The sequence below is a fragment of the Pomacea canaliculata genome, linkage group LG2 (assembly GCF_003073045.1).
Source record: "Pomacea canaliculata isolate SZHN2017 linkage group LG2, ASM307304v1, whole genome shotgun sequence".
NCBI lineage: Eukaryota > Metazoa > Mollusca > Gastropoda > Architaenioglossa > Ampullariidae > Pomacea > Pomacea canaliculata.
The window spans coordinates 31,198,929-31,270,848 of NC_037591.1; the positions used below are offsets into that span (position 1 = coordinate 31,198,929).

Below are 71,920 nucleotides of genomic sequence, written 5' to 3' on the forward strand. Positions count from 1 at the left end.
CCCAGTGGCAAGCCCTCGTCGCTGGTGTATTCAGTGCTCACCGCCTCCCCCGACATAAAATCAAGCCATGTGACTGAATCAGACTATTGTAGAAGGCCGATAGTTTCTGTCGCCTTCCGTCCCTACTTAGGAAAGTTTTGCAGCCGTTATGTTAGTGCCACACCTATTGCTTGAGCAACAGTCTTTGCAAAGTTGTACTCATTTCAACGCACAAAGAAGACCTTAGAGTGCCCAGTTAGTTATGTCTGCTTGTGCACAGCAGCTTTCACTCCCGTTTGCCTACTCTTCTGGCACGTGTGCCTTCAGTACACAAAGATGATGTTAGGGCAGTTATTAAAGAAATGTACCTGGGAAACTGACCTGAATGGGTAATGTCAGCTGAGGGTGTTGCTATTCTGACAAAAGGGTATTTGAACTAAAAGATGCGCGCGCGCAAACACAGACACACAAACAAGCACAGAAGGAGATTATACCCACACGAAGGGGTACGCACAAAAGCAGACTGGAATAATAATAGCATTAAAAATGATAAATGATTAAAAAAATGAGAATGGCAGATAAACAGATACCACAGCGCGACACGACAATGCAGGTAGTGCACTCTTAATGCAGGTAAGAAAAGGAAAAAAACAAGAGTACAGACAGGTGTGTCTTTGCAGAAGCACTGACGCATGACAAGGTAACATTAATCCTCTCTTGCAAATGAGGTTAATTGAAAGGTTGCACGATCAGGACATAATTTTTACAAGGTTTTTTTGTAAACAGCCTGTATAGTTGTACTTTAAAGCCACTAAAGTCAACGACCTAAAATAGCTTCAACCAATGGAAGAGCTGTCAACCTATAGAGGAGCGTCTATACAAACGTAACCTCACGATTTTGGTGCATAGGCATTTTTTAGGCAAAGTTCTCGAGAACCGAATGATTTTTTTTTTGCGATTTGAAGAACTAACGATTTGCATACTGATTTTACCAGTCATTAAAAAATATGCACCCGACTAGATCTTTAAGTCCTTGTGAAAGAAGTAAACAAAGCATTGAAATCTTGGTCGGCCGGTTGCTGAACCAACAACAAAATAATAATAACAGCAACAACAAGCAAAATCTGTACCTCCTACAAGAAACTCAAATCTTTCTCTGTCAGCTTTGTCATCCTCACTCAGTTCTCTCAGTCCTTTATTAAATGTCTCATCATTTTTTTCTTTCATCTCTTGGTTCGTTCCATAGTCTTGTCTACAACAGTTTTATGTTTTTCACCATAACAAGCATGACATCTATTTGTCATTGACAGGCATTCCTACAATTGTTAAAACGTTTGCTGACTTTGACAGAACTAAATGCTTACAAACGTAAAGATATGTCATTCGAATATTCACAAAAGAGAAAGGAATAATGGGAATTTTGTCCTCATCACTACAATAGTAACCCCACTCCATAATAGCGACTGAGAACTGAGAGCTTGATATTATCATCTAGGGACACTTCTGACTGTCTTCATGATGGGCGTTCTGTAAATCGAGGCGGCAGCTGCAGAAATAAATAATTGCATATGACCGTGTGTACAAATATCTCCCCAATTTCCTACTTCCTAAAGCATAAAAGAACTTTTATTTTTTTCTGAGGGTGAGATCTAACTGAAAATGTTAATTATACGATATAATTCTCAAAATAACTAAAATTTCTGCATGTAAAAAAAATTATTCATTTTCACAGACTTTATAATGTTCTCTGACACTTAACATAATAAGTGTCGTATCTACACAACAATACAAATATCTAAATATAGAAAACAAGGATTTGGGATAAAATGATATAAAACATTGTTTGATATGTGTTAAAAATCTGACATGTATATATATATTTTTCTTAATTTTTGTTGAATGAAAACGGAAAGTATAGTGGATAAGGAAAGGATGGCGGATAGTGAGTGTTTTGTGTGGGTGTGTGAGTGTGTGGGTGTGTGGGTGTGTGGGTGTGGGTTGGCGTGAGCTTGGGTGTGAGCGTCTCATGGCGACCACTGTTTTCTTTGATATAACAGTGTCACTGAGGGACTCCACTTCTATAAATGTCACAGAATACGACTGAGAGAAAGAGAGGACTTTTGCTGCCTGGTTGGTGTCCTTGGCTTGGGACGGGAGAATAACCTGACGCTTGTCTGCAGTCCTCTTTTAAGTCCTGACCAAACGAAGTTATGAAGTCCTGATTAGACTGATAATTTTGGTTCCCTATTCCTGTTAAATCTGTTGAAATGAGTCTGACTCCATTTTGATTTTCGAGTTTTGATTAAACTGTAAGTGTTCGGATTGTACTTTTTAAATTTTAAGAACAGATTACTGAAATGATTGCTAGATTTTTACTGTAGTGTACAGTTCCTTTTTTTCTTCTATTCTGTTATTTCCCCAGTGTTCGTCGTTGGCTGCTGTGCAGAATCAAACAGAAGCTCAAGAGAGGTGACAGCTGTAAAAAAACTGTGCGTATCGTGGTTTTTTGGTGGAGGTCCGGACCTGACGGTGGAATCTTCAAAAGTAGACGTGCCTTAAGAGGACTGCTCTGGATCTCTTACAAAGAGTTTCGACCTGCTCGCTATCTTTGCAAAGTTGTACTCATTTCAACGCACAAAGAAGACCTTAGAGTGCCGTTAGTTATGTGGGATGTATATCTGTTTGTGCACAGCAGCTTTCACTCCCGTTTGCCTACTCTTCTGGCACGTGTGCCTTCAATACACAAAGATGATGTTAGGGTAGGTATTAAAGAAATGTACCTGGGAAACTGACCTGAATGGGTAATGTCAGCTGAGGGTGTTGCTATTCTGACAAAAGTGTATTTGAACTAAAAGACGCGCGCGCAAACACAGACACACAGACACACACACAAGCACAGGAGATGTATACCCACACGAAGGGGTACGCACAAAAGGGGCTGGAAGATGGCAATAATTTAGCATTAAAAATGATAAATGATTAAAAAAATGAGAGTGGCGGATAAACAGATACCATAGCGAGACACGACAATGCAGGTAGTGCACTCTTAATGCAGGTAAGAAAAGGAAAAAAACAAGAGTACAGACAGGTGTGTCTTTGCAGAAGCACTGACGCATGACAAGGTAACATTAATCCTCTCTTGCAGATGAGGTTTATTGAAAGGTTGCACGATCAGGACATAATTTTTACAAGGTTTTTGGCAAACAGCCTGTATAGTTGTACTTTAAAGCCACTATCGTGAACGATAAAATAGCTTCACCCAATTGGAGAGCTGTCAACCTATAGAGGAGCGTCTATACAAACGTAACTTCACGATTTTGGTGCATAGGCATTTTTTTAGGCAAAGTTCCGAGAACCGAACGAATTTATTTTTTTTTTGATTTGAACTAACGTTTTACATACTAAATTTACCAGTCATTAAAAATATGCACCCGACTAGATCGTTAAGTCCTTGTGAAAGAAGAAAACTTTGTATTGAAATCTTGGTCGGCCGGTTGCTGAACCCGCTCAGTCACACCCGAGTAGATTTTCGCTGCACGGTATGTTAATAATGTTTTGATGGCTGGCTGTCTACCAAGATGTACTTTAGCTACTGACTGAAACAAAAAAGACAAAGACTAGCAATCCCCTCATATGAACAGTCAGTCCCTGTGAGCCTGTCATTGAGGTTAGACGTGTCCTCGCTTACCATGGCTGACAGTAGCACAGCGGGTAGTAATACTGTCCTGTCTCCAGAGAAAATTACGTGAGTTGACATTTTGTCTTTGTAACACTCATTAAGAAAATGAAAACCTATTTGCTTTCTATTTAGTCGGGATCTTAGAACAAACGTACACTAAGCTCACACTCCTTCAAACCATATTGGTTTATTCGCTATATTCACATCTCCTAATGTTTTTAAATGTTTTAGTTTAGTTTCTATGCAAACGTGAAGTACTGCCACAAGAATATCAAATCAAATATATATGAGCGTTTATCCAGACTGATTTGTGTACAGACTTGGTATCATTTTCACTCACTAACTACTGCAAGACGAGGGCTTTGAAAAATGTGGCTGAGTATTTGCGCATATAAAGTGTCAGCGAACTCCAATGTCGAGATTGCACTTGAAAGCTTGTATGCTTATGTAGAGGCTTTAATAAATGCGAGGGCAGAAACACACAAAACACACACACAAACACACATTTTATGGAAAATTAAAAGGTGTTTTGAAATAAGTACAAAATAAATATAGATAAAATAACAACTGGATAACCACTGACAGTTGTCTTTACGTATGTCGGCAGGTTTTCAACAAAAAGAATTCTGACAACAAGAGAGAAGTGGCTCATCTTTGCGGTCATTATACTTTTTGTGGCCTTTCTGGTCTTCCTCGGACTTTTCATCGCCTTTTGCGTTAAATACAATAAAGTTAAAGGCAAGTAGCAAATCTGGGAAAATATGAAAATAAAATTTGTTTCTGCATCTCAGTTGAAATTAATTTATTCAGGACATGGTAGGCCATATGATGTTCTAATTATCTATTTTCAATTTTTGACTGTTTTAGTCCTTTTCCAGTTTATCTGTAAGGTCTTTAAATGTGCTCGTTGGCTTCAGTTGAATTTAATGAAACACGGTCTGTGGGTAGACTTTCAAAACATTCTTCTTCAAAGATGGCTCGTTTTGCCGATAAACTTCTCAAGATGAGATCTTGCCTGAGTAAATATCGCGAAGATTGTGCTTCATCAAATCCACCACAAGAGAACAAGCAAATTATGAGATCTTTTAAATTAACTGAAAGCATTTCATAGAATATATTTTTTAATACTAATCTCGTTAATTAAAAAATGTAAGTAACTCACAGTCCTCGAAAAAGGATGGCAATGATTACGAGCTACAGACTGGGACAGCAGTGGAATGTAATGGGATGTTAAGATACATTGTGCTTCGCATTGGTTAATTTGAGCGAAGGGGACAACGAACCTAGTTGACGTTGTCCAACAACATTGACGAAGTGGTAGTAGTGGTGGTGGTGGTGGGGGGGGGTGCTGTGGTGATGTTTCGCTTTTGTCTTTGTTTCAGCAGGTCCGTACACAAAACAGATTATTAATTTCTTTAGTGACTACTAAGCCCGTTATATGTACCTTATTTATTGAAGAGTACACTAATTCACGTCTGTGTCAATTCCAGAGTCAGCTACAGCTGCTGAAAGTGTCTGCCAGACGTTTGAGTGTCTGGATTCAGGTGAGTCGGAGTGGATAGACTTTTTGTCTTAGGAACAATTATTGCCTAAAATGCACAATATTTTAATAAACTTACTAACTGTTGTAAAGGAAGCAGATACATTCTCTAACTCTCTCACTCTTTCTCTTTCTCGCAAGCACACACAAACGCATGCACGCACGCTAGCTCTCTCTCTCTCTCTCACACACACACCTATAAACACGCAAAGACTCTTTGAAGTGCACACACGTCCCACAAATGATCCTCGCACATCGCAGTGCCTAGCTAACCGGCACATTTGTGTATTTCATTATTACCTACTATTCAAGAAACATATCGACAGCATTACACACACCTGCACACGCACACGTACACATACATTCTGTCAGTCTTTTCCTCTCTCTGAAAGACACAAACTCATATATATATATAGAGAGAGAGCAGTTGTCTTATGCTGCTGCACTAATAAAACTGTTGGTTTATTCATGCATCAAACATGCACTTTGACGCAGTTGCCTAAACATGGAGACTAATTGTTCCACGGACTTTGCACTTCAAAACAAACAAACAACGCGGAAAGATCTGCATTGTCAGAATTGTTTCTTTGTTGGTTTACTCTACTCACTACAAACTACGTTATAAACATTGTGCAGCTGCCTACATCGCCAAAAGCATTAACATCAGTGTGGATCCTTGTGAGGACTTCTACCAGTTCGCGTGCGGACGCTGGTTGGAGGACCACCAAATACCCGCAGACGATACTAGCGTCAATTCCTTTTCGATAATATCTGACGACATCAAACAAACTCTGAAAGGTCAGTCAGAAGTGAAAGCATAAAACCTTCCGCTCGTCTACAAACATTACTATGTTCTGAAAGATGTCAACGCGACCGACGCCATTATTGTACACAGATACCATTTCAAATGTTAGGGTCTCAGGTAGAGTTTAAAGCACAGTAAGATCAATGCTAGCAAAAATGTGTTACAGAACTTCTTATCCTTGATGACCCCCAGGCTCCAGAAGCAGTCAAGCAGGCACGAACATACTTCCGGTCCTGCATGGATGTTGGTGAGAAACCTGTCTTCTGGTGTCATTGGCATCTATATTCCGCTACATGTCACCTTTGGCTACACAACTTTGACTGACTTTTTTCCCCAGGGATAAAAACTTTTACCAAACTTAATGTTTACTGTACTTATTATCCCTATTGTCAAAGAAAAAGATTCGTCATCATAATCAATTAATTAATCAATAACTTAATCAATAGTGATGATGATTTACAAATAGATACCATAGACAAATTGGGCAAGAAGCCACTACTCGACCTACTCGATTTGAATGGAAGCGGCATCTACCCGACACTTCAACCATCCTGGACAGACACGGGTATGACTTTCTCGGACATTGTTGAGTACCTCACAAATTGGGGTGCCTTTGAATCTAACGCCTTAATCAACATGAGAGTCGACGTTGACGAGATGCAGTCAGACAGCAACATAATTCTGGTAACATGTCAAGAACCTTTTCTTTCAGAATACATCCCTTTCTCTTGTCTGCGTCTTGCCGTCTTTTCCTGTTTCGTGAAATTTCTTTGTTTTCTTTTTTTCATTATCGTTCTTATATCCTTTTACATAGATAAAAATAAACAAAAAGACACCTCCTGGTTTCAGTTCTCTCAGACTGATCTGATACTGCCGTCCCGAGACATGTATCTGGGAGAGAGAAACAGCAAAGCGATGACGCTCTTAGAAATCCTATATGGCGAGGTCCTGAAGGCGCTGGATGCAGACGCTACCACAGCTGCTCAAGATGCCAAAGACGTGGTGGACTTTGAGATTCAACTGGCCAAAGTAAGTGTCGGATCACTCAAGTGTCAGTGGTGATGTGGGGCTCATTAAGTATCTGATGTAGTCCTGTGGTTGTTTTTACTCTTTTTCAAAATATCTAATGCCATTATTGCCACTAGCTAATGTTACAAAACCAGAAAGGAGGCAAAGTGATTTGCATATAAAATGATTTGTAACTTGGGTTTAGTTGGATGAATAATTATTTTCTTGTGCATGGGTAACGTTCCGCGCAAGATGCTTTTTCATAAATCTGGAAAAATACCTGTCAACACAGATGTCAAAGTTAAGAGGGATACGCTTTTATTGTATTGTCACAGTGAGAAAGTTGCTCGTTTGACATCCTTGTCTAAAAGTGACCTTACAACTGCAGTGCATAGGTGTGTTCCTCCAGGACGAAAAATTTGTATTCACATAGATTTTGGTGAAATACTATTGTGGACTGAAGGTTACAAAGCTATGAGTATAAAGTGTATCCTACTACTACTACTTTAGAGGCTTGAAATTTTGGCCGATCTCAGTCCTAAACTGTCGTTGATTGTTGGCCAGTGCGTGTAGCATGAAGTCATTATGTTACTTCACCCAGATGTAATAATGATTTGATGTCACAACAAAGAATCTTAAAAAGTTCTGTTCTTTGAAACAGGCTCTTGATCCACCAGAGAAACTTCTCGACAGGGCCAACCAGTTGCGTAAAATGTCTCTGGCTAACTTGACGAAGACCTTTCCAGAGGTAATATAAGAACTTCTGTGCTCAGTCTTCTTTTTCTTTTTCTTCTTTTTCGTCTTATTTATCCTCGTCAGAGGTGTCCTCATATTGTAGCGTTTCTTTTCGCAGCCAGTTTTTTTCAATAGCTTCTAAATAACGATATATACAAATTATAGTTACATGTCTGAGTTTAATCCGTATGTCTGTGATCATCAACTTGTAATAATATTAACCACACCTTCTACTGCAGTTCGACTGGCTTCACTATTTGCGTCGTCAGTTCAACAAGACTGGCGAGATTTATAACATCACAATGAATGAGATGGTAGCCATCGATGCGTTCGACTATTACACCAAGCTCTTTGCCTTGGTCAATAAAACGTCTAGCAGGTGTGTATCTTGTCTCGTCATCTTTTGTTATCAAGTTATCGAAATATGTGAAACAAGTAACATTTTAAAGAAGTGCTCACCTAACAAACCAATTTCTTAATAACGAACCAGCATCTTACATTTTTTTAAAGTGTGTATGTTTAACGCTTTATGTTAAGTGCATCGAAACGAAGAGAATTGAAGTGATAGTGATTCTCACATTAATTTTATCTAGTGCTATAGCAATACAGAGATAAAATCAGAAACATGTTATGGTCGGATATAAGTTTTCAATTAAAGCAAATGCAAAAATGACGAATATTTAACTCCTATCCTAGACTGACAGACACATTGGTACAGGAGGTGACGTTTCTTGTCACATCACATCCTAAGAACCATGGACAGTTGTGTTCTGTTTTAGAAATTGTCTTCTTCTTCTTGGTGTTGTTGTAACAGGACTCTACTGAACTATGGTGTATGGCGTTACGTGTGGTCGGCTCTGCCGTATCTGGACAAAGAGTTGCGATTCTATCGAAGCTTCATTAAGGTGACGACACGTTTCTGTACTTGTCTACCTGCTCTTGCTTGCATGGCTTTCGGGGTTACTAGACGACAGATCACACAGGTGTTTGTACCATGGAACAATCACTTCCTATTTTGTTCCTTAAAGAATATTGAGAACTACAATAGCATCTTTTATGCAAGATCTTTTGACATAAACAGTTTTGATTCCTATCTTCAGGACATGGATCGCACAAGACCTTTGCCAGAACGCTGGGAAACTTGCGTAGAACGAACTGATGAATCCTTTCCCTACGCTGTAGGCAGACTGTATGTGGACAAAAGATTCTCTCAGGAAGATAAACAAAGGGTTAATGTTTGACTCTGCTACTGTATTTACTTAGTAGTCTAATGTGTACGTTTCTAATGCATTCGTTATTTAGTTTTTAAAAAGCAAAAATAATCACATAAAGATCAGTTTAAACGTTTTAAATAAAAGTGATAACATCATTAAACTTCTTACAACTGATTGTGAAAAATTCATTGGAATTTATCAAACATATTTCGAATAAGACCTTTATAATTGCTTTTGGCATGTAAATGTGCCTTGTGTCTGTTTCATTAAGTAAATATTAGTGAGATACTGCTGAGAGAGAGACAGAGAGTCTGAGAAAATGTATATGGGCACTTGTGTGTGTACTTACGTGGTGAACTCACTGCACAGATGGAAAAGATGATTGACAGTCTCATGAGGACTTTCAGAGAACTACTACAAGAAAACAGTTGGCTGACACAGCCTACGAGGGAAGCCGCCCTGAAAAAAGTTTGACCCTGCCTTGGCAAATTATTTTCATTTTGTTTGATGAATGTATTCTTAACTGTGATCAATGTGATGAATGTGATCAACTGACAGACTCTCGGAGAATATCGAAGTATGCGCAATCAGACATCAGTAATTATGTTAGGAGGACCTCGGACTTTGTGACAAAACTCTTTTCAAGACAACGTTTTCTTACACTAAACACGAGTCACACAAAGCTTGGCTTTATTTTATTATTGTTGGTGTAAAGCCATCCTCATTATCAACATCATCAATTTGTTTCGAAATATACTTTTTTAAAACCTGAGGACTTAATAACTAAAACTAGTTTTCAGCCTTTAATGTTAGAATATTTTAAATATGGAGAAGTATCCTACGTGAATGTAACGGCAGGTAAGAACGTCACTGAATAAGCAATTCTGACTTTTGTTACAGCTGAGCTTCATTACTAGGAAGATTGGCTATCCGGATCTCATTCTAAATGATACAGCTCTCAATGCCAAAAGTGATATGGTAACACCTGTCATGTAATCTTTTCTTAACCCACCAGTTATATGCATGCGTACTCATATCACCACGGAAGCTAATACATTGTTGTCAAACCTTTGCTAAAATGTTGAACTCATTTTATACTGCGTAGCTGTGGAACACAGCTGGTATGTTATTTAGATAAAAAAAATATTTTGGAAAACGCTGATGTGTTTTTGATAAGTATTTTGGGATATGTTATTGATTAATTAACTTAGTTTTGCTTTTTAAGGATTGCTTCATTTTTCCTTTAGTATGAAGTAGACCCACAAAACCTCTTTGAAACTGTCAATGACATAAAGAAGAAAAAATACCTCTGGGAGCTGAAGAACCTACATAAGCCAGTGGACAGAACTGAGTAACTAAGTGTTTTATTACATGAGCATGGATAGGTGTGTGTGTGTATATATATATATACTGAGACTTTTATTCTTTCTTGAAGAAAGCCTTGTATTGTCTCTGATAAAGCCATTGCAATGATAAGCGAATGTATAAAGTTTCACGTTTACTGCCATTATGCAACGAAGTGCTTTGAAAAATATATTACAAAGTTCAAGACTTCATTTTCAGATGGTTTGCGTCTGCATCTACTGTGAATGCTTACTACTATCCGCCATATAACGAAATAGGTAAGGCCCTGACAACAGTTGCTAGACAAATTTTATCAAAACCTATGACAATAGGTAAAACTTTGCCAATTAACTCTTTCTCGCTTTCTCTCTAGCGCACCCCATCACATCCACCACCACCCCCTCCACACACACACACAACTCACAATGATAGTCGTCAATCGCACAGTAGACTTATTATTCTTCCTCTGAAACCTCGTTCAGCTTTGGATGTCGAGAATCACATGGTGCTCATGTTTTCTCCATCTCTCTAACCTCAGTACGTGTGGACCACACAGCAGATTTCTTGCTGGTTTTTCCTTTGATCTCTTTCAGCTTTAGTTACCGAGTACCAACGATAAAAAAGACTTTTGCGTCAGTTTTATAATCTACATTTGTAAATATTCATAAAATGACAGATGGACGATGTTTACAGTTGACCTTTTTTATGCCTTCTAATAAAGACATGAATGTTATCTGTAGAGTTCAGCTAAGGAGAACCGATAAAGTTTGTTTCACTTTATTTTAAACGAAACCAGAACTCCATTTGTCTTCTTCGTTTCAAATACAATTTGAAAATGTGGTATTGTAAAGCAGCAAAAAAAAAAGAACCATTCTGCGTGACATAAAGTACCTGTCAAGAGCTTTATATCTGTGACTTGTGACAAAAACGAAAAATTTTTTACTTTCTATATTATTTTATAAATATAAAATTTGACGAATTTCATATTTACTCTTTTTTTCAGTGTTTCCAGCGGGAATTCTCAACCCACCATTTTACAGCAAAACGTTTTCCGAGTACGAAACATGCTAAACATTTCTTCTTACGTATATTCCCTTTGCATTTTTCAAAACATCTATCTTTTTTACGTAAACTGTCATATTGTTTAAATGCACTTCGGGGAAAATGACTACTAAAAGTTTTAATTTCATATATATATATATCTACTACGTACTCTCTAGGTTGTCGTGAATCAGTGTGAATCAGTCTGTCCGTGTTTCAGCGCCCACATCTACGGTAGTGTCGGAGTAATCATCGGTCATGAACTCACCCATGGCTTTGATACTACAGGTAACACGGAAAAAGCTAATTAAACTAGAAAAAGAGTTTCTAAATGGTTATTTAACTGTAATGCTTAGTAGCTCAGATAGGCCTGAGCGTCCATGTCATAGTTACAACGTCCTCCACAATGGAGGTTAGGATTGGATCGTCCAGTGCAATAAACACTAATGTATTTTCGCTGCGTCTAAGGAAGATAACACCAGGGTCCGTAGTTATGCAGCGAGGGTACAATCTTACCCTGGAGCGATATAGGAAGCTCAAGGAATGCCTTGAATGATGCTCTCCGTTTCATCTTTTGATCAGAGTGATAGAGTTTTCGTTCGCAACCTATGGGTTTTTCTTCTTCCTTTGACGCCTTAGAACTTCCTGGGCTGTTGACAGTAGCATCTCTTTTAAGTTTCCACAGTGCATTAAGCTCAGTACTTTGAATTTACCTCCAGCTGCCGTGACTTTAAAGATCTTCGCAACGTTTGTTTCTTGCTACCTCGAAACAGCTACTCGAAAAAACATTTCTGCACGCGCCACGTAGGCACACAAAAAGCCATCTGTCCATGGTCCAGTAGAAACAATGTAGATCGTCCTTAATCAGAGTAAACACTAAGCAATGTATGTAAGGGGCGGTGCTTCAGAGTGTTCTCCGGAAACCTTGGGATGGTGTAGTAATGTGGGAGGAGGTTCTGAAGGACGTTACTCATGCTGCTCAAGAAATGTCAGAGGTTTTCAAGACTTTCTGTCTTCTCACAGGGTACGCAGCCAATGGCCTGAGTCAGGCTGGCAGGGCAGGACAGATGCACACAGCTTTGTAACCTCAAAAACACACAGAAATGTCAAGTACACCCATAAAAATATAGCAGCCACCACCTCTTCTTCTGCTTCCTAATGAAAATCTGTAATCTCGCGAGACTATTTAGCATGCATGCCACACAATCAACTTTAACTACAATCAAGAATTTAAGTGAATCGTCGTTCATTTTCCACCAAATCATTAAAACATGTTGCAAAATCTTAAAATGTATACAAAGTAATAACTGTATTAAACAAAGGTGTTCCCTACAGGAAACCTAGGAGGATTATTAATAAACAATTTATTAATTACCTGCAACACTGAATCTTCCCTCAAATGCGATTGCACAATGACTAACTTGAGTACAACAGTTCATAGGTTCATATAACTATATGACAAACAATTATAACATTATACATATAAAAACATTATACCTGTAGACAATTATGACAAATAAAACACAAAATCTGTTATCCATTGAGAAGGGTTACTCTTGAGCTAAACGCACACACACACACACACACTCGTGTAAGGGTTACACCAGTCCTCCAAATGCTTTTTCACCCAGTCTTGATGAGCACTTTTAAAAACATGAACACTACAGCCTGCTATGAGTAAGTTCCTTTTTACTTCTGGAATCCTGCATTCAAACAAAATTAACCTTTCCCTCACTTTCTCCTTTTTGCTGTTCTGTCAAGACTATGTTTGTGACACTTTGACCTTTTTCTAATCAAATATAAACTTAATGATTACAGTGAAATCTTATCAACTGTTGTTTACACATTTGATTTACAGGTAGTACTTATGACGAGAAAGGTAACCTGCGACAGTGGTGGCAAGAGGACGATCTCAAGAACTTCCAAAGTCGAACTCAGTGCATGGTGGATCAGTACAGTCAGTTCGTGGACAAGGAGCTGAATATGACCGTAAGTAGTCGTGTGGGCTCGCCATAAAAAGTCATTTAGTCGATAAGATTTGAAACATTTACTAAATGTATTCTACTGAACAAGCTAAAAAGCGAGTATTTATTAAATATATTAAGGGCTACTGAAAATGAGATGATAATTCTACTGAAGATGACATCTACATTTATTGTCTTTAATCTTAAAAGTTCATTTTTCTAAAATAGTTTTACTTCTTGTTTCTTGTGTCAAAGAGTAAAGAAAGCAAGGTGTTCTTGCTTTTAAATAAACCTGTGGATAGAGTTAATAGGATCCTGCCATAGTATAAGCATAATGTTATTAAGGTTTGTATATGTGTACGTGTGTGTGTGGGTGTGTATTGGACATGGTGTAGGTGAACGGGCGGCTGACAATAGCAGAAAACATCGCAGACTGCGGAGGAGTTAAAGGGGCTTTCAGGGTAGGTTCTTCTATTCGTCAAGTAACAGTACATGTGAGTGTTTATGTGTGTGTGGGAGAAGGGGCTACTTCTGTGTATGGGGATGTTCTGAAATGTGAATTTCCAACACGTTTTCTATTTTTCAGGCATATCGCAGTGTTATCACAGAGAGAGGCCAAGAAGAGAAACAAGTACCCGACACTACCGTACACACAGAACCAGATCTTCTTTATCGGCTTTGCACAAGTCAGTGATATAAGCTGCCGTCGTCTTATCTTATTTTCTGTGAAAACACCTCATATGAGACAGCTCGACATTAGTAGACAGCCTCCTGGGCTACATTATTTACCTTTAGAAGTGAATTACTGACATTTAATTTCGTTTTCTTGTTTGGTTCAATTGTCAAACACGAAAAATAACTTCTGAAGTAGTCTTACGTTTGTGCCTGGCATAAGAAAATAAAAATGTCGTCTTTTCTTTGTGTCTCAGCTTTGGTGTAGTCGTTATCTGCCAAAGTCTCGTGCACTCCGGCTACAGACCGACTCTCACAGTCCAGATGTCTTCAGGTAAGGGTTCAACCTCTTGAAACAAATTCCTAATGTCACACTCCATGAGTTTTTCTGAAAAGATGGTAAATTTTACTGCAATAATAATAATAATAATAATAACAACAACCACAACCACCACCACCACACCACCACCACCACCACCACCACCACCACCACCACCACCAGCAGAAACTCAAATCTTTCTCTGTCAGCTTTGTCATCCTCACTCGTTTCTATCAGTCCTTTATTGAAAGTCTCATCATTTTCTCGTTCATCTCTTGGTTCGTTCCTCAGTCTGTCCTTAGCAAACAGGAATAGTATCGTTTCTCTTGTTAATATCAGTTCCAAGATCAGTGAAACCAGGCAAAGGGATTTGGCAGCTTCTTGTCATCAGCAGATCCTTAGTAAAGCATCCCGAACAAGTATAAAAGAGCGAGTGTGGCTGAAGCAGAGGTCCTTTACGCTTTGCTCCACCATACGGGACTCGTGACTGTGTTAAGTACAATATCGCGAAATTTGACATTATAACTGTCTGTCCACTCGTTCATCTGTCTGCTTGTCTTGTCTGTCTGTCTGTTATCTCATGATATGGCTCTTTCATGTGGGTGAACTCCTGTGTCACAGGGTTCTAGGCTCTTTTCAGAACAGTAAAGAGTTTGGAAAAGTCTTCAACTGTCCCGTGGGAACACCCATGAATCCACAGAAAAAGTGTGAGGTCTGGTAGAAGACAAGACAAAAAGGGAAAACCATCGACGGCAGCGATGACTCAGAGGACACTTTGTTTGATTGCATCTCTTCGCATTTTCCCATACTCTGCTGGTGAAATATTTTGGGAGCGCTTTAAAGTCGGGACTCTTTTAACACTGCTATTCATCGGATAAAATTATCCGTTTTCTGTTCTAATGTTAGTTATCATTATTATAAATTAACTGTATTTTTAATCTTTTATTGTACTCAGTAGATAAGTTTCTCAGTTAAGGCCTATTCTCACGCGGCAATATTCGGCACTTAGCGGGGTTAGCAGCCCCCTTTCAAGGGTTAGCGAGTTATGCACACGGCACGCAGAAAGGCCTTGTAGCTTGGTTTCGGAATATAGCGCGTGTTGCTATTTTCTCGCTAGACCGACCTACATTGTAGGGCTGTAGCCAATCGGAATGCTTGAACACAGTAGGCTCCCTTTTTACCTCCACATTGTAAACAATGACGATGTGGTCGGAGGAGTGCTGTGTTCTCGTGATTTCTCTTTGGGAGAATTATCCGTGTCTGTTCGACACTGTACACCCGGATTACATGAACAGATATAAGGCCAAGTATATCTTCACGGAAATCGCTCGTGCTATGTGCAAATTAATCTAAGAAGTTCATTAAATGTAGAAGATGACATACGCAAAAAGCTTCTACACTCGCGTGGATCTTCCAAAGATACTTCTTTTCAAAGACAAGAATATTCTCCTAATCGACTCCTACGTGTTACCATCTCCCTCACCCACATCTTTTTCTCTCTCTCTCTCTCCGATTCAAATAATATAACTATCGTAGCCACAGTTGCTTCTAAAAGTATCTCGTCGATGTCGTCTGCCATATTGTTAACTACCCATAATGCGCTGAGCGGATGACGTCACTCGCAAGACACGTGCGTGGCCTCGCTACGTGAGAATAGGACGATGGCGCTAAGCTGCCTAGACGCAAGTTTTTTGTACAAGAACATTGCCGCGTGAGAATAGGCCTTTAAGTACTGTGGGATCTCTTGAACTGGAATAGTATTTTGATTGTGTACATTTAATTTTTTATTTTAAGTTTCAATTTTGGAAAAACACAATAAATAATGTGGGCTGCAATCTGGCACTTAAAAGCATCAGCTTTATGAATGAAAAGTATGAATATTTCTTTCTTATTTTAAACTTTGCAGAAACAGATTAACTGGAAAAGTCAAACATCAAGTAATAACACTAAATATGCAACACTGAACATCATCGGCTTTATGAATAAAAAGTATGAATATATATGAACTATGTATCTACACTACAAACCCTGTGAAAACAGATCAAAAGTAAAAGGTAGTTTATACTTTCTGCTGTGTATTCTAAACATGAAAAGCAAAACATCTCAACTCTATGAACAACTTTCAAAAAAGAAAGAAACCTTTTACAGAAATCATTCAAACTTGCTATGACAAGTAAAATAGAATAATAAGCTTTCTGAGACATGAGATGACAAATGTTTGCCTGCTGCATGTAGTCATTAGTCATTATTGTTAACACAGTTTTATTGGAAAGGTTCTAAGACAAGACCACAGAAACATCAGTAATAAACCCCAGTTCATTGGAAAAGAGGTGTGAAAGGGGACATTTTTCTTGTAGTGTGCTCAGGCCTGAAAATAGTTTGTGCGCATGCATATGTGAGCATAATATATATATACTGCCTGTGTGTATGAGTGTTTAAGAATACTTTTATTGAAATTTGAGTATGTAGGTGTTCTTAAAGATTTGAAACTTGTATGTAGATATGATTTGATATTTGTGATGAGTATGACATTGCTGTTTCATCCAGTTAAGAAAGAATGTGTCATTGAAATGATTTCCGACTAACAACTTTTTAAAACTTTCATAAACAAGTAGACTAGTTTCACACGGTTGCGCAAAGAAGGCAGAAATACATTTAACTAATCTGATGTTGTCACACATATCAACGGTTTGGTTGACCCTATGTAGTGCCTCCACCCTCATGCCCACACGAAGTTCTGATGGTGTTACACTTGTCTACAACAATTTCTTGAAAGCCTAAGTGCAAATATGGAACTTTTTGTGCCTTTGTGGAATGCACAGTAAAACATAGGGATGAACTAAGTGTGGATGCGTTCAAAAGGATTCATTGCTGAGAAGACAATGAATCAACTTCGTTCGTGTGTGTAAAGCTGACCAATGCTCCTACACAGTACTCTGTCATATGCAAAGCCACTTTGCTTCTGAATTTTCACCCTAAGATATTACCTGAAAAGGCATAAGGGATTTTAGGTACTACAAAATCGTCTTCTTCCAGTGTCGATTTCTACTATACTAATGCATGCTTTTTCTCGTCCAACAACACAGAGTACCTGCATGAACAACTTCAGTTATGTCCATAAATGTAATTCAAATTTACCTTTTCAAGCCACAGTACTATAGCTGTGACCAGCGACACAAGATGTAATTAGTAAAGTGCACATAGTAAATGAAAAAGACTATCTGCAACAGCGTGCCCGAAAATATATATTTACTTTAAAAAAAAGTTTGTGGCAAGTGAAGCGCTCTCTTTTTCTTACATGTATTTACACCGACAACGGCATGAGCAGCTCTGCCCTTTATAAACGAGCAACGTTCATACTTGAAATTTTTTTTTTTACTGTACGCACGTAAAAAGACAAGCATAAACAATAATGGTCACCTGTAGCAGCAAAACTTGACAACAAACATCAATTCTTATCATTATCTGCCTTACATCTTTCATTTTATTTTTTTTAATTCTTTAAATTTATTTACAGTCATTTAATAAAACAACTAAAAGTCTCAATACATGTGAAAATGGGCAGATTATATATATGTAATTCCCAGAGGTCAATTAGAGATATACGTAGATTGTACTAAACTGAAATAAATTCAATACAGTCAATACTCTTCTAACCGCTGATGAACAATTCTCCAGGTCAGGAACACAATACACAATGAAACAATGTTCATATCAAATTAAAACAGAGCCTCGCCTGTCACGCCATTGCTCCCTGACGTCACAAATAAAATAGTGACGTGTAATGAAGCAAATCTTGAATGATGACGTAAAGCGCATAATTCCCCCCCCCCCTTGTTCCTGGTTACAATCTCTCGATGACGGCTTACCATAAAAAACCACCGATCTCTAAGGTCTTGACTATTCTGTTGATCGAGTAAACTCTGCGCCATTCTCTCCATCCTGGACAGACACGGGATGACTTTCTCGAACATCCTAAAGTACCTAACGCATGTGGGTGACGCCTTCATCATCACGGATGTCCAACAAAACGAGATGCAGTTTGACAAGAAACATAAATAAGGCAACATTCCCAGAGAGGGTTTTTTCCGCTTTCATCTTTTTCTCTTGTTTACATGTCACTGTCGTTTTCAACAATTTCTGCTTCACTTGGCTACCTTTTTTTAAAATTGTTTTCTTTCTTTTATGAGGTTTCTTTCTTTCTCCTACCTTGTTTAGCTCTTGTCGCAGTCTCCGTATCTTTTCTTGATTATTAAAATGATGAATTATTCATTACTTCATTATTGTTTACAGATTACAAAACACAAAACATTGTGAATTTCACTTTAAACTGTATTTGTACATCTCTTCTGAACCGCTGTTAAAACTTTTTTCATTGATAACGGCATTTACTTCACAGTTACAGCTGAAGCTGATGATCTTTAATTGGAAGTCTTACAGAAACATGTTTCTAAATCTATATATATATACATATATTGTTTTAGTTTTAATCTTGAGGAAATGTTTCCATCAAACCAAATCGCGCCGTTCTCCCCAGACGTCAGAAAATCGGATGAAAAAGAGACATCAAAGGTGAGATGATGCAAAACTTTAATGACGTAATGCACATAACCTAATCCCCCCTTCCCCTCCTACCATGACACCACGTGACCAGTTAGGTATATGACTCGTGATGATACGATTCCCGTATAACACTAGAGTTGGCTGTACGATAGAAAAAAGAAGACCGATCTCTGAGGTCTCGAGTATTTTGTTGATGAGTAAACAAAAGTTGTAATACAGATTGTGTGAGTAATGTGCTGTCTCGGATTTCTCCGCCAAACTCTACTCTTCTTCTCCTTGGTCTCCGCTACTTCCATGCATTATGTACTGTTACTAATAATAAAGAGGGTAGAATAACACGCTTATTACGTGCGCTTGCGAGCGCGCGTACACACACACAAACACCCACCCATGTACATACACATTTTATTCGGAATTCAAAAATATCTTGAACTGAGAACAAAATAACTACAGATAAAATAGAAACTGATTAACCATTGAGAGTTATCGTTACGTTTGTCGGCAAGCTTTCAACAAAACAAATCCTGACATCAAGGGAGAAGTGGCTCGTCTTTGCGGTCATTATATTTTCCGTCGCCCTTCTGGTCTTCCTCGGACTTTTCATCGCCTTTTGCCTTAAATACAATGAAGTCAAAGGCAAGTGGCAAATTGGGAAAATTTTGTTTTTTAATGAAATCTGTTTCTGTGCCTCTATCCTTCTTTATCATAATCACTGGTTCATCCTGGGGAAGCATACGTGAAGATGAAATTCCTTCACACTGGACTCGACGTACCCCATGACGTTCTCTTTAAGTATTTATCATTTTTTGGACTGTCACTGCTTCAATCTCTTTCCAGTTAATATATAAGGTCTCAAAAAATAATTATTATTTAATAATAATGATATTATTATTATTATTATTATTATTATTATTATTATTATTATTATTATTATTATTATTATTATTATTATTATTATTATTATTATTATTATTATTATTATTATTATTATCTTGCTTGAGTAAAAATATTGCACGTATCGTGCTTCTTCAAATCCACCGCAAAGCTAATCCCCCTTGCCTCAGAAATTTAGGTAGTTAGATCTCAAATACAGTAGATATAATTTTTTTAAAAACTTTTAGCACACTCCACAATACCTAAAATGATATGCTGCTTACATTTTAAATCGTGCACGTGCACAATATTGGGACAGTTTCTCGAGGAAGACGCCTAGCTTTTTCAAAGTTGAGATCTACATATGCGTGATGCTGATATGTGGAGGTACATCTTGAGGCACATGACTCAGCAATATTTAAATCTAATTATGTCACATGGTAAGGCAAGGGGATTTCTGAGCACATGACACCGGAAGTCATGATACTATAACACTATAGTATAATACTAGTGGTCATGATGCAGCTCGATGAAAATTAAAATTCATATATTGTGTATATTATGTAAAAAAATGTTTTTCTTATTTTCTGACTTTTGACCTACTGCCTGATTTCTGAATTCTCTGCCGGATACAGTTACTATTTTTGATGTGACTTTTACTACAAGAAAACAGAACCTACAATACTTAAAATTAACATCATGCAAATGTTTTAAAATGCTCTTTGAAATGGTGTACCGCAGATAGTTGTCTTCATTGTAGATTAATAGATATAAATTTAAAAAAACCGGTTAAAATTTGATTCGCGGGCATTCGCCTCTCCGTCAGCTAGAAGGCTTGACTCGTAGCCACGCGCGCCCTTGGTGGTGTAGCGATAGTACCTTTATTTCGTGAAGATACACACTAATTCACGACTGTCAATTGCAGACGCAGCTGCAGCTGCTGAAAGTGTCTGCAATACGTTTGAGTGTCTGGATTCAGGTGAGTGTGTCTATCGACGTTTTGCTGTATGAATAATGGATACTAGAAATGAACAATAATTTAACAAACATTCTAATCGCTGACTAATTGCTAGGAAGTAAATGGATACGTCAGTTAGCTTTTTTTTCCACCTCTCTCTCTCACACACACAGCATAAGCAAGGAATAATCAGAAAGGCGTGTGCTCGTTTTAGAGTTGGTGTCTGCCACAGAAATCGGTTTGCACACCATGAGATAGCCCGTCATTGTCCTTTTTGTACAGATACCTTGGAGGAGGATGTGTATGTTTTGTTTTTCTTCCCTTTTTAAGATGACTTGAGAGATAAATATAGCAAAGAACTCAATGTGATCAACATGACCTGCAAATGTTATTGTGTAGTACAAGTAAAAAGATAATTATGTAATTTGGTCTTTTTATATTTTTGATTCTGAAAAAAGAGGCTGCTTGTAATTGGTTAGTGTGACTTGTTGCTCATGGCTTTGAAGGGCTTATAGTGTGTGTGTGTGCGTGTTACCTTTTAGTGTTTATTTCTGTGGTGGATCATGTCTATGTGTAGTATCTCCTGTACATACATATATTTTAGAAGTAATTTTTATTGGATTTGTCCATTGGCTTACATCTACATTTATTTAAAAAATGCGTCATGTGTTGCACAACCACATTGATAATATGTTTATATTCTTGTTTGTAGATAGGCTTTTGTTTCAATTGCAAAGTTTCACTTGTTTAGTTAGTTTGGTCAGCTTTGTTGAGCAGACGGCCATGAAGTCTGTGTGTGGGGGAGACAGGGTGTATAAAAGGTAGTTTTATAAAAATATTAAAAAAATCTCTTTCAAGCACACACAAACACGCGCGCGCACGCACGCCAAAGATAAACAGGCGCACACTGTATAAATCGCATACATCGCACAAATTATCTTCGCACATCGAAGTGCCTAGCCAGCCGGTATATTTGTGTATTTACGTATTACCCACTATTTAAAAAATTACATAGACGCCATAGCGCACGCACACACACACACACATTCTCTCTATATATATTTATATACAGTAAGCAGCTTTTCTTATGCTAGTGCACTAATCAAACTGTTCGTTTATTTATGCATCAAACATACAACTGCCTAAACATGGAGACTAAGTGTTACATGGAGTTCGGACAGCGATTCATGCACTTCAAACAAAAAACAACGCAGCAAAACTGCTTTGTCGGTATTGTTTCTCTGTGGTTATTCTTTCTTTACTACAAACTTCTTTACATTTTCACAGCTGCCTACATCGCCAAAAGCATTAACATCAGTGTGGATCCTTGTGAGGACTTCTACCAGTTCGCGTGCGGACGCTGGTTGGCGGAGCATCCCATACCCGCTGACACCGTATCCATACAACCCATTACGATCATAAATAGGGAAATCAAACAAACGCTGAAAGGTCATCAAAACTGAAGCACTAAATCTTTCTGAAGAGTCAACAGCGCAAATCACCATCCCTAGTACCTGTTTCTTCAGTTTTTTCATCTTCTTTTTGAAAATTTATTTTTATTTATTCGTGTCTAAACTCTTTCTTCTTTTTCTTTTAGAGGTGTCTGTTATGGGTTTACTGTAGTCACAAGATTTTGAGACTGAGCAATGCTAATTTTATTATATTGTCTATTATTGTTCCTTAGATCGGCTAGAATAAATTTAGTTATTTTCTTTCACACATATGCTTCTCATTTTACGCAACCATCCTTAACCTAAAATAGACTTAGTTAAGTGTTAACTTCTTGTGCTTTACAAAAGCAAAATCCTATAGGAACTAAAATACTTCTTAATTATACGTGTTTCTTCCTTCTTAAGTTCTGATTAATAACATATTGCATATTTTTAATTAGTTTGCTTGTATTCATTTCAATAATTATATCCTAGTTTTCCATGTTTCGCCCGTTATCAAAAATAAAAAAAAAGTGTTGCTTCTTCGAGAAACTCATATAATTAATCCCTACGAGGATAATAAACTGGATTCCTGAAATATACTTATTTTTAATGGAAAATATTACTTCTATAGTTCTGTAAGTTTCGCTCTTCCGTTTGTCTACAAACATCGCCATACTCAGAAAAAAGTCAACATGACCGAAGTCACGATTGCACAGAGATATGATTTCTTTTTTAGGGTCTCAGTAAAACCACAGTAAGATTAATGTTAGTAAAATGTGTTCCAGAACTTCTTACCTTGATGACCCAAAGGCTCCACAAGCAGTCAAGCAGGCACGAGCATACTTCCGGTCCTGCATGGATGTCGGTGAGAACCCTGTCTTCTGATGTGCAGTGGTATCTATATTCCGAAAGTCTCACCTCCTTTGGCCGCTCATCTTGCTGAATGTGCAACTGCATTGTTTTATTAAGATACAGTTGAGCATGTTCCCGCAGCGACTTTTGTTTTTGCCAGGGATTAAAAATTTATAGAACTTAAATTTATTTATTGTAACAAACGACACCGTTGAAGGTTTGTTATCACAGCCAAGCAATAAATGATGATGATAATTGATGATGATTGATGATGATGATGGATGGATGGATGATGATGATGGATGATTGGTGATGATGATTGGTGATGATGATGATTATTATTATTATTATTAAAAAAAACAGATACCTTAGACAAATTGGGCAAGAAGCCACTACTCAACCTTCTCAATTTGAATGGAAGCGGCATCTACCCGACACTTCAACCATCCTGGACAGACACTAGTATGAATTTTTCGGACATTGTTGGGTACCTCACGACTTTGGGTGACGTCGGTTCTAAAGCCTACATCCTCATGGAAGTCTTCTATGACGTGACGCAGTCAGAAAACAAAATAATTTGGGTATGATATCAAGAGCTTTTTCTTTCAGCTTATATCCTTTTCTCTTGTCTGCGTCTCCTCTCTGTTTGAACCATTTATATGTATTCTTTTAAATCTTTTCTTTTGTTCTCTTGTTGTCTCTTGGGCAATTTGAACATGGGAAGGTGCTCTAGTTACAAGTAAAAGAAATATAGTAAAAATAAAGTTCGTTGCAAGGTTCAGCTTTAAAAGATGTCAAAATGAAAAATATTAGCAATGAAAAAAGAAGGCAAGTGACAATAATATATATATAATATAAAACAAACAACAAATGTACATCAAGAATATTCATGTGCGCACCTACAACATCACACACACACCACTGACTCTTCATCTGAGGTTGAGCAGCTGGACAACAGATGGCACAAACGATTTCAGGTGTTTGTTACTTTTGCATATTGGCATGGAATAACGTTTACCTGAGCTTAATAATACAAATTATCTCGTTAGTACATGTTCAGGTATTGATAAAATGTGTGAAGCTTTCCTTACTATTTGTTGGTCACAGAAAGAAGCTAAATCCCTCTGTTTGATGCCAATTATCTTATAGCAGATGTGGACAATACTGTTCAGACTATATCCTATCATGGACAAAGAGATTTCAAACCAGCATACAAATGGAAAATACTCTAAATAAACGACTGGTTGAAAAGGCCTAAGATTGCCTGACTAACTGAATAACTAGTAAATCTTACGCAATAGGTACATTCTTTGTTAGCCAAGTTTAACAGGGTGTTGGATGTTTAAATTCCATATGATCTGGCAATCAAAAATAGTTCCCAGGTGAAAGAGTTAACAGTTTCAACAGATTTACTGAGTATCCCACTGGCAGCAACAAAATCCTCTTTTATTCTCCTAACTTCGATATTTACTTCTTTTGTTTTGTCTACATTTAACTCCAGAAAGTTCTCGTCGCACCAGTGTACAAAATTTGTTAAGGCATTAACATGATCATTCTTATGTTCCTGCAAAAGCGTTAGCAGTTCATCATCATCAGAGAACTTAATGAGGAAGCTGTTCTCTCTGTACTTCTGCAGCTGTCAGTGTACATGATAAACAACAGGGTTATAGACAACAGCCTTGTGGGGACCAGTGCTTGTAAGAACAGTATCAGAATAATTACTATTTACATACACCCTCTGCTGTCTGAAAGTAAAAAAAAATCCATTATCCACAAAACTATTTGATGTGGAAGATCAAAATCAGAAATGAGTCTCAAAGTCAGAAGGTGAGGTATGAGTGCAAGGACTGCAGAACTAAGATCAGCGAAGAGTAGGCTAGCATGCATCTTGGGCTTATCCAAATGTTTGTACAATGTGTTCAGAATGAACAACTTGGCATCATCAACACCCTTCCCCTTCTTATAGGCAAACTGCAGTGGGTCCAATTAACTCTACAGATGTTAAGATGAAATTTTCTGACAATTTCTGAAGAGTTTTCATTAGGTGGGAGGTTAGTGCTAGTGGCCTCAAATCATTAGGTTGACTAGGATTAGGTTTTTGGGGAGTGGGATTAGGAGTGTCGAAAAGTTTCCAGAATGCTGGAGTGTTCCTTAAGTCGAGGAAGAGTTAAAAGAGATGATATCGACGGAATTGAGCCATAGAATGTTTATAAAGAGGTGATACAGTAACAGGTTGTTTTTAATCCTTTGAGCTGTCATACAGCAATGTATATATATATCCCGTTTTCTTTGCTTCGTGAGTCTTAAAATAGTTTTAACCAGAAAATATTTTAAGAACGAACATTTCCTGATTTCCGGATGTGTGTCAGTAGATGGAATAATAATTTCTTCCTATTATCATTGCTGCTTTCAGTTCTCTCAGAAGGATGTGACACTGAGTCCCCCAGACACGTACCTGGGAGAGAGAAACAGCACTGACCTGAAGTTCCTGGAAAAGCTGTATCGCGATGTCCACGTGGCACTGGGTGCAGACGCTACACAGCTGCTCAAGATGCCAAAGACGTGGTGGACTTCGAGATTGAGCTGGCCAAAGTAAGTGTCGGATTACTCAAGGGTCAGTGATGACGTGGTGCTCATTAAGTATCTGATGTAATCCTGTTGTTATGTATGACGATGTTTATAATATCTAATGTTATTGTTGTTGGCAAATGTTGCAAGAACAGTAAGAAGACAAAGTGATTTCAATACAAAGTAATTTGCAACTAGGATCTAGTTGGGTGCAAAATTATTTTCTGATACACGGGTAACGTTCCGTACAAGATGCAATTTCTCGAAATCTCGATAAATACCATTCTTCCGTTTATCTACACACACGCAAGGTGGAGGTCAACGACACAGATATAAGGGTTTACATAGCTAAGTCTTTGTTTTTATTGCCATAGCCGATGAGAAAACTGCTCAACCTTACAAGTATGACCTGCGCATAGGTGTATTCACCGAAAAAGGAAAAACTGTATTCTCACAGATTTTGGTGAAATAGTATTGTGGACTGGGGCTTACATATCTAGGAGAAAGAAGTGAAACCTACTAATACTTTACACATCAAAGCTGTCGTTGATTGTTGGCCAGTCCGTGTAGCATGGTCATTATGTAACTTCACCCAGATGTAATAATGATTTGGTCACAACAAAGCCTCTATCAAAGTTTTGTTCTTTAAAACAGGCTCTTGTACCAAAAGAGAAACTAAAAGACAGGGCCAACCAGTTGCGTAAAATGTCTCTGGCTAACTTGACAAAGACCTTTCCACAGGTAATATAAGAATTTCTGTGCTCAGTCTTCTTTTTCTTTTTCTTCTTTTCCGTCTTATTTATCCTCGTCAGAGGTATTCTTATATTTTAGCGTTTCTTTTCTCAGTTCTGTAATAGCTTCTAATAACACCATATGCAAGTTATATTTACAGGTTGGAGCCTAATTCATATGTCTGTGATCATCAACTTGTAATAATAGTAACCACACTTTTTGCTGCAGTTTGACTGGCTTCACTATTTGCGTCGTCAGTTCAACAAGACTGGCGAGAATTACAACATCACATTGAATGAGATGGTAGCCATCGATGCGTTCGACTATTACACCAAGCTCTTTGCCTTGGTCAATAAAACGTCTAGCAGGTGTGTATCTTGTCTCGTCATCTTTTGTTATCGAGTTATCGAAATATGTGAAACAAGTACATTTTAAAGGATTCACCTAACAAACCAGTTCTCTAATAACGAACCAGCATCTTACATTTTATGAAAGTGTGTATGTTTAACGCTTTATGTTGAGTGCATCGAAACAAAGAAAGTTGAAGTCATTGTGATGCACACATTTATTTTTTCTAGTGCTATAGCAATACACAGATATAAACAGAAATCTGTGTTGGACCGATAGATGTTTTAAATAAAAGCAACTGCAAAAATGACGAATAATTAACCCCTATCCCAGACTGACAGACGCGTTGGTATAGGAAGTGACATTTCTTGTCACATCACAACCTAAGACCGACGGACTATTGTGTTCTGTTTTAGAAATTGTCTTCTTGTTGATGTCGTAACAGGACTCTGCTGAACTATGGTGTATGGTCTTTTGTCATCCCGTTACTCCATTTACTGGACAAAGAGTTACGAGACTTGCAAGCGAACTTCATGAAGGTGACGACACCTTTCTCTACTTGTCTACCTGCTCTTTCTTGCATGGCTTTCTTGGTTAAGGGTTTTCGTGGAGCTACTACTAGTATTTTGAGAAAGGAGGGAAAAGACCTAGATATAATAAATGGTTTGATATAAAATGTCAACAAATGAGGACGAGAGGTAGGCGGTCTTTTATGCATTTTCGGAACCAAAAAATTGAAAATAAACTGCATACAAAGATTCCTATGAATACGTTGCATTAATAAGGGAAACTAATATAAAATAATAAAATAACAACTTCCATAACTGATCCTAAACTATTCTGGACAACAATCAAAGAAGTAAATAGAACGACAAATATACTCAATTAGACCAAAAGCAGTAGTTTACTCATTTCTACAAGGTCTTTAATGAATTCTCTGTCGACGAAGATACAATTGAAGAAGGAGATGAACCCAATAACCCTTGAAGACAAGAAAATCGTCATTAAACATTTTAAAAAATGGAAAAAGTGCAGCCACAGATAAAGTTATCAGTGAAATGTTAAAAAACTCGATTGCAATTATTTTTCACTTCCTGCTAAAACTGTTCAACATTCTATTTGGCTGCTAAAGGCTATTTCCCATGTGAATGGTCCAAATCCATTCTAGTACCAATACATAAAAAAGGAAACATAAATGAACAAGAAAACTATGCAGAAGTGGCACTAACTATTGTTATTAGAAAAATTTACACAGATATGCTGAATAGGAGGTTGTCAAAATGGGCAGAAACAGAAGAAAAGCTTTTAGAGGAGCAGGCAGTCTTTCGAAAAGCACAATTTACCATATCTTCACTTTATTTGCTATAGTACAGAAATACTTGCTAAGAAATAAGTTGTATGTTGCTTTTGTGGACTGTAAGCGAGCCTTAGACTCGTTAATAGAAATATGCTCTGGAATGTTTTGAGAAACAATGGTGGGAATGGTAGAATGTATAAGGTCTTGAGAGATCAGTGTTTTGCATGTGTTAGACATAAGTTTGTAACTACAGATGTGTTTGAATGTCCCCAAGGAGTCAAGCAAAGTTGTTTACTCGGTACTGTAATGTTCTTTTTCATTAAAGAATTAGCAATAGAAATAAGCAAGGGAGGTAAACATGGGATTCAGCTAATATCTGAGGCTGTAGAAATCTTTTTACTATTGTTTCCAGATGATGTGGTTTTTGCTTCGGATACTTTCACTGACTTACAAAATCAGCTAAATTTACTGAAACAAGAAGCAGATAAACTGAAGCTGACTGTCAGTTTGGATAAAACTGATGTTATAGCTTTTAGGAAAGGGGTGATACCGCTACTTCAATGAGAAATAGCTGTATGGTAACCTGGAGGTCAAAGTAACTAATACATTCAAATATCTAGGAGTATACTTTTCTACTAAGAGGAGTTTTTCTGCAGCATGGAATGAGCTATACATGAAAGGAAAAAAAGGTGTAATAGAAATTCTTAAGGCCTTTAGAAAGCTGAACTTCACCCAACAATATTTTGGAAACTCTTCGACTCCCAGGTAAATCAGTGTTGACATATCAGAGCTCCAGAAATCTGGGGTCTAGTTTAAAATAATCAGATAGAAAAAATGCCCACTTTTGCAAGTAAGCGTTTTATAAAATGTTCCCCTGCACTCTTCCAATAGGGGTGTGAAGTTGGTATATAGCCCTTGTATATAGATACTTACATAAAATGCATAAAATTCTGGCTACGCATTCTTAAGCTATCCTTAATAAGACTGTGTAGATAACTTTATGAAATACTTCACCAACAGCATGAGTCTGGGAACTTAACTGGATATCTAACATAAAAAGTGTTAACAGAAAATGGGTTTGGAATAGTGTGGGTTAACCAGGGGTGGGAGATGAAGATTTAGTCCTTTCAGAATTTAAAGATAGCATCATATATCCATATATATATATTCATCTTTAAATAGAAAATACACTCAAATATAGAAGAAGACACAAAGTGTGAGTAATTTGCTATTATTTAAAGATAATCTACAGAAAGAAAAATAAATATCTATCTTAAACAACAGGTGGAACAGAAGAGCCTTAGACTTCGAACAAAAACATTGGGTCTTAATGCTAATAAAAGCCGGTTCAATCCATCTATGGTATCTCATTTAGGTTACCCAGTATGCGGAAATAATATGTGGATAATACCATAAAGGATGAAGAGCATTTCCTATTCAGCTGCCCATGCTTTGAGACTCTTGGGAAAAAGAATAAACTCTTTCAAACACATATTATTAAATTAATAGAGGCTTATTTGTCCCTTTCTAATGAAACGTTACCAACATCATTAGCAAAGTATTACCCGAGGCAAATAATATATATGATTAAAAGAACTCCTTAATAAAGAATCCATAAGTAGAGCAGAAAAAAAATTAATGATTTTGCCTTTCTATATATGTGAATATTTTAAATGCGCTAGAGCTGATACAGGCAGAATAAGGAATGTGTGCATGTGTAAAGTTTCATGCATTGACATTAAAATGTGTCGTATCGTGTCGTGTCGTGTACAATCTTTTTCTTATATGGCTTTCGGGGTTGCTAGACGACAGTTCTGGCAGGTGTTTCTATCACGCAAAAATCACATCCTGTTTTGTTCCTTGAACATTACTCGGCACAAAAACAGCAGCTTCTATCACAAGCTTTGCTTTATTGGTGGGTCACATAATCACAGACAGTTTTGATTTCTATCCTCAGGACTTTAAAGAGAAAGTACGAGTGACAGAACGCTGGCAAATTTGTGTAGCAGAAGCTGAAGAGTTGCTTACCGACGTTGTAAGCAGACTGTATGTGGACAAAAGATTCTCTCCTCAAGATAAACAAAGGGTTAATGTTTGACTGCTACTGTATTTACGTACAAATCTAGTGTGCACTTTTCTTTTACATTTATGTAATCTAGTTTGTCGCAAAACTAAAATAAATTAATTTGAAAAAGATCTGTTTAAGCATTTGTGACTCTCCACGACGAAATGAGTCTTGAGTCGCGCGGAACAGTTTTGTGCTCGAGGCCCCGACAGCTGATAGGGTCAGTTTTGCGCAGTTTGACTTTTCTGTAAAAATGGATTTTTGGTTATTAAACTATCAGGAAAATACACTGCGATGTTAAAATAAAAGTCAGAAATCGACTTAAAATACGTTTTAATCGAGGTACCCTACAGCGATCCGTACTGATTTCAGACACAATTCAAACGCTGTTTCGATACTGTTTCCCTGTCATAACCAGGGATGGGGAGTAGCTGTAGCTACGGCTACAGCTACTGTAGCTGGCTACAAATTTTGTAGCTTGTAGCTTAGCCGGCTACAAATTAAAAAAAAGTAGCTTGTAGCCGTAGCTACATTTTAGAAAGTAGCTGTAGCTTGGCTGCATGTTGGCTACTTTCACGACCATTCGTCGACAGCGTGTCAGCAAGACGACGACAGCCACTGCTCTCACTGCTCGGTGTGTTGACAGCCAGACACCACGTTTCTCGAACGCTCAGTAACCGGAAGTACCGGGTCGTCCACGTGGCGGGAGCGATTTTTTGTTTCATTTGAAAAACGAAGATGGACGTACCCATCAATTTCCAGCCTTATTTGAATTTTTTTTTACATTTTGCGAAGCCACAAAATGTGGGTATAGTTTCAAATGCAAGAATTGTTGAGAGATTGTTCAGTCTGGCAGGACTTATCATGACAAAGCTGCGCACTAGGGTGACAGACAGCAACTTCGAGGCCAAAGTTCTGGTCAAATTCAATTCCATGAAGGACTAAAAGAATGTAGATTTGTTTTAAGGTTACCGATACACTCCAAAAATTAAAATCCACATTTTAAATATCTTTAAGGGTTTTTAAATATAGAGTAACAAAATAACATAAATATAGCACTTTAAAACTGTTTTTGAGTACCTAAAGTGAAAATTGTGACTTTAATCAACGATTTTGTTTCAAAACGTACAAGCATTTTAAAAACAAATTTACACAATACCATAAGTCATATACCAAAGGTTTTGGATTTTTTGTAAACTAGAGGCACTGATAAGAAAACTGATGCATAAGCCGTTTTAATATCTCAAGATTTCTAGGAGATATAAAAAATCAGACATGGTACCCCCCGACTCAGTGTGAATGTGGCAATTAATATTTAGAAATATTTAGAAAAATGTTAATTTTATCAAAAGTAATGTTTATACCATATTCTCAAATGCATCACTTTGTAGCTTATGCATTTCTAAACAAAATTGCAAAATTTTACTGCTGTAGCACAAGCCAATCTTGAGAAATATGTTTTTATAGTTTAGGACGATGTCAAAAACGACAAACAGAGAAATTCAAGCTTAAAGATTTAAAATAAATATATCTTGTATCAGATCATTTTTGAAAAATATATTTCAGTGTTTATATGCTACATTTGACATCCTAATATATAATTAAAGTCTATTCTAGTATGCCAGGACTATATACTTTTCACCCTATCAGCTTTTGGAAACAATTAGTTTGTGTTCCTTTCTTTGTTTTCAGTGTCAGTGTTAGAAAAAAAATGCCTTATGATCTGCTTGCCTAAATTAGATTAAGCAGTGTTTTACTTATATTCCATGCAAACTCATTTATTTCAATGGTCTGTTGTTCATTGTCACAGTATTGATAAGAGGTTGACATTTTTCATCACCACATAACCTAACTTATTGAAAATTCCACTAGGTACCTGATACTTAAGCATCTGTTTAGTTTTCATTTCTAAGTAATAGGGAACAAATAGTTATAGAAAACAAATGTTTATCGGAAAACTTATATAATTTCTTTTGTCACTAAAACAGGATGAGGAAAAATATCCAGAAATGTTTAATATAATCGTAAAATACGTGTACTTATTGTGTGAAAAAGGCCGGGAGAGGAAGGGTGCAAGGAATGAATGAAAGCATTTATGGATTCACTAAATAAAATTGTCGGTATATCGCAGTTCTCCGTTTCATTATTATAATAAAAACTTTGTAAAGCAAGTTATAGTGTTTAGTGTGCATGTTTGATGTTTGTGTATATTGCTACAGCCAGCTGGCTACAGCTAACTTGTTATAACATCACGCTTTTAAAAGTAGCCAAAAGAAGCTGGCTACATTTTAAAAGTAGCCCAAAGTAGCTTGCTACTTTGTGGAAAATTGTAGCTGTAGTGTAGCCGGCTACATTTTGAAAAAAAGTAGCTGTAGCCTAGCCGGCTACAAATTAAAAGTAGCTTGCCCATCCCTGGTCATAACCCCATCGTGTTATACCTTGACAGAAAGCCAGCAGTCTGTATGTTCAACTTCTTCAAAGAACTATTTAAATATTAACTGATCAAAACATTTGTCTGCAAAAGTTTAGGAGTAAACAAACCTGGTCGGCCGTCCCGACGCTAATCTTTGAACCTGCTTTTCTCAAAATGGCCGCCACCGTACTTTCACACTTCAAACGTTTATAACTCACTGTTAGGACTAGAAGAACAACTTTTTTGTATCAATGCAAAGTACAGAACCTGTACTTTTTAAAAATATGCAATTTGCCAACCAAATTTCGGACTTAAGACTCATTTCGTCGTGGAGGGTCACATTTTATGAAAAAGTAAAGTCAACTTTTTAAAAAATAGTTGTGGTAAATGATTTTAAATGTTGAATACATATTTCGTATTATTCTCTCGTAGTCGTTATTTTACTTGCATGTTAATAAATGAGAATGTGTGTTGTGTGTAGAGTGTGGTTCATAAAGCGAATATACGTGAGATACTGTTCAGACAGAGACAGAGAGATGTAGAAAATTACGTGCGTGCGCTTGTGTGTGTGTGTGTACTTACATGGTGAACTCCTCACTCCACAGATGGAAAAGATGATTGACAGTCTCATGAGGACTTTCAGAGAACTGCTGCAAGAAAACAGTTGGCTGACACAGCCTACGAAGGAAGAAGCCTTGAAAAAGGTTTGAGCCCGCCTTGGCAAATTATTTTCATTTTGTTTTGATGAATGTGTTCTTATGACCAGCTCGGAGGATATCGGGGCCGTATACAACCGGCCGAAATGAGAATAATTAGACCCAATGACACGTCAGTAATTATGTCAGCACGACCTCGGACTTTGTGATAAAACGCTTTTCACGACAAACGCTTTGTCACACAAAACACGGGTCACACAAACCTTGGCTTTATTTATTATTGTTGGTGTTAAACCATCCTCATTATCAACTTTATCATCAATATGCTTCGAAATAACAAACTAAAACCAAAGAGTTAATAATTAAAACTAGTTTTGAGCCTTTCATGTTAGAATATTAATATGGAGAAGGGTGTCCTGCGTGAATATAACGGCAGGTAAGATCGCCACGTGACAGAATGTTAGCAATTCTGACTTTTGTTACAGCTGAGCTTCATTACTAGGAAGGTTGGCTATCCGGATTTCATTCTAAATGACACAGCTCTCAATGCAGCTAATGATATGGTAACGGACTGTTATCTGCTCACTTCTACACCCACCACTGACACACATGCGCAGTCATATCCACCCGGGAAGCTAAGACACTGTTATGAAACTTTTGCTAAAATGTTGAACTTATTTTATACAACGTAGCTGGGGAACACTCTTGAAAATGTGCTCGTGTGTTATTTAGATAAAAAAATATATTGGATATTTTTGACAAGTATTTTGGGATTATTTATTGATTAATTAATTTAGTTTTGGTTTTTGAGGTTTGCTCCTGTTATGTCTTATTCCTGTTACAGTACGAAGTTAACCGAGCTAACTACTTCGGAAATTTCATTGACATAAAGAAGAAGAATAATATCATGATGCTACAGTCTTTACATGAGCCAGTGGACAGAACTGAGTAAGTTTTAATAATAATTGATAAATGGATAATTGACACAATTTATCATTTCCTAAAGTAAGACTTCTTTAGTAGCTCATAACACGGTTGCGATGATAACTGATTTAGTAATTTTATTACATGTGAATGGATGTGTGTTTGCGTGTGTGTGTGTGTGCTGAGATCTTTACATTTCTTAAAGAAAGTCGTGCATTCTCACTGATAAAGTCGTTGCAATAATAAGCTAATGTATGAAGTTTCACGTTTACTGCCATTATGCGACAAAGTTCATGACTTTGATTTCAGATGGCTGATATCTCCAGCTAGTGCTCGGGCTTCATACGTTTCTGTAACTAACGAAATATGTAAGGCACTGAGAACTGTAGCTGGAGAAAAGTCTTCCAAGCCTATCAACCATTGGAAAACTTCTCCAATTCTCTCCCTAAACATTCTCTCTCTGTCTCTCTGTCTCTCTGTCTCTGTCTGTCTGTCTCTCTCTCTCTCTCTCACAGACACACACACACAGACACACACACACACACAGACACACACACCTCATAATGTTAGCGGTAAGCCGCACACCCGATTTGTTGCTCTTTCTCTGAACTCTCGTTCAGTTTCAAATGTCGGGTACCACCTGGTTCCGCATGTTTTCTCTACCTCATTGTCTTCTATGCTTGGTAGATGCACGTGAAATCATGTTCATCATATCCTTGCATGTTATCCATTATCCCCTGATCACGAAAATAAGATGATGGTATCTGACTGCAATAACTGTAGACCACTTTGTGTACACCACACAAATGATTTGTTGGTGGTTTTTTTCCCTTGAATCTCTTCCAACATTAGTGCTAAGGTAAAAGAAAGATTTTTGCATCACTTTTATCATCTATATTAATAATCATAAAATTACAACTGGAAAGTGTTTACACCTGATTCACTCTGCCAATTCAAATAAAGACATGAAAGTTGCCTGTAGTGCTCAGCTAGTGAGAACTGAAGAAGAGTTTGTTTCAGCTTTATTGTTAACAAAACCGGAATTCCAATTGTCTTATTTATTTCTTCATTTCAAATATAGTTTGTAGTTGTATTATTAAAGCAGGAAAGAAACCATTCTGTTCGACATAAAGAAACTGTTAAGAGCTTCATATCTGTAGCATGATTGGAAAGATAAATGTTATACTTGATATATTACTAAATTTCATTTTTACTCTTTTTTTCAGTGTTTTCAGCGGGATTTCTTAACCCACCATTTTACAGCAGAAAGTTTTCTGAGTACGAAACACGCTAAACAATAATCTTACGGATATTTGCTATCCATTTTTATTAATACAACTCTGTGTGTGTGTGTGTGTGTGTGTGTGTGTGTGTGTGTGTGTGTGTGTGTGTTGTGTGTGTGTGTGTGTGTGTGTGTGTGTTGTGTTGTTGTTGTTGTTGTTGTGGTTGTTGTGGTTGTGTTTGTGTTTGTGTTTGTGTTTGTGTGTGTGTGTGTGTGTGTGAGCCATACATCACGTTCGGAAAACATGTGAATCTGATATGTGTGTATGCTTTTTGGTGTGTGTGTGTGCGCGCGCGCGTAGTTATGTATGTGGTAATGTTATCTAAAATATGTTTCAGCGCCCACATCTACGGTAGTATCGGAACGGTCATCGCTCATGAACTCACCCATGGCTTTGATATATCAGGTAACAGGGAAAAACGTAATTAAGCTTCAAAAAGAGTTTCTAACAAGTTATTAAGCTGTAATGCTTAGTAGCTCAGATAGGCTTGAGCATCTATATCAGAGTTACAGCATCCTCCACAATGGAGGTTAGGATTGGATCTGATCGTCGTCCAGTGCAATAAACACTAATGTATTTTCGCTGCGTCTAAGGAAGATAACACCAGGGTCCGTAGCTATGATCTTGCCCTGTGGGAAAAAAGGAAGTTTAAAGAAGTTGTTTTTTGTTTCCGAAGTTATAAAGCGGTGTGTAGACCCGCAAATGGAGGTATAGTTAAAGCAGTGACAAAGGGGGCAATGGGTAAAGGAAACATGGAGCAGTGTCCACTAGGTCTGGACATTGCTATGACCTCAGTTGGATCGCCAGTCATTAGTCACTGATGTACCGGTAGTAAGGGGAACACATGGATACACGCGACCGTTGACAATCCCGCCATTGAGGTCTGTTATGGGCGATAGTGAGCAGATCCTGCAAAGCTTATACTGTAAATCGGCCTTCCACCGATGGAAATAAAAGTGAAGGTTGAAGGTCTCATACATGATTTTCTCCAAGAAAATAAGCATCGCATGTGATAGGGTACACGTTTACTGTTCTGCGAAAGTAAGCTCCTGATTGGTTATCCATCAGCACTGCGCTCGTTGAGTTATTATACAACTCTTTGATGACTTGGATGAGGCCGTCTCCCATCCGGAATCTTGCTATCACGTGTCCCTTGTGTCAGATTCTGTTAAAAGAGTTTTTTCTATGAAGTTGTGATAGAGGTCTGAAGCCATCCTGTTTTTCTTTTAGCAGTTCCTCAACGGTGCTTTTCTACATTATTTTCATCATGAAATTTCTGTGTTGAAGGATAAGTCTTGTGATTTCTTGGTTCTGGCACTGTCTGTTTTGTTTTGTTTTTTGGGAGCAGGTAGGACTATAGAGTGCGTCCTTTTTGTTTTCTCCAATTCCTTCCGCTCCTAGACTAAGGCAGAAAGCAGTTGGGACCTTTGTAGTTTCTTCCCTACCTTGCTTCAGTTGCTCAACGAGGACTTGCCAGCGTCAGGCAACTTTTCTCTCTTTAGACTTCATACAGCTTCTTCAACCTCTTTCAGTATGACTGGCAGGACTGCATGGTTACTGGCTGTAATCTGGTTGTTTTGAATGATGTCATTGCAATATTTACTCCATCGTTTAGTACAGAAATGTCATCTGTGAGAAAGTTAAAGATAGGCTAAGAAAACTACATGAGAAACAATAATAGCATATTTCAAAACATATATCAAAACATATTTAACAGAAGAAAATCATAACAAATAAAACTCGGTAAACTGTTATCCAGACAGGAGGGTTCGTCTTGATCTAAGGACACACACACTCGTGTAAGGGGTACACCGGTCCTCTCAATGCTTTTTCGCCCAGTCTTGATGAACACATTTAAAAACATGAACACCTCAGACCGCTATGAGTAAGACACTTTTCTGCCTCCGGCATCCTGCATTCAAACAAAATTAACCTTTCCCTCCATTTCTTCTTTTTTACTGTTGTGCCAAGACTATGTTTGTGACACTTTGACCTTTTTCTAATCAAATATAAACTTAATGATTACAGTGAAATCTGACCAACTGTTGCTTACACATTTTATTTACAGGTAGTACTTATGACGAGAAAGGTAACCTGCGGCAGTGGTGGCAAGAGGACGATCGGAAGACCTTTGAAAGTCGAACTCAGTGCATGGTGGATCAGTACAGTCAGTTCGTGGACAAGGAGCTGAATATGACCGTAAGTAGTCGTGTGGGCTCGCCATGAAGTCATTTAGCAAATAAGATTGGAAACTTTTACTAAATGTGTTCTATTTGATAAGCTAAAAAGCAAGAATAAATTAAATATATTAAGAGGCTACTGAAAATGAGATGATAATTCTAGTGAAGCTGAGAATTTTTCTAAAACAGTTTTACTTCTTAATAGACCGAAGCAAGCAATGTTTTCTAACTTTTAAATAAACCTGCGGATAGAGTTAATAGGATTGTGTCATAGTATACACATAATGTTATTAACCTGTGTGTGTGTGTGCGCTCGACCACCTGCAGGTCAATGGCCGCCAGACTATAAACGAAAACATCGCGGACTCTGTAGGAATTAAAAAGGCCTTCAGGGTAGGTTCTTTTCATTCGTCGAGTAACACAAAATGTGTATGTATGTGTGTTTGGATGATCGGGTGGGGGAAAATTTGTGTCTACCATGAGACATAAAAAACTTGATCGCACTAAATGAAGATTTGCAAAGCCAGACTCTTGTCAACCATCAACTCGCGTTTTGTACGCATTCCAACCTTATGCGTACATCATACAGACATGTTCAAATATATATATACATACATCAGCTGCGTTGCAAGTTTACCATTTTTTCATGTGCACAGACTAGGCTGATGCTGTTAATATTGTATTTAGGTTATATAAGGCTGGTGTGAAATAATAGGGCGAAAACTACCCACAATGAGGTGGGGTGTGTATGGGTTGTGTGTGTGCGTGCGTGCGTGTATGTTTGTGTGTGTTGGAGAGGGAGTTACCACCGCATGTGGGCTTGTCCTGCAATGTGAGTTTCTAACGTCTTGCATTATTCAGGCATATCGCAGTGTTATCACAGAGAGAGGCCAAGAAGAGAACAAGTACCCGACACTACCGTACTCACAGAACCAGATCTTCTTTATCGGCTTTGCACAAGTCAGTGATATAAGCTGCCGTCGTTTTATCTTATTTTCTGTGAAAACACCTCATATGAGACAGCTTGACATTAGTAGACAGCCTCCTGGGCTAAATCTTTTTCCTTCAGCCGTGAATTACTGACATTTAATCTCACTTTCCTGTTTTGTTCACTTACTATCAAAAACATAAAAAAAAACTCCTGTAGCAGTGTTACACTTGTGCCTGGCTTAAAGAAATAAAAATATCGTCTTTTGTTTTTGTTTCAGAATTGGTGCATTAATGCAGTGCCGGGAGCTCGTGCATTCATGCTAAGGTACCACGTCCACAGTCCAGGTTACATAAGGTGAGATGTGGACATGGGTTCATCCTCTTGAAACCCAATCCTGATATCATGCTCAAAAAGGTTTTTTTCTGAAAATATGGTAAATTGTATTACTACATTATTTATTTTTATGGTTTGGTGCAGACGGTCTCTTCCCACGTTTGTCGTAAGAGTGCAAACTGTCATGAGATAGCTAGGAATAGGGCTGTAGTGTTGGTGCTGCACAGCTTCCTACACGAGTCGAGCGAACGCGCTGTCACAAGGTAGTTGAACGGGTACATGTGGAGACGATAGGTAAGGAGAGACTTCACTTTCGTACAAAGGGAAAATACCTCGTCGGTTAGAATTATCTTTCGTAACTTGATGTTAGTAAAGAACATGGCACAGGCCAGAGAAGTTGATCGTGTGAGGCAAGGTGGACGATTTCGTTCTGCAATAAACTGTCAAAACGCCATATTGAAATGAAGATCGGAAGGAAAGCGTTTCTACAACTTCCCGAAGAACGAAGAAAGGTAATGTATTGATGTATTTATTTTCAATTTGCGAATAGTGTACTGTAGTTTAGGGCCGTCTGCTGCAACGCAGTTGTTCGTCCCTATGACTATTACAGTTTTTATAATGATTAAACACAATAGAGAGAAAATGACATTTTAATCGTCTGTCCATTCATTCAACCGTCTGTCTGTCTGCTATATATTATGGCTCTGTCATGGGGTCGACTTCCTGTCTTACAGGGTTCTAGGATCTATTCAGAATAGTGAAGATTTTGGAAAAGTCTTCAACTGTCCCGTGGGAACACCCATGAATCCACAGAAAAAGTGTGAGGTCTGGTAGAAGACCACATAATCAGAAACGACCATCGGCTGTAGCTGACCCTGAGGACACTTTGTTTCAACTTCTTTCCACATTCTTTTTAAACAGATCATGTCACTTGATTTGTATCTTAATTCTTCCATATTTTTATTTTTGTATTGCGCTTTTCTTGCTCTCTTTCTTCTTTTCTTTATTTATTTCTTCCGATGACGATTAAATGACGTGCCAGCTGTTTTATTGGGAAAGAAGAAAATGCTGTATGTTTATGTAAGAAGATTCAAGTTCATGATAATGCAAGCTGATGTTGTAATAAGCTTTTTTTGAACACTTTAAAAAAAATCAACTCATAAAACAACGTTTGATGTACGTATGAAGAACCAGTTATATTTTAGTTTGGTCAGACAAAGCTAGTATCAACAAATTATCTTACGGAGAGAGAGAGAGAGGTGTTGCACGTATTTTATTGAATACTATTAATATAGAATAGTCAGTCTTCCTCTGACTGTATCACAATAACACTTGACACCCACACGCACGTGCACACACAGTTTTGTATATACTTATTGCTTTTGATAGTTGTTTAGCAATCTCTTTACTGCAGCTTATTAAAAACCAATTTTTAAAAGAAACTGAGGACTACTGCTTGTTTTGTTTTTATGCTAGACAATTTGTTCTTAGTTTTTTTCAAGTGAAGTCTATAGAGCAGGGGTGGGCAATTAATTTTCCCAAGGGGCCGCATGAGAATTTGGGATGGTTTTAGAGGGCCGGACTAATAAAGTTAACTCACTTTTACCCAATACTGTATATATAGTATATATACTGGCGGGCCGGTCAGAGACAGGAGGCGGGCCGGATGCGGCCCGCGGGCCGGCATTTGCCCAGGTCTGCTATAGAGAAAGAAAAAAAAAAGAGAAATATTAGCTTTTCTCGAAGGAAAACCTCATGGAAGAAAGTAGACAACTGGCGTTGACAACATGAGAGCTGAGGTGCTCAAGCTGAGTGAGAAAGGTTCAACAATGTTCAACATTACTTAGTGCAGAAGATCTGGGAACTAAAGTTTTTTGTTATTTGTTGCCTGAACCTTTGAGGTGAACCTATTCCCAGTCCTGGAACATAAACATGTTTGGGAAGAAAAACTTTACCATTTGCAAAGTCCATCAGTCTGTTGTACAGGAAGCACTGTCATGTTCCTCTCGCTGACTGTCACTGTCAAGCTGATGTTTGGCATAAAGAAGGTAAACAACACCGGAAAACAAATAATGTGAGCAATCGCCTATGTTCAAGCTGTTTCTACGGGTCAAAGCTTATTTTGTGGTATGTCGTCATTTAATTTGACTTGAAGAAAACAAAATTGTTCCAGAGGTATCTAAAGCGAGCACTGATTTAAACCAGAGAGGATGCTGTAGGAGGGGGGAGACACGAAGGTTGAAACTTAAAAACGCTGTTATTCCCTCCAGTCCTCTGTCTCCTCCACACAGGTCACGTCACTAGTGTGACGACACAGAGGTCAGGACGCTAGTGTGACAGCACACAGGTCACGTCACTAGTGTCACAAATCGATGCCATTATCTCAGTCACGTCGCTAGATCTACAGAACACGTGACTGCTGTTACAACAATGGTCACGCTCCGGTCACGACACTGCACCTGCACTATTTTACTTTTTTTTAAAACTTACATTTCCGTCAGCGGTTTTGTTGCAGCTGTAGTTGTTATTGTTCAGGACTAGATTCTATTGTTCAGCTCAGCTTCCTAGCCTGGTTAATTATCTCCAGTCCACGTGGCCTCGTTTCTCCTAGTCAAGTGTTTCACTAATGTTCGTGCTATTGTCAGGCCCATTCTTGTACAAACACGAATTGCTGTACACGGTACACGTCCCTGATAACCTCTTTTTATTTTCCTCCCTCCAAGGTACGGGTGGGTGAGTAATCAACTCCCCAAGGGATGACGTCATCTGTTGTGGTTGACAGTCTTTGAGTTCTTCTCAATCCTGCACAAGTTCACACAATCGAGCTTGAAACTCACACACACAAACACACACACGTACGCACATGCGAGCGCGTAGACTCTGAGTGGTGTATGCCAGACCACAACTAACAAAAAAACGCAACAAAAATAAAAGAAGACAAAAACTTCGCTAAGAAATGAATTTTATTGCTTTTGAAGGAGTGAAATGCATGCCTAACATTTCCCTTGGTATTAGATTTTTATCACCAAGAGTATCGCGCCACAACTTCATGCGAAATTAATGCAATAACTTATTAATAAACTAATTTTGCCTTCAAAAACCTACACCAACATTGCTTTCAGCCTCCTCTGCTACCTCCCACCTTTGGTTCAAGCTAAACATGCAGTTGACCTTTGTATCCTTATATTTTTCTTAGGATAACGGGTCTTGGTCTGCCAGTGAACGCGTACACCGTGCAGGAGATGTGCATCACGTGCAAACCTGTTTGCCTGCTGCATGATAGGAAACATATCGAAATGTTAAAGGTTATTTTACTTCGCACAATGGTGTCTCATGAGTAGAGACATTGGGTCAATTCCTAGATAACATGTTTATACCTTCCATGTGCCCATGACTTGTGAAGCAGGGGAGAAAATGAAGTTTGTTATTTCGGTTTCATTCTTTAAAATTAGGGGGAGTGCGGGGATGAACAGTGCACGTGACCGCCATGTGGTTCGAGCGTGGACTGTTGTTCTGTTTTGCAGCTTCAAAAGGTAAATGGAACTGCGAATATCAAAGTCCACCACGATGAACAAGGGAAACAATGTAAGAATGACAATGAGTCATGCCGTCTATGTTGTCTATCACGTCTAGAGAAAAGAAAAACAAAGCAAGAAAAAAAAACTAGAACAGGTAAGACTTGCAAGTGACACACACCTCTTATCATAGAAATCGTTCACAGAGCATAAAATAAGACATTGTTACAAAGAAAATTAAGTAGGCATGTCGGTAACAATTACCAAGCTTCGAGATTTTCTTTCAGCACTCTGAAGGAACATTGAGAAAATAATAAAAATTACATGACAATAATAATTCTAGGTCAGGTATTCGTAATCTGTCTCCGTGTGTGTGTGTGTGTGTCTCTCTGTACGTTTGCCTGTCCGTCTTTCTCCTCACTCTCCCAATCTCCTCCACTGTTATCATCATTATAATCTTCATTTCAGTATCATACCTTCCATCAGGAAAATAAAGTCTAATTTCCTCTCTTTTTTAATATAAATATACATCATTTTTTTCATCTTTGTTAAAAACTTTTTTCCAACAATAGTTGTTCATGCACCACCATCAATAGTCATCATCTAAAAGTTCTCGTTTGTGTCTAGTTAATAAGTACTAAAGGTACTGAGGTCAGGGTTGTCTCCCTTGTTTATGCTCAGAAAAGATAAGTACCGTTTTAATTACGATGTTTCTTCTGTTTTCTTAGTGACAAATAAATGTAAAAAATATGGAAAAAACATTTTAAAAATATGTATAATTAGAATTTTAAGAAAATTCTTACAAATCTTGCAGCTGTCTTCATTAAAAGCTATTTAATTTGCATGTTATGCTGCTCAACCCGACTATTACGAAAAGCCAGACTATACTGTTCAGAACGTTAAGGACTTTTCAACAGCGAATCACAGTAATGGGCCTATCCAGCTGGATCTTCGATGCTTTCGATTGCCCGCTGCTCTTAGTCGTTATATAATTTCATACGTCCTTCACTGAAGGACTTCGGAGGTAACTGAAGTAGATCATCACGTAGTCTCAAGGGCATGTACCTCACGGGTCGGCCTCGTAATCAGCAGGTGCCTGGATCGATCTACTCCCCACATGATGAAATATCAATTCTATGACAAGTAATAAAACTTGGTATTGATAAACATGATGCACTCAAAACTTGATGACCCATAGGTCATTCTAGTGTCGTCTGCTCGAATCGCTCTCTTTTAACTCTGAGCTGCTAACACACTTGTACGGTTTCACTTTATACATCAACATATTCATCTATTATTATTTTGAAAGATGACCCCATGTCCCTGTACAGTATATAGTCTACACTTGGGGCTGTCTGCCCCACAGGGTCCCGCGTCCTGCCAAGGCTGCCTCTGTATGGTGTAATGACATGTCTCTATTTTTTTTTTTTTTTTTTTTTTGGTGGCAGCATCTCATACCGGAGAAGTGTCTGCGTCCTCCAAAAGGCAGAAGATACATTGAAATGAGAAGCAGATGCTTCTGACAGTGCTTTTATAAAACGAAAACCAGTCCCAAGAAAGATATCGTTAGTGCTTATCTTCTTTTGTTTGTCATTTGCTTCATTTTTTTTAAATTCTTTTTTATACAAACAACTCCAAAAAAATCATGATCATGACACGCTTTTGTGATTTGATATCAATTTTGCTTGTTTTATAAGCCCTTTCTATGACAAGAATAGCACATCGATCACCGGTTCGGACCCCTGTGAGGCAAACAGCCTTACGATTAAAAAGTAATTGTTCTTACGGCTCTCGGCCCCGCATAGGATATAGTTTGATAGTTCGGCCTGACCGGCTTTTCCTTTGTGTGGGTTTCCTCCAATTTTGTCTAGTTTAGAGTTAGTGATGCAGTTAAGGTCTTCTGCAAGAATATAAAAAAAAATCCCACAAGAGAACAAAACCAAAACCAATAAAAAAAAAACAACAAACAAACAAAACCTTGGACGAGGCCTGCACTTCGGGCGGATTGACCCTTGCGATCATCCCAAATGTGGGTGACGAGTGTGTAATTTATTAGTAAGGGGGACAGCGTTCACGTTATTCCTTGCAAAAGTGACTAAATAAATGTCTTGTACACGTCCTTGCATTCTCTTATCATCGTCTTCGCATACAGGTCGTAACCTAGAATATTTGTTATTCTTATATTCTTGTTTAACGACACCTTTGCCAGAGACGGACCTGGCAGAGAAAGAATCGGAAGCTCCTTCACCCGCTAATGTCAATAAAAGCAAGTGGCAGGCATGTTATTCTCATTACGGCAGAACGTTACAATACTATACCTAGCTGACTGCTCCGACTCTTAGTAAATGCAGCCTATGATGTAGAAGTATGATACAGAATGGTAAAAATTGCCTACAGCACCCGGTGTTCCCAGGCGATCACCCATCCAAGTACTAACTGGTCTATTTTTTTCCCACCAACTTCCTACACTGACTTTTCTACGCATGCGCGAACTCGTTGCTACGATGACAGACCTTGACCTCGTCCCTGCGAAAGAAGCGCTAGCTCGCGCGACCGAAGCTCTCATTCAAAACAATACTGTCGGTATAAAAGTAATAAATATAGAGATGGACGTGTGCTAATTAAAAAATCTGAGACAGTGAGAATTTATAAGGTAAGCTATTGAAGAGAAGATAGTGCTGTTGCGATCGAAATTTCCGAATTTTTTTGTTTTTGTTCTTTTATGCTATGCGAAACCTTCGAAATTACGATCGAATAGTGCAGTGATGCCCAACCTTTTTCGGCCTGCGGGCCATATCCACTTCGGACAACCGTGTCGCGGGCCACTTCACCGCAAAAATACAAAAAGGAAAAAAAAATAGAGCAGATACCATTTTTTATTAGAAACAAGTTGTACTTACCATTAATTATGTAGTAATTAGTGGGATATTTGAAGTTGTTTTCCCGAAACCAACTTCTGAATGTCCGGCCTCATCGTAGAGACACCAAGTTGGAGAACTGAATCGAAATGTTCGTCCATCGAAAAAAAGATTGCGAAACGCCCCTACGTGGGGATAAATACTTCTTCCTTTTTTTTTCGTTTTTTTTTAAGGTCTTCTTTTATGACTAACATGCCGATTTCCTGCACTGTGGGCAGAAGTTTTGCGGGCCGGATGGCACCGCGTCGCGGGCCGGATATGGCCCGCGGGCCGTAGGTTGTGCATCCCTGGAATAGTGCATCTGCTCAGTGCACGAATTTGGGGATCTAAACCTGTGCTCTATATGTCTGTCATATTAAGCTAGTGGATTCCGAAATATTAAAAAAGCAGTAATTTTTTTTTTAGCTTGGTGTAGTTTGAATGGAATCTTGCTCTCAAAAGCCTGGGTCCATAAGGCTTCCATTCCAGCAGTGCCTTTTCCGTTTTCTTGTTGAGGAGTAGAGCTACTCCTTCAGAGTGCTGAGTGTCTGATCTTCCTGAGAACAAGATGGTATGTCCTGACGCTAGCCTCCTCTACACCAAGCTGACAGTGCTAGCTTGCTATGCACCAACAAATGACTCTGAGGCAGAAGACAAGGATGCTTTTTACGATCAGCTCCAGGCAGCCTCAGAAAGCGTTCCAGCCCACGACATGTTGCTCATCATCGGCGATCTCAATGCCAAGGTGGGAAGTGACAACACCTGCAGGGAGCATGTCATGGGCAAACATGGAATCAAAACCATCAATGACAACGGAGAGAGACTGGCAGACTTTTGTGAAGAAAACAACCTACTGATTGGAGGCACACTCTTCCCACACAAAGACATCCACAAGGCAACATGGACATCACCAGATGGGATCACAAAGAACCAGATAGACCATGTCATCATCAACCGAAAATGGAGGAGCTCACTTCAAGATGTCAGAGCCTACAGAGGAGCAGACATTGCCAGTGACCACACTCTTGTGATAGCCACAGTTTCTCTGAAGCTGCGTCGATCACGAGGAAAACAGGCACGTCAGCAGAGAGTGGACTCCGGCAAACTAAAAAATCCAGCCACCGAAAGGGCCTTTGCTATGGAAGTAAAGAACAGGTTCCAGGCACTAGGAGACCAACAAGAGATGACCTTAGATGAATTCAATCGAGTCTTACAGGAAACAGGAGAGAAAATACTGGGCTTCCAAAGGAAGAAGAAAGAACAGTGGATCAGAGAAGAGACATGGAAGAAGATAGAAGAGAGAAAGTCAGTCAAACAAAGAATCAACAGCACGAGATCTGAACGCCTGAAGGAACAACTCAGACAAAGATATACAAAACTAAACAAAGAGGTAAAGAGGATGGCAAGAACCGACAAAAGAGACCATATAGAGAAACTGGCAGATGAAGCAGAAAATGCAGCAAGTAAAAATGACCTGAAGACACTGTACAAGATAAACAAACAGCTAAACAACGGGTTTAAGAACAGTGATGTGCCAGTGAAAGACGTGAACGGTAATGTCATCGAGGGAGAGGCAGGAAAACTACAGCGCTGGAGGGAACATTTTGAGTCGGTTCTGAACAGACCAGATCCCCCTCAGCTTGCAGACATCCAGCCAGCAGCTATAGACCTTGACATCTGCACAGACCCACCAAGCCTGGAAGAAGTGACAGCAGAAGTCAAGACAATGAAGAGCGGCAAAGCACCAGGGGCAGATGGAATAACAGCAGAGATGTTGAAAGCAGATATAAATGTGACAGCTCCCAAGCTGACTGAAATCTTCAGGCAAATTTGGGAATCAGGGCAGGTACCTGTTGCGTGGAAGACAGGGCTCATCTTCAAGTTACCCAAGAAAGGAGATCTTGGAGACTGCAAAAATTGGAGGGGCATAACACTTCTTTCCCTCACCAGCAAGGTCTTCAGCAAGATTGTTTTGTCAAGACTGACGGCAACTCTTGAGAAAGACCTCCGACCACAGCAAGCAGGATTTCGCCCTGGGCGATCCTGCTCTGAACACATCTTCATTCTGCGACAGATTCTGGAGCAGAGCAACGAATGGAACACACCGCTGTACATCAATTTCATCGACCTGGAGAAGGCTTTTGACAGCATCCACCGCGAATCCTTATGGAAGATCCTGAGGCATTATGGAGTCCCTGCAAAACTTGTTCAGGTCATTGCAATGCTGTACAGCGATTTCAAATCCCAGGTTGTCTGTGACACGGAGCTCACAAACCCCTTCAACGTCAGTACCGGGGTGAAGCAGGGCTGCATTCTGTCGCCGTTCCTCTTCATCCTGGCCATGGACTGGATCATGAAGACTTCCACCAACAGTGAGAGGAGAGGGATCAGATGGACCATGACTATGACAGCAACAACAGCGCTGGAAGACTTAGACTTTGCTGATGACATTGCCCTGCTGTCACACCGCCACCAAGACATGCATGAAAAAACAAAGGCCTTCTCAGAAACAGCTGGAAACCTTGGCTTGAAGGTCAGCACAAAGAAAACGAAAAGTATGAGAGTGAACGCCAGAGTCCAAGACAGCATCAAACTAAATGGAGAAGAGATTGAGGCAGTTGACAGTTTCACATATCTTGGGTCCAAAATGTCAAACACCGGGGATGCGGAGGTGGAGATTCGAGCCCGACTGGCGAAAGCCAGCCAGGCCTTCGCCTCACTCAGGAGCACATGGAAGGCAAAAAACATCAGCCAGAAGATCAAGCTGAGAATCTTCAAGTCAAATGTGATCAGCACCCTCCTTTACGGATCAGAATCTTGGAAGATGACCAAAACCATCAGTAACAAGCTTGACGTCTTCCAAAACAGATGCCTCAGGCGCATACTTAACATCTTTTGGCCAAACACCATCACCAACGAAGAACTCCACCGAAGAACTGAAACCGAGTCCATCACCACGCAGGTTCAACGAAGGCGTTGGCGATGGATTGGACATGTGCTCCGCCAGCAGACAGCAGACCTTTCCAGAGTCGCCCTACGATGGACTCCAGACGGCCGAAGAAAACGAGGCCGCCCAAAGGAAACTTGGAGAAGAACAGTGGAAAGGGAGATGAAGGGAAAGGGCTGGACATGGGGTCACCTAGAGCGGGTTTCAGCCGATCGACATCGGTGGCGGACTCTGGCTGAGGCCTTATGTGCAACCTGATGCACGAAGAGGAATAGATAGATAGATTTTTTTTTTAACCACACTCTCCTTCAAGGCTGATAGTAAAATTAAATGAGAAAGTTGTGACATATGTTCTGATGAACATTGCAACAGCACTGTGAAAGAACGAAGACAACGAAAGTGAACAAAGATGTGAAACTAGTCGCAGATGTGGAACAGCAATCTATACACCATTCGATGGCTCCAATATTGATATTTGATAGCATATGCTTAACAGCACAAAAATGATAACAATACTGATTGTGCATTTAAGTCTTTATTTTCAAAGCAGACAAAAATTAACTTGCTTCTTAAGAACTTTGCATGTGAAATGTATTTTCAGGTATTTCATATATATATATATGACAACTATAAAATTACTACTTATCTTGGAAATCAGCTGCACCCTCCCATCATCTTTCCTTCATAGATCACATAAACACAGAAAGTAAGATATAGATCTATATTTTTTCAGTTTACAACACATCTCTTTATCAAGTTATATCTAGTTTAGAATAACAGTTACAAGAGGCAGATGGTGGTATAATTCTCTCTAATTAATTTTAAAAGAGGGGGAAATGAGATCAAAGCAACATGTCCCTCTAGCACTAACACAGTAAGAGAAAATTAGAATTCTGACCAATCTTGTTTATGAAACATCAACAGTTGTTTTAAGTCAGAATTTACATCACAATTATAATAATGGACAATACACAACATTTTAAACATAATCACCAATTATAATAATGGACAAAAAAACATAAACAGTCAAATTATGTAGCATAGAATATTAACAGACAAGACCTAAAAAGAATACTGCTTTTGGATACACTACATCATTGTTAGTACCAACAAGTGTGAATGAAACTATATTGGGGATATGGCATTATAATGATTACACCACACCCTCTAATGCACCAGGAATGTCACCCAGGCAGAAGATTTGAGAAAATGGTTTAACTAAATATTGTATTAACTGGGTAAATATTATATTCTTGATAGAAGTAGGTTTCTGATAACAAAAAATGAACCATTAACCATGGAGAGAAGAAAATGGCATATTTTATTGACAAGAAAAATAGAGACCATTAACCACAGGGAGAAGAAAATGTCATTTTCTCACAGCAATGCAATGCTTTAAAAGCCCATGCCCTCTATGCATTCCATTAAAAATTAAAGTTGCAGCATTTCATAAAGATTCTCTTTTTCTTTCTTACATGTAGACACATAACACTACACACAAAGTAAAAGCATGAATACTTGAATATACACCAGTATAACTATCTCAATTGTAATTTGTCAATCATGCAATTCACTTTTGTCCATGGTTTTTTCCAAGTGAAGTGTTATTCGAAACACATTCAGTAAGATTGTGTGGAGCCTTTTTACGTCTTTTTGGCAGAGAGGCTCCAGATAACACTTCCTCACCCTTTTCTTTCTGCAAAGTGCGTTTCAGTTGCAATGTTTGTCTAGGACGACCCATACCTGGATATTTACAGCCAGGCAGTGCTTTTTTTCTACACTGAAGGGTCGTTGGCTGCACTCCTATTCTCTTGCTTCCAACAAGATGATTTTTAAGTTTGAAATTTGCTTTAAAAGCAAACCCAGAATACTTTCCTAGAGTACTCATAGCACTGTTAAACTGAGATGGTGTATTTTTTTTGCATTTTTAAGGAGAGCATCAATACCCTCGGCATATGATTGTGGATCTTCAATGAGTTTATTGTTCCAGTCATCAAAAAGTCTTTTCAGCTCTTGAGAGAGGCTTACAACATTATAGGTCTCAGATTTCTGAGCTTCTGGCTTAGGTGACACAGAACCCTCATTTTGAATTGCATTTTCAAACACCAAGTTTAGTGTCCGCTGACCTGTTATCACTTTTCAGGTTATCAAACCAGGAGGATGCATGATATTGGCCAGTTCCTATATAACAGATAATCTGGCGCATTTCAGGGTTATTTTCTTCATCAGTTAGTACCTTTTCAATAATTCTGTCCATCATTTCTTTATTATCTGCATACATAATATCTTTTACCAGATGAAATATATGTTGCCGTTGATCCCTGTGTACTTGGGTCTTTTGATCCCATATATAACGCCAAAAGGCTTGTAGTAAATGGAATGCACACAAAAGCTGCCCTGACTCAGGGAAAATTTCCGCAAGAGCTGCTCTCTCTGCCCTAGAGTCATCAGTCATAAAGATGAGAGGTCCCTTCTGACCTCGGCCAAAAAACCCAGAGGGGCCAATTACAGAACAGAGCAACTTTAGGCTTGCTTTAATGGTGCTTGTGGATTCACTGGATGTGATTATTACACCAAGTGGTAATCCACCCAAGCAGCTGTGAGCTACCAGAAGAAACACACGAACACCAGTGCGGTCTACATTTCCTGTAGAATCTATGAACACTATTTCCCCACTGTGTTTTAAGGTGTGATGCACCCTACGCATCAGTGGGGTACAAATGTCCACAATCATTTGGCCCTCTTCAGTCATGTCCATCTGTGCAAAATCCACAGTAGCATCTTTGGTGGTTGAATCTTCCTGACAGGTGATTGTCTGTTGTGGAAAATTTGAGTTTATACTCTGTATGAAGACCTTCAAAGACTCAGTAGAGTCATTTCTTCCATATCTCTCCTGTCCCAGTGCATAACTCCGCCTGAAAATTACATTCATTGAAGTTGTAAATGCCATAAAAGACATGAAACTGCGAAAAATGAATTCTTATGCCTTCTGCCTAACTGCAAGCATATAATTTCATTTTATTATAAATATATGTATCATCATCAGGAAAGATGCATAAACATCAGTTTCTCGTGTGACAAGAGGGCTGTCAAAAATTTCTGTTCTGCTAGAAATATTGTCATTGTAAAATATTCCTGGCTATACAAAAGACCTATATGTTCTTGCAATGAAGGCCTGATCCAAAACATTCTAAAGCCTCCACTCCAGACTAGATTTTAAATTTAATTAAATCTTAATATTTTTAACTCTGAACTCTGTCATCAGTCTAGTAAAGATTCTAGTAAAGAACTCCTTTCTAGTTTTTAAGATGTTAATTGGTTTTTGAAGGATGTAAACGAGTAAAATACAATCAGATGTTTAGGAATTTTATGTCAGGGTGGTGGGGGGTTGGGGAACCAAACAGTATCAATGACAATTTAGAAAATGTAAAGATTAAGAAAGTAGATCTATCTTACCTGTACACCCAGCTGAGATCTGGACACAAAGCACGATCACCGCTGATGGTAATATAGTTAACTGGATCCTCCAGCTGCAAGTCAAACTTAAATTTCTCAAGAGCAGCAGCAGGAGCATACCCATTCAAAAGCAGCTGGTCTATCTTGGTCTGTGTTTCTTTTGACACATCCCTGTGCTTCAGTGCTGAGGCAGCATGAATTGGGTGGTTGTGGTGGAATAAAAGGTATATCTTGGTAGGGTGCTCCAAACGGTGTGGATCTTTGGTTTTCCATCTAAAATATCAGAATAAGTATCCATCTAAAAATGAACATATATAAACAGATAAATGAAATAAACTAATAAAATACCATAAAAAGTAAGAAAAGAATCTGATGATGGTTGACTACTATGTAAATGCTGAAATGTGGATACATTTGTAGACTGTAGACAACTTTAGAAAGGAGGTATTTTCTTAACAAGACTTCCTAATATGACAATGTTTTAAGTACATATAACGGAGTAAGAAGTTCACCTCCTCCCACAATCATATCGCTGTCAAGGTTTGTCAGCTTGGCAACCACTTATATTTATTTGTGCATGCATACAATGAATGTTGGAAAAAAATAGTTGCCACATTGAGAATTAACTATCATGCATTAAGATTTACAGACTTAAACATATTTACACAATGTGAACAAAGAGAAAATAACTGATACACAAGCCATATACTACCAACCTGCTGACGACTGGATTGTTTACGGTGACTTGTAACTTAGCCATGCAGCTTGTGTTTTTTGCTGCTCCTCCGGCTATCTGCTTTGGAGGAACGTGATTTCGTATTATGTTGACAGCGGTACTCTTCCTGTGTATAAAAAAAAACAAACAAGGAAAGTGAGGACAGTTACTATTTACTTTGTCTGTTAACATGAACCTATATCTATAATTCTTAGTCATTTATTTAGTATCTGGAAGGATTGCTCTTGATCAGTATTAAATGCCACACTACAATGCCATAAATTTCAAGCTGGTGTACAACTGTACACAAATAAAATAGAACTTAGTTTTTTAAATGTTGAGTCTAGATATATCAATGACAAATGCTAACTGGTATTTGGTTTATCTTAACTATCATGTGACAAACATGGACTGCTTCTGGAAAATGTCCCTGTTTCTCCTCCTGCTCCTAACCTTTAAGACAAGCACTGGTTTTCTCAGAATTGCGACAATCGTTTTCATACACGGAATTACATTTGCTATTGCACAAAAAGAGGCTGTCAGTGAATCAGTGTGTACAATTGTGATAGCAATGTGATTTGTGTATCTACTGCTATAGTAAAAGAAAGAAATCAGTATTTGGATTTTAATAGTTACATTTCATATAAAATGTATAAAAGAATGTTTTGTGCTGTAGGATACTCAGTGCAAAAACTGCCAAAACAGGTAATCAGTTATTAGAGAAAAATGTGAAAAAAGATTTCAAGGCATTATGAAGGATTATAAAAGAATGTCTGATAAAATACTGTACAACAGTTAGGGTTGCACTAAAAATTGTTTCCTTCGTATAAGATCTAAAAGGTACAACAAAAGAAGTGGGAATATTATTATAGTCAGCTTTTCTTATTATTATACTGTAACATTACAATAAATTTTGAAGGCAAGAAGTTTATTTTCTACTAGCTAAATAAAGGCAGTTTGTTTTAACTAAGAGTCTACCTAATTGCATTATTTTGAAATGTATGCATGACAATGTGAAAAAGCACTCATTAGTTTCAGTCTCAAACTAGCTTTCAATTTTCTAGCTGTTACCAAAACTGTACTTTGAAAGATAAATAAAATGCACTTTTGACCATCAAAGATGGCTTTTAAAGTTTATACCCATACATCTGCTACTGCAACTTGTCTTACCTTAAACAGTACTTTTTTCTGTACACCTGGGTGGCTCCTTTCAGTACGCCAAGTTGTCTTTGTTTTTGATTCAAACGTAGCCTTCCAATTAACAGCTTGTTCTTGTTCTGTTATGTCTGCCCTTATCACTGCATCAAACTCTGTCTCATTTCCTTTACAGCTACAGATGATGTAGTTATGTGCTTGTGGCAGGATCTCCTGAGAAAATTTCCGTTGCATTATAATTTCAAAATGTATTCAATCTATGTCAATGAACACACATATGCTTCATTTCTAATTCACTGATCAGCAGCGACAAGCACTCTACATCTACCATTTAATTAATGATTATCTTTTGTTACAAAATGCACAGTTCTTGACAAGCGAAAAGAAGACACCAGCACTATCCCAACTGTTTAAAAAAGTTTTAAAAGTGCAAAGTTAAAAATCATCAAGAAGAGTAAACAGTTACCTTTAGTGTAACCAATACTCTTTCTTCAATCACTCTTTCACCCAGTACAAGAGAAAGGCAGGAGTTATTGTTGCAAACAGAGACTGCCATGGTACACGTTTGTGTTAATTTCTGCTCGCGCGCTTTCCGCTTTCGCAGGGACGAGGTCAAGGTCTGTCATCGTAGCAACGAGTTCGCGCATGCGTAGAAAAGTCAGTGCAGGAAGTCGGTGGGAAAAAAATAGTCGCAACCGGCCCCAACGTGGTATGGCCGTAGGCGAATGCTGACTATTTAGCAAACTTTATAAAAAAATTTTAAAAAGTTACACTCACACTAAAAGTTCAAGGTGTGCCTACAGAACTTCACGAGCACATCCCCTAGACTGGCCTAGAGCAAAGAAACAAACCAGAAGGTGACCGTTAAGTCCAATGCAGACAACAACCGCGCCACCCTGACCCACATGACCGCATACGTTCCATCATGGACGTAGATATAGGTGGGCTGATGTCTGTATGCCGAGACTCACTGTCGGCCTCTTGCGAAGTGATCCGCGGTCAGTCTCGGCGAGCCTCTGGCCGGCCGTACTTCCGGAATAGCAGCGCGAAAATGGAATTTAATGAGACGTTTGATATAAACAATATAATTACCGTAACTGTATTGCTTGTTTGCACTTTTAACAAACTCGTATCTATTTAGAACACAAAAGTATTTGCTTCACTAGTCGGAAATCTTTCGTATGAAATAATAAATAATATGAATCGCATTTAAACTTCTAGATCTATAATCATGAAGTGTTCGCATATATATGCTTCACCTCGGTCTCTCGCTTTTATATACAATCGGGTATTTCGTTGGAAAGCACTAGGCCTTGTCGCGTGTTGCTTGCTGCGGGTGTACAGTCGAGGTATGGGGGCCCGGAGGGGGGTTGCCTGAGGGGGAGGCGCGGTCGCCTTTCGCTCTGCTGAGGCAGGTAATGGATCCGCATCGGGAGACACCATAAGTCAAGCGCTTACCTGATGGGGTCTTTTGTTGCGGGGCCTGACCTCAGTGACGGGACAGTATGGCGAAAACCCTATTAGCGAGGGGAGGACGGAAGTTTCCCTCTCCCCAGAGCCGGGCCTGAGTTATTTGTGTTGAGACCCCGGGGTCGGACCGGCAGTGTGAGAGGAGAGCGTCGGTGCGAGGAGATGTTGATGTACCCAGGGCTTGCTGTGTGCTTCCCTGTGTTGGTGCGTCCCTCCCGTATCTCGAGCCTTCTGTGTGGCGCTCAGGACTGGGCTGTGTGCCTTGATTCTCCCCGGGGTGGGGACGTGTCCTGGAGCAGTTCCACCTTCTCCTGCGTTTTCTGCGTGCGGCAGAATGAACGCGTCATGAGCCGAGTGGGTGAGTAGTTGGAGCTTCCTGTCGCCATCTTTTCTAGCTAGTGGCTAGCCGGCCGGTGCGCAAGAGTGAGAAGTGCGTGAGACAGGCTGAGAGATTTTCTGTATGGACTTATGTGCTGCATCTGTATTTTATTGGAATCTCTATTGGGGTAGTTATGATGCGCTAGCATCTGAGACTTTGCTAGGGTATTCTCTTTGTGTAGGTAAAGTTTCGCGTCTGTCATAGCGGACGACGCTGTTGTTGGTTTTAGTACAAAGGGCGCTTGAGAGGCCAGCCTTGTGATGTTATATGCATGACGGTAGAGTACGTTGTTCATGCACACCACTTTCAGCAGGCTCAAACACCCGCTCACTCAACCTATTGGGGTGAAACGGCAAACGCGCGGACGGAGGACTAACGGACTGCAGTCGGCCAGCCAACTGCGTGTACCTGTGTGCGAACAGACCTGCGCCGAGGTGTCAGCGGGCTTGACAATAGACGAGGACGTGACCCCGTGATTAACCTGTGGCAGTGAGAAGCAACTCAGGCAGTGGCCCGGAAGGGGGGACTAGTGGGTGTGCCGTGGGGGAAGTTTGTGTCGCGTCGGACCACACGGACACCATCAGTAGAGGGGCGTGGCTAAACGCTCAGTTGTGCGTTAGTGGTGGGACTCCCCACTGTGTGGTTTTACTTTTCTTTGTTTGTTTTTTTTTTGTTTGTTTCTTTTATATATATTTTCTCTTTCTTTGTTGGGTTGGTGGTTGCATCCTGCGGCCGCCAATAAACTTTAGTCTTGTAGTGTATTTTTGTGTATGTGTTTTATGTTCACTGAGGAGTGATTGGCTTTGTTGCTCGCGGCGGGCGCGTGGAAGTTTGTCTGTGTTTGCGAGTGTGGCTGTGAGAGAGCGAGTCCAGCGACGCCCGGTCGCGTTACGCGACAGGCCTATTCATCTACAGCGAGCTTTTAAAAACAATAAGAAGAATATTTAATCAATACACTTCTCAAGTAATTTAATGAATGACGCGATTATTAATAACTAAATTTTTTTTTAAATGGTCATATCCTGGTACACGGACTTTTCGCCGACGGACGTTTCGCTGCCGGACGTTTCGGAGCCGGACGTTTTGTCGACTGGACGTTTCGCCGCTGGACGTTTCGGAGCCGGACCTTTTGCCGACCAGCGTTTCGCCGCCGGACGTTTCGGCGCGGGGCACTTCATTTCGGCATTTCACGAGGGACCTTTAACCGAAGTCAAGTGTGGGACGCCCCTTAGCTCACACATTTCTCTCGCCATTGTATCAATGTATCAGTGAACTCTCTCTCACTATCCCTCCTCATGTGAACCGTTAGCTCACACATTTCTCTCGCCATTGTATCAATGTTTTTTCTCAAAGCTGTTGCGCATAATCTGTGACAATCAAAGTGAACTGTCTGTGAAGTCTGTGTGTAAAATTTGTTTGAAATAAAGAATTATTGTGTAATCTAGTAGTTACTTTCATTCTTTGAGAAGTAAGTAAGCTCTCTCTCTCTATGACATAATGCGGCGAAACGTCCAGCGGCGAAACGTCCAGTCGACAAAACGTCCGCACACGCATATCCTTGGCTATGTGAAAATTGTCGCCTTTTAGTCGCGAACTATAGCATGAACAGGACAAAGAAGAGCAAGAGGTAAATAAGATCAGTGCCTTTTTTAATGCACTCTTCTTCCAAGTGCCTTGAACAAATCTTGGCTCTCAATAGATTGAAACTTGTGTCTGATCACGAATTAATAGACACGTTCGTGGTCTGATCTAGCGGCCTGTAGCATGAATGAGAGCCGCTCGCCACTTGTCTTGATCTGTCGATATTCCTGCTCGCGGAAGCGGAAAAAAACTGACACCGAACGATTTGATACTTGCAGTTACATTCTACCAGCAGCAGTATCAACCGCCTTTTGTGCGTTTCTTTATTGTTGCTACTCTTGCAGACTTTGGTGACATAGCCATTGAAGTCATTCGCTAAACCAGGGGTGGGCAAATAGCGGCCCGCCAAGTGGTTCTCTGCGGCCCGCAGAAGCCCTTTAATTGGCAACACACACAAAATATTACCGAAAACCGAGTTCTAAAGAAGATTTGTGGATTTTAAGGAGATGGAATCAAAATTCAACATATTATCATGTCCTTTTTCTGTTCATGTTGATGATGCACCTGATGAATTACAACTTGAACTGATACACCTTCAATCAAATCATGCATTGAAGGAAAAGTTTTATTCATATATAACTGACGTATGAAGATGGCGGATGGGTGGTACCTACTTTGTTTTCGGTCCTGCCTGATGGATTATTGCTGCTTACCGAGGCTTCGCTGTTGACTTTAATTTGTAGTGTGCCTGGCTGCAACAGCTTGGATGTGCTGTTCTTTCATTCTGGTGACCTCGGTTTTGGTTCTGTTATGTGGGAGATGATCAGTGGTGACCGTTCTGTGCAGATTCATCTTTACTTTCGTTCAATGGATTGTTTGTCGTCGTTCTGCTTCAGATCGCTCATGTGTGAATATATGTGATATACTGATATACTGATATACTGATCTGCGAGTGAATTTTCTCCGAGTGTGGTGCCTGCAGACGGTGGTTGTGGATATGTGGTCTTATTTTCCTTTATTCACATTTATTTTTGTCTGTGCTTCAGTACCTCGTCCGCTGCGTTTCTACGTCATAGTAGATTGTCGTCACTGCTGACATCACCGCGTGACTTCGAACTATATCACTGACTCACTTCATGCTGTGCTTTTGACCTGTGTATATCCAACACCAGGTTATTGGCAATTGTTATCCTTTCCGTCCATCCGTCCATACTTCCTATACTTAATAACCATCGTACACGTCACAAAAGGGGCGCTTCACACGGGGCGACTCAGACGCGTGTGTTCAGCTGGCATAGTTTTTACGTTTGCTCACCTGTTTCAGCACTGTTGGAGGGACTATTTTTCGTTTTGGAAGTTTTATGAAGATTCAGGATGCGTGCTGTGTTGCTGCTGGATGGTTTGGTGGTGGTGGCAGTTGTTTTCTGTGCATTCAGAGTTGGTGTTGTTGTTGGCACACCGGGTCCACATGGCGACCGATCTCCAGACGCTCAATCGACATATTTCTCACGCCCAAGTATCTGCCACGTGAGTTTGGACTGGTGTGTATCAATGTTGTGTATGCGCACCCAACAGCGACATTGTCACGCGCCGCCACGGAGATCGCCGAAGTTGTCCGATCGCTACAGTCACTTCGCCCAGATGCTCCTAACTTTGTACTTGGTGATTTTAATGACTGGGGTTGTACGATCTGCTCTGCCTGCTTTCAAACAATATGTAACTTGTAATACCCGTCTTGATGGTGACCCCGATCGTTGCTACGGCAACATTCCAATGCATTCAAATCCATCCAGCTCCCTCAAATCGGTCAGTCCGATCACAACGCTGTACGTCTTATTCCTGCCTACTGAGTAGATTATGCAAACAAACTGAATGCATTTTATTGTCGCTTTGAGAGGGATGATGGTGGGGAGGAGTTATTTAATGTGATTTCTGCACTGGAGGAGAGAGTAGGGGAGGAGCAGCATGGGAGCGAATTGGATGACTTTGTGATTAAGGAAAACGCTGTTTTATCCCTTTTTAGACGGGTGAATGTGAGGAACGCATGTGGCCCTGAGGGTATTTGTGGAAGAGTGTTGAAAAACTGTGCGACTCAGCTGTCTGGTGTTTTTACTCAGTTGTTCTCTTGGTCTGTACAAGTGAGTACTGTACCAAATATCTGGAAAAATCCATCATTTGTCCTGTTCCTAGAACCAAAAACCTCTATTGCCAGTTGTCATACCACGTCATATAATTTCTCCTAGTGAGATAATAAAGTTCCATTGAATTGAATTATTCCCTGTCACTGGTTGAGTTTTATAAGTGCCTCTCCAACAAATCATTTCCTTGTTTAAGAGTATTTGCTGCCCAGCTATTTTCAATATTTGGTTCAAGTTACATCTGTGAGCAAAGTTTTTCCTGCATGAATATAAACAAGTCAAAGAACAGGTCATTGCTTTCAGATGCAAACTTGCAGTCAGTTATGAGAGTATCTACCAGTAATTTTGAGCCAAATTTTAAAAGAATTGTTCAGCAAAATTGTATTCAAAAACATTTTTCTCATTAAATTGGTGTGTGCTTAATTGTTCATTCTGGTTTTATATTTATTCCTACAGTGTTACATATTTCATGTGCTCATTATTAAATAAATGCGTTTGTTTACAATTTGGCGATTTTACGTGTTTTTGTATTCAATTACAAGGTGAGGCCCTCGGACTAGTCATGACCCAGCAATGCGGCCCTCGCAGCAAAAAAGTTTGCCCACTCCTGCGCTAAACCATGGTAGGCTTACCGGAAGTTCTGAGGTCCCGATCGCCTCGTTCTAGCAGTTAAGTGAAAAAAAAAATCGTCTGCCATCGGTCCAGGGGATCTACGTTCATGGTTCCATGGAGACAACCCGAGCTCCTCTGTACCCTCAAGTCCCACCATCTGCACGACCCACGATCAAGGAGCGCCATGCCAAAGACAACCAGCTTAGTACAGCTATAGACTGCGCCCTAGGTGACAGCCTAGCTTTCCTAAAAGTTCTCGTTTGTGTCTAGTTAATAAGTACTAAAGCTACTGAGGGCAGGGTTGTTTCCCTTGTTTATGCTCAGAAAAGATAAGTACCGTTTTGATTACGATGTTTCTTCTGTTTTTTTAGTGACAAACAAATGTAAAAATATGGTACAACATTTAAAATGTAAGTGTAATTAGAAAATTACAAAAAGTATTACAAAACTTGCAGTTATCTACATTAAAAGCTATTTAATTTGCATGCTATTCTGCTCAACCCGAATATCACAGAAAAACAGACTATACTGTTGTGAACGTTACTGAAGTATGTGCCACAGAATAGCTGTCACCGATTTCAGATGAATGGTATAGTCGTCATATATCCGACAGTTCCTCCCACGGAGGACTTCGGAAGTAAACTGAATGGCGACCATCTCGTTGATGCAGGTGGATGGCCCCGTATATCTCACGGGTCGACCTTCGACCCACTCCCCTGAAGGGGAAATAACAATTTAATGTCAAATAATAAAACTTGGTACCAATAAACATGATGTTACTCTTGATGACCCTTTGGTCATTGCAAGTGTCGTCTGCTCATATCGCTCGATCGCTCTCTTTTATCTCGGAACTGCTAGCACACTAGTACGTTTCACTGTATACATGAACATCCTATTACTTTATACATGAACATCTATTATGATTTTGAAAAACATGACCACATGTCCCTGTACAGTATTAGACTAGACACTCTGCCCGCAGGACCGCGTACTGCCAAGGCTGCCTCTGTATGGTGTAATGACATGTCTCTCTATTTTTTATTTTTTTTTTTTTTTTGTGGCAGCATCTCATACCGGAGAAGTGTCTGCATCCTCCAAAAAGCAGAAGATACATTGAAATGAGAAGCAGATGCTTCTGACAGTGCTTTTATAAAACGAAAACCAGTCCCAAGAAAGATATCGTTAGTGATTCTCTTCTTTTGTTTGTCATTTGCTTCCTTTTTTTTTATACAAACAACTCAACAAAAAAAATCATGATCATGACACGCTTTTGTGATTTGATATCAATTTAGCTTTTTTATAAGCCCTTTCTATGACAAGAATAGCACATCACCGGTTCGGACCCCTCTGAGGCAAACAGCCTCACGATTAAAAAGTGTTTAGATTATTATTTCAGAGGTCTAGGTGGATTGGATTGATATCATGATTCAAATGTCGGATAATTCTGATCATATCTAGTGTAGTACTTCAACATATCCAATCAAAGAAAAAATTGTCATAATTTGTTGTTGTTAAGCTTCGAAAGAAACTAAGGAAAAGTATGTGAGAGCTGCATCACTTTGCTACTTCATTGTATATGCGAATTGACAATACAAAACATGATTGTTTTATTCTATATTAGCCGTGAATCTGTAGAGAGAATGCTATAATAATGAGAACCTCAGTGTTTGTTTTCTATCGCTACGAGCATCGTATAGCCCTGTCATGAGACTCGTCACAGCAGACATCTAGAAGCAGACAAGCACTCACCCGATGGGGTAGAAGGGAGCGGGGGGCCTTGCGAAGAAGGAGAAAAAAACCCCGATGTGCGTACACATCAGCCCTCACAATTCGTCGCGACCCTGTGAGGTAAGACCGACTTACAAATAGCACACATACTGCAACCTTGGAACAGATTTCCTTTAGTTAGTCCCTCCTTCCCTTCTTCCCCTTCGAAAGACGTGACATCATTTTCACGGCCCACCACCCCTCTCCTCCCTCATAGGCTTATCTGTGACCTCATCGTGACATGCCTGCAGTCACGTGACATCTCGACCCTGAGAGCGCGGCCACCACATCGCTTTTTAAACGCCGCTGGGAATTCGTGACAACAAACAGAATCAGTCCACGCTGCCGCTCAGCCTGCAGCCACAGGATCCACCTTTCACCTGCTGTCATCATCAGGTCAGGTACTTCCATCTCTAGTCTAACATTTATTTCCTTATTATCAGTTTGTTTGCTTTCGTTCACATTACCTGGCCAGGCTCCAAAGCGTACATCGTTGGGCGTCGCGTAAACAAATCGATTCGTTCGATTGTTTTTCTTTTGATGTTGTTTTGGGATTATTATTTGATTTTATTTTTTGTCCAAAACGAGTGTGACAGCTGCCACCTATTCAGATGAATACAGTTTGATCGATGAAATGTTATTTTTTTTAATTCTTCGTTATCTTCACTGTCATTCCCCGCATTACCCTCCGGAATAAATAAAGTGTTGTCTTATTACCAATGAATACCGTTACTTCCACATGCAAAACTGAAGACGATTAAATTCCAAAATTTCTTAATGAATCTCTTGCCTAAATTATCGTTATCATTGTACAAGCTGTACGTTATGTTATGAGATCAGGTCGTCGACATTCTCAAATACCTCTACATGCTTTTTGTGTTTACTTACAGTATTAACATGATTAAGAGTAGGTTGCAGGAGAGTCCGAATATTTTTTTCCCCGTAGAAAAGAGACTATGATAAAAAAAATCTCTGTGCGAAGGTGTTTTTTGTTTTTTTGTTTGTTTGTTTGTTGTTGTTGTTTTTTTTTTTTTTTTTTTTTTTGTAAGATTTGAGTCAAATTTGCGTACGAGAAGAGAAGCAAATGCTTCACTGGTGTGGTGGTGTTTACATGTGTTATCTTTGTGTTGTCAGACGTGCTCGCTGATTCCACGATATCCGCTTCACACACGGATGCTATGCTAAAGCTCACTGCAGACATTAAGAGAATTTTTTCGCCTACATTTAGTTTATTGACGGGAAAACCTGCCACGTGAAACACTAGGACACTGACAGTAAAATGAGGAGGAATTTGTGTTAATTGAGTATCATCGTAGCAATACACAGTATGTGTGCGTGTGTGCGTGCGCGCCGTGTATCTTCATTCTGTATCATGGAAGAATGTGTTAATGAGTAAGGAAAGGAGCAACCGCAGGAGAGGGAGAGAGAACGGAGACAAGGCTTTCGAAGGTTTCCTGAACATTCTGTGGCCTTCACCCCTGGTAACACTGTACACAGTATTCACACAAGTCTGGTTCGCCGGGTTCCCACTGCCGGCTATTTTTATCCTTCCGCTTGATTTATTATGTAAACATTGCAGCATCTTTTAAGTAATATCGACTGTGTCGAATATTACGGGCCATATATTGTTTTAGGTTCTATACAACATCATTATTTCAGTTTCTAAAAACGAAATTGGCAAACCAGTAAACAAAAGCAAAAGCAAAACTAAAATCTGTAAATAAGTCGCTTTTTATTGGAAATACCGTTTTGCGCCTTGGAGCAGTGATGTCATGACTGGTACTGTACGGGTGAGTACCTGCCGTTTGTGTATGTTTGTGTGTTGTGGAAGGGTTTCCTGCGGGTGTGCCTTCAATCATCGTGTTTGTGTGGCCAGTAGAGGTCTGGGGGTCACGTGACATTTCGAGGAGGGGAGAAATCTCTGTGACGATGGAAATATCCCAAGGTCGCCATCAACATTTTGAGAGGAGATGTTATTGAGACCTAGGTGTCTTCTCACGAGCCCTCGGAGGAACGGTGCTATAAAACCCCATCACCCTCCAAATGAAGTGCATTATGTTGTGGCGGAGGAGGCATGGACGAACAGATTACACACAAACTGGACAAGTAGCCTGTGACGACTGTCCGGACAAACTAATGATTTCAACAAGCATCATACAAAAAGGGTAAAGGGCTACAATTATTTTATTTTAGTAAGCAGTCAAAACATTTACCAAAAAATGTTTAAAAGCAACTGTGTAGTTTTTTTAATTATCACTATGTACTTACTGCGAAGATGGAAATTTCCATTTCGCCCTTTAGAGCTGAAAATGAAAATGAGTGTCCTTTACCAGCGACCCTGCTGACGGACGACGGAATTTTCCGGTGAGCTTTCACGTAAACAAAACGGGCAACTTTGAATTCTCCATTAGGCATGCTTAGTGGGTGGAGATAGACTGATAGAGGTTGAAAACTACAGTAGACAGCGCTAGAGCATGGCAGCTTTCTGTCTCCATCCTAGTGGCATGTACGTGCATGAGAACTTGTGTGTGTTGCTATACGAAACAGGGTGTAGGGTAGATGAACAGTGTGGGATAGAACAAATGTTTGTCACAACAGTACGTGGGTAGCAGACATACCAGGCCCACCAATTTATGAACCAAGGGACGTGACTCTGTCTCTCTCGCTCGCTCTCTCGCTCTCTCGCTCTGTGTAAACGGCGGTAACTGTACATGTTTACTTGTTTAAAGAAATGGCTATTTGTATTGAGTATTGATAGATAAGTAACTCCAGAGATGATTCCATGTGTGTAAGCCTGTGTGTACAGAACCTTCTGTCTTTATATTTGTGTCTATTCGTGTGTGGTAAATGTGTATATATGTGCAAATATACTATGTATGTGTGTATAGATATATACAGCAGCACTAGCACATGCAGATTTTCGATACTCTAGGACTCGGATAGCTATATTTATGCTAGCTAAAATCCAGTGTACATGATCGCGAATGTCTTCCTAAGTCGTAGAAGACGACCTTGACCTTAGGACTGGGAGGATAAGTACAGGATAAGTAACTTTCCTACCGGCAGGACAGGTCTAGTATGGAGATAAGACTCCTTGGCGCTGGATCGTATCTGAAACCCTTCTTATGCCATCTCTTATCGTCTCACATGGCAAAGCAGTAGCTACGAGTAAGTACAATTTAATTTACCTGAGACTAGATATCCATTTCACTAAAGAGATTTCAAAAACCGCGACCTTACAGGTGTGACTGCATTTCTAATCAAAGAGCAGTGTGTCTGGAAATATGACCTCACCTTCCAGTGACCTTTCTTGCTAGCGGTAAGATATATCATTATAAAATTTAAATGAAAGCTCTTGCGCGCGCACGAACGCACGCAACACAATAGACAATTGTCTGACATAGTTTTTATTTTCAAAGAAAATGCATTGAAGACACAAGAGATCTGACTTCTTTATGTGATAGCTCTGGGGATCAAAGGTCTGCATTAATGTGTCTCAGGACTGTGATGCGTCACATGCTTCTTTCTCCCTCCTCGCTTTCTCTCACTCTTCTTCTACTACTGCTGCTACTGCTACAGATACTCTAGCTGACGACCCAGTCGGATGTAGGACAATTATTCTCTTCTCTCGTAAACAGACTATCGCAGGTCTGTGTCCCATTAATCTTCGTCACTACCAGATAACTGCAAGGCCTCCAGAATATTATTTTCGAAAGAGCGCTTAATAGAATCATCAGGTTAAAATAAATAATCGAGGACGCAAGATAAGAAGTTACCTTAACGGTGTTTCTGATTACAAGAGGACACTGGACAGGTAGCAAATAGATTGTTGGATGGTCTAGTGCTGTGATGTCACGGACACATTCGCGGCCACATTGTTAACCCAGTTCCAATGTGTTATTTTTTTAATGCAAGGTAAAGGTCGTCCCCTAACTCTTTTAAAAAATACAGTTTGTGAAGTGATTCTACCTTCATCAGCCGTCTGTCCATTCCCGAAAGCTGGGTCAACTAGAGGAGGCTCATACAGGTATCGAACCGACGTGCCTTTCGGTCTGGATGCCTTAAGGCTTTTCGCTTTCCCAGTATAGAGGGGCTCGCAATACTGGGCTAGGCTATGGAAATGAGTGTGATGACGCTTGTATTGTGCTTCACGTGATCTTTCCTAATGATGGCATATTACTAGGTGATATTTTTTCTGCTTTGGGTGTATAATACAAAGGCCTCGTCGAAGATGGCGCTTAAAACATTGTTTTAGAACATGGAAAGGAAAAAGTAAATTCTTTGAGTGGCTTTGCCCTGAAGGATTTATTTTGGATGAAAGTGTGATGATCGAGACCAGTTGTTCTTGTCTTTATGGAGAGTCGATCTGGGGTATTGTTTTACTTTCGTCTTAACAGCTCGTTTATTAAGAACAGTCGTTATAAAATTTATAAATATCAGTCACGTGTGTGATTTGTGTGCTATTGGCATTGCGAAAAAAAAAAACCCTTGATATTTTTATGACTATTTCACTAACACCTCTCTGCAGGCGCTGCTACCAGAGTGAACTGTTGCTGTGACCAGTCCCTTTAGGTTACCACGTGATCCTCGCACAAGATGGAGCTGCCTCGTTCCCGACTAACCGGTGCGGATATCGGTGTGCTCGTCAGCTATTTCATCCTCGTCATCCTTGTTGGCGTATTTGTAAGTGATTTCTGATCCTTTCTTGTTAAAGAGTAGCTGGAGAAGTTTTCTCCCACACCTTTGTGTTGCATACGTGCGCTGATGTTTGTGGAGAAAGCGCTTTCATCCACAGGCGACATTACCGTGCGGAAAGTGAGAAAGGTTGTGGTAAGAGATGAATGGGTAAGGAGGGATAAAGATATGGAGCAAGAGGAGTGGGGTCACTTTTTGATGAGGCCACAAGTTGATTACTTTTTTTCCCTCTAATGTTTCTTGTTTTACCCAGATAGCATGCAAACGTTTTAAAAACGTTTTAAAAACGTTTTAAAAAATGTTTACATTAAAATTTTAAAAAAGGTTTGCAGAAAACGTTTTAAAAATGTTTATCATGCCCATCAAAGTAATGTTTTAAAAACGTTTTCTGCAAAATTTGTAAAACATTTTAAAAATATTTTTAAAACGTTTTATAAACATTTTTCTGTAAAACATTTTAAAAACATTTAATAAATATTCGTATGTAAATGTTTTAAAACGTTTTTTAAAATGTTTTTTAAACCTAATTTAAATGTTTCTAAGGACACGTTTTTAAACGTTTTAAAAATGTTTTGAAACCTAATGTAAATGTTTCACAGTTCACACATACTTTTCACAGTTTTCACTTCAAACATGGCATAAATGACGTACAGAGAAGATTTTCATTTGTTGTAATTAAAACATTTTCGTGTCGTTGGGAATAAACCCAGGAAGACATTTAATTATACAATAGCAAGTTACAAAATGGTGACCATTTGTGATAAAAATGAATAAATGATACTCAAAAAAGAGAAAAAAGAATATAAATTAATTAAACACCGACAAATCAATGCATAGGATTTTTCTTAAATTAATACTTTTAAAAATTTCAAATTTCAAATACTTAAAGGTGAGATGGTGCGGCACTGTGCTCTGTGCAGAGTGCCAAGGAATAATTAAAGTAAAACTAAACTTATAGACTTTAGATTTACAAAAAAACAGTGAATTGTAAATACAATGTGGTATGATGTACAAAATACACCAACAAAGTACAGTTACCCTGTTGTAGATAACAACGATGCACATTATCATCTCTACCCTTCTACAAGGAACATATCATTCCAATTAATTTAATAATATGAGAATTTCCATACCGTAAAATAAGGCTGAACAATTAAAAGTTCATGTATGTCTGGTAAAGTGGCTTTACGAAAAATGCACTTAGAACACTATCAGATCCACATGCCTTCATTTTAACATACTAAAACCTTTTTATATGTAATTATTAGATATCTCAAATATGAGACATTGTTGCTAAATATCAGCAAGCGTCCCAATTAGGTCAAGAGTGGCTTGGTGATAAGCCTGATGTTCCTTATGCAGCAAAGTTAGGCATACATGCCAGTGTAGAGAGTAAAAGGAGGCAAAGCACAGAAGTGTTATATGTGGGAGAAGCTCTTGAGCGTGGAGGAGAGCCAGGGACAAAGGACTGTCAGGACTGCCTGCTGTTGCCGTTGGAAGCGAATGGCTATGTGACCAGTACTGGCATTCGGCGGCTGTAGGTGGCATTGCAGTCATCGTAGACATTACGTGTATATCTCTAGACTTCTCTGTCGCTGGGAGAGGAGCGTCGCTCTCTGATACGGATGGCAGCTCGGGCGGTAAGGACGACGACAGGTAGAACAGCACTGTCTGCTGAAGCATTGGTCTCCACTCTGTGATGGCTCCTGCACTAACTTTATCGGAAGCCTCCATACACCACGTTCTTCCGTACAGCTTCTGCAGATAGCAAAAATGGGATTGTAGATTAAAGAAGCGCTACAGGTTTATAGATTAAAGATGGACTAAAAGAAGTCTCACACTATACATATTGTTTCAGTTTTATGGTGCTTATGCTTGTTCCCCATGTCTTTCCGTTTTTTACGCTAGTTTCACCCACAGAAGCACAATTACTACTGACAAGAGCTACAGATAATTTTCAACTGTAGAGCTAGCAATGAAAAATGTCAATTCATGTTATACAAAAATAAGCACTTAGATCTGCACTTCTCTTTTTTGTCAAAGTATGTGTAGACAATATATCATATATCTATACCTTTAATAATAATATACACTAACATTTATACATCATCACTTACTGTAGATCATGTAGATCATTTCAGTCCCTTGAAAGCACACATCTCTTCCTTTTGTCCTTTCCAGTTATAGTTCGAGCAACCTTGTCGGTCAGGAGTCGCCGCATGATTCTTTCGCACAATCCTTTGCATTCGTTCTACCCACACAGGAGAGGCTTTTGACTTGCAAATCATTAGAAGACAAGAAACATATCTGTCAAAAGTAGGCCACACATCATAAACAAGAAAGGGTGTAGTGAAAATATACATGGCTTTAATTATTTACAATTCAAGGGCAATACAAAAATTATAAACTGCAAAACTTTCACAAAAAGCTGACATTTAATGTTTCCTTCCCCAATAACCATAAAGTTTATGAGGCTGAAACCCTTGGAAACTGGATTTAAAATTTGACTTATTGTGTTCCACACTATATATGTATGATAGATTGACAAGAACTGATCATTCTCAATGAATTCCCTATAAAAACATAAGTTTTCAAAAATGTCAAGCTATGCTTAAAATTCCCTAATATTACAGATTATCATTTCAATCATGGCTTTAAACAATGACATCTGCTTTACGTACGAGTAATTCATGAAAGGAATCATCATCAAGGCGTCCATCCAGTTCCAACAGCTCTTGCTGTGTTCTAATCAGAAGGATCAAATCTTCTGGCAACATTCAGGCATCCTTTGCTGGAGCAGGCTGGTCTTTGCTTATCAGTGAATGAATCACCATATCTTTACTTCCTGTAGCATCAATTTCAATTCTCTGTCTTGTTTCAGAATGAGCCAGGCAAATGCTGCAACAGTATGAACATAGCACTGTGAGCAAGTGGACAATTAACTTTTATAGGTGAATAAAGCCAATCAACGGTGATTTGGGAGGCAGTAAGAAACTTGTATAACCAACACTATGTTCAACTTGAGATTGTGAAGGGAATTCACAACAAATTAAATAGGCAAAACAAAAAGCAAGAAAAGTAACCCATAATATAAAATTGTCTGAATTACCTTCATTAGACACTCTCTGGGTACCGCCTTTTACTGCTGCAGTTGTGAGGTCTGTCCCCTCTTGTACTCCTTGCTGAGAGTCACTACGTTGGTCACTGGGGTGCCTCACGTCGTGGGCAATATTCTGGTGGTTAGTGCATTTATCTGTGGGCATAAACGCTTGTTTTCCACTTGTGGTTGCAATGAGTCTGGCAATGGTCCTGCTGGCACTGCTGGATGCACTGATTTCCATCTAAAGTCGTCTTCTTCCTGGGCTGGGCTCTCTAGCCCTAACCTAATTAACAAGCATACCTATTAATAAGTGTGCAGTGAAATGACAATTATGAAAATTTAAGAATTTCTGGAGTAAAAGATTTAAGAAATAAAATAATAAATAATTCCTAGGCTATACCTATCATAATATCAATATTACCCTCATGAAAAATTGAAATGAACTGCAATACTGAAATCTGTACTGATCTTGTAAGTTGTTCTCCAAACCTAGGGATTCCCTAATCCCTGTCATTCTATAACTCAAACAAGACACAATGTGACTACTTGTTTCTCTTCTCTTCGATCTTTTCAACCTTTAGTGCTGTCAGCATCTGTTGTATCCAAGTTTGATGTATACTGGCTGTTATCCACTTTTCGTCTGGCAACCAAATACTCATCTGAAAGGGTTATTAATTTGTGAAGTTATAATAAACATCGAGAATAATGGCATGCAATGCTTTTACCACACAATATGAATTTCACATGACAAAATCAGTTAACTGTCTGTTCACTGAGATGTTAATGGTCATGCGGCTGTATGTTCCAGTCTGTAACCACAATAAACCCTAAGCAAGGTCTGCGTGGACTAAAGACACTAACACTACCTTAAAACCTTTTACAAAATAAATATGAACAATACTTGTAAACTTTATCAAGAGACTGACCACAAAAATATTAACCAGGCTGACGAAGTCATCAAACATCTAATCTCTATAATATACATATATATGACAATGAGTAAAAAAGTATAAAGTACCCTTTGAACCCAAAAATGCAAACAGCTTGAAGAGTCCAGGTATGTCTATCTGGCAGAGCTCCCTCCTTAAGGTGTTTTGTCAGCTCACTTGGTGGCCAGTATGCTAACCGTTTCGCGTGCTAAAAAATAAACAATCCTCTATGAACTCTTACCAGGGAGGCTAACTGTGTGTCTTATGGGAGTGTTGACGTTTGACTTCATCTGTCATATTTCCGTCAGAGATTATGACTGCATAAATTTTTATACACTGTTATACTCAAGGAACTATGGTAAATACAGGGAGGATAGCATGAATTTGTTCAGCTGAGATATGATTGTATTGACTGCAGTTTGCTTCTGTGGCATGCAATGTTATAATGTCACGTTATTTAATGTTATTAAAAAACTCTATCATCCTTAAGTAAATTTTAAGGACATGTAACACAAATTTACACCATAATGAGAAATGATTACACAATACCAGGGGTACCATTTCAGCCATAGATAACGTTTTAGCAATGAATTCAAGCAAGCAGTTATTACAGGATGCTTTTGTCCAACAAGGCAAGAAGTACTGAAAGTGAACTGTTGGAAATGTTAAATGTTGCGACCCAATATGCCAACTGTGTGGCCAAATCTGTATCTGTTTCACTGTCGCTGTCTGAAGATATCGCTGAATCAAACTGATCATCAATATAATCTTCAAATTCACTAAAATTAGATTTTCACAACATCATCATCATTATTTTCATCCAAATTGTATTTAGTCGGTAAATATTGCTGGCGTGATGTTATCAATGAGAGTTCTGGTGTCTGCTGGTTCGACCTGTTATTAATTTTGACTCTGTAGATCTAAAACTGTGAGCACCTTCTCTACGACACTGGATCGTGAATGTTTGTATCAGTGTGTATTGAATACATCTTTCTTCTTTCAGTTCTGCCAACTCTGCTTTCTACAAGTTTTATTAACTTTTCTCCGCTTCGTCCAGTAGGACGACATGATGTGAACTATCAGCTGCCTTAACGTATTAGATTATGTACGAGCGCTCAATTCAGACAGTAAACTTTGACACATCACACCCAATAAGCAGACATTAAATGTGTGTTGTACTAGAACACGGTATATAGCGTTTTATAATTAAGAACCTGAAGTACGTGTATGGTAAACAAAGAGAAAAGATTACAACCTTGGTTTTCAAACATACAGTTGATCAGCAGAGAAAATGTCGCGCCGCGTGGAATCATGGGAGTACGTGCATCCACAAGAAGAATAGCAAATGTTTAGTTACGTAGCATTGATGTTTTAAAAACTGCAATGATTTTAAACTATCAAACCTAGTCATAAGACAAATATAACAAAGTCTTTAAAAAAGCTTTTTGGTGAGGATTTTCAGTATCTACACCGTGGACTGGCTCTAAAATTCCACAGGAGAAGCGAATGCCCGCGAATCAAATAGTGACGTCTTTTAAAAAATTACGTCATGACGCAGCAGCCATAAAGGTTAACATTGTAAACGTTTATAAAACATTTATTTAACATTTTTGTTTTAAATGTTTTATTTTCAAACATTTTAAAAATGTTTTTAAAATGTTTTACTTAAAAATGTTTTTTTGGTAAATGTTTTTAAAATGTTTTTAAAACGTTTTATCTAAAACGTAAACCTTATTACAACCATGTAAACGTTTTTAAAACGTTTTTAAAATGTTTTCATGCTATCTGGGTAGAGTCCTGCTGGGGCCAATGTCCATACATTTCGCGCAGTCCTCAAAAATATCTTAACATCATA

The 71,920-nt window shown here is 39.0% G+C and overlaps 4 protein-coding genes across 10 annotated transcripts in view; 3 read left to right on the forward strand and 1 right to left on the reverse strand.

Annotated features, from left to right (window-relative positions):
- Positions 1–3,390: 3,390 nt before the first annotated feature.
- Positions 3,391–40,151, forward strand: LOC112556402 (neprilysin-4-like). Its single transcript, XM_025225376.1, has 22 exons — positions 3,391–3,724; positions 4,266–4,396; positions 5,149–5,202; positions 5,835–5,996; positions 6,170–6,250; positions 6,470–6,687; positions 6,853–7,032; positions 7,673–7,759; positions 26,508–26,647; positions 27,073–27,166; positions 29,882–30,010; positions 33,008–33,106; positions 33,544–33,621; positions 33,903–34,006; positions 34,292–34,350; positions 35,209–35,260; positions 35,603–35,670; positions 37,334–37,464; positions 37,773–37,838; positions 38,307–38,405; positions 38,654–38,730; positions 39,444–40,151. Exons 1-22 carry the CDS (start codon positions 3,669–3,671, stop codon positions 39,541–39,543), a joined length of 2,265 nt encoding a protein of 754 aa, XP_025081161.1. The 5' UTR covers positions 3,391–3,668; the 3' UTR covers positions 39,544–40,151.
- Positions 18,143–25,566, forward strand: LOC112556406 (neprilysin-2-like). 2 transcript variants are annotated; one of them, XM_025225387.1, is made up of 8 exons: positions 18,143–18,381; positions 18,785–18,872; positions 19,370–19,499; positions 20,662–20,715; positions 21,982–22,143; positions 22,913–22,992; positions 23,343–23,560; positions 25,393–25,566. In XM_025225387.1, the coding sequence occupies exons 2-7, from the start codon at positions 18,801–18,803 to the stop codon at positions 23,349–23,351; spliced, it is 507 nt and encodes a 168-aa protein (XP_025081172.1). In that variant the 5' UTR covers positions 18,143–18,381; positions 18,785–18,800; the 3' UTR covers positions 23,352–23,560; positions 25,393–25,566. The 2 variants fall into 2 exon arrangements, with proteins under 2 accessions (XP_025081172.1, XP_025081171.1); XM_025225386.1 differs by having other exon boundaries at positions 18,143–18,363.
- Positions 40,152–48,360: 8,209 nt separating the features above from the next.
- On the reverse strand, positions 48,361–54,538 carry LOC112556405. The gene is made up of 5 exons (XM_025225385.1): positions 53,861–54,538; positions 53,410–53,607; positions 52,241–52,366; positions 51,525–51,797; positions 48,361–50,983 (listed from the first exon to the last, which is right to left on the reverse strand). The coding sequence occupies exons 3-5, from the start codon at positions 52,282–52,284 to the stop codon at positions 50,167–50,169; spliced, it is 1,134 nt and encodes a 377-aa protein (XP_025081170.1). The 5' UTR covers positions 52,285–52,366; positions 53,410–53,607; positions 53,861–54,538; the 3' UTR covers positions 48,361–50,166.
- A 6,347-nt stretch (positions 54,539–60,885) lies between these two features.
- The window catches only part of LOC112556403 (sodium/myo-inositol cotransporter-like), an 18,813-nt gene continuing 7,778 nt past the window's right edge, over positions 60,886–71,920 (forward strand). Inside the window, exons 1-3 of one of the 6 annotated variants that reach the window (XM_025225377.1) lie at positions 60,886–61,422; positions 61,559–61,742; positions 65,870–66,024. In XM_025225377.1, coding sequence (XP_025081162.1) covers positions 65,938–66,024 — 87 coding nt within the window. In that variant the 5' untranslated portion in view covers positions 60,886–61,422; positions 61,559–61,742; positions 65,870–65,937. Of the gene's footprint in view, positions 61,423–61,558; positions 61,743–63,147; positions 63,507–63,526; positions 64,510–64,531; positions 64,661–64,726; positions 65,369–65,869; positions 66,025–71,920 lie in introns of those variants that run through there. The other 5 variants (XM_025225379.1, XM_025225378.1, XM_025225380.1 and 2 more) reach the window with 5 other exon arrangements.

Excerpts from the sequence above, each read along its gene's own strand:
- LOC112556402 (XM_025225376.1), top strand. The coding sequence starts at position 3,669 with ATGGCTGACAGTAGCACAGCGGGTAGTAATACTGTCCTGTCTCCAGAG. Across the intron at positions 7,760-26,507 it reads TGACGAAGACCTTTCCAGAG|TTTGACTGGCTTCACTATTT; the intron begins GTAATATAAGAA and ends TTTTTGCTGCAG. Across the intron at positions 35,261-35,602 it reads TACAGCAGAAAGTTTTCTGA|CGCCCACATCTACGGTAGTA; the intron begins GTACGAAACACG and ends AATATGTTTCAG.
- LOC112556406 (XM_025225387.1), top strand. The coding sequence starts at position 18,801 with ATGTTTCCATCAAACCAAATCGCGCCGTTCTCCCCAGACGTCAGAAAA. Across the intron at positions 18,873-19,369 it reads ATGAAAAAGAGACATCAAAG|CTTTCAACAAAACAAATCCT; the intron begins GTGAGATGATGC and ends TTTGTCGGCAAG. Across the intron at positions 19,500-20,661 it reads TAAATACAATGAAGTCAAAG|ACGCAGCTGCAGCTGCTGAA; the intron begins GCAAGTGGCAAA and ends TGTCAATTGCAG.
- LOC112556405 (XM_025225385.1), bottom strand. The coding sequence starts at position 52,284 with ATGGCTAAGTTACAAGTCACCGTAAACAATCCAGTCGTCAGCAG. Across the intron at positions 51,798-52,240 it reads AACAATCCAGTCGTCAGCAG|ATGGAAAACCAAAGATCCAC; the intron begins GTTGGTAGTATA and ends CTGATATTTTAG. Across the intron at positions 50,984-51,524 it reads GATCTCAGCTGGGTGTACAG|GCGGAGTTATGCACTGGGAC; the intron begins GTAAGATAGATC and ends TGTAATTTTCAG.